This window comes from Macaca fascicularis, chromosome 15, assembly GCF_037993035.2.
Source record: "Macaca fascicularis isolate 582-1 chromosome 15, T2T-MFA8v1.1".
In the NCBI taxonomy this organism is placed as follows: domain Eukaryota; kingdom Metazoa; phylum Chordata; class Mammalia; order Primates; family Cercopithecidae; genus Macaca; species Macaca fascicularis.
In genome coordinates, this window is record NC_088389.1 from 102,245,164 (window position 1) to 102,317,252 (window position 72,089).

Consider the following 72,089-nt stretch of genomic DNA (forward strand, 5'->3'; position numbering starts at 1 on the left):
AAAGTTACTTACTTTCAAAAATATCCTCCCCCTCAAATTTATTTTTATTTATAGACTCTAAAAGTCATTTCAAATACTATATGTTTCTACTTTATAGGCTCTCAAGCAAGCAATCTAATAACTTTCAGAAATTACCACGTGATTAATTTCCCTGATTCAATATTTTTAAATTTCCCAACAACTTGTGTATTTAACAGTTAATGTGTTTGTTTTATTAATTTCTATATAATTGCTCCATTACAGATACCTTTTCACAGTTATCTTTTAAACAAAGCTTTTGTATTCTTTGACCTTTTAAAACATGCGCATACACACATACAAAAGCATGCAGAAATTTTTATGCACTATGAGAAAATATTGGGTGTGTGATAAAATACTTCCTAGAGTCATAGTTACCCATAATATGACTTTTCATGTGCCTTTTCCTGATCCTTTTTTTAAAAATATAATAGATGAAGTCACCAATGACAAGTAGAAAACAGCGCTACACAGAAAAGCCTTTAAAACTGAAATTTTATTTCAAACAACTAGGAAAGGCATAATGATGTAGAGAATGCCTTCAGCCCATCTTCCGATGACTTAAAACCTGCTGATGCCTCAAAGAAATATTTAGAACAATATTGTGCTTGGAGGGGGTTTTATTTTATTTTTCATTTTGTACTGCATTCATCTGGAACAAATCTCCCTGGGTGTGTTACATCTTAAAAACACAATTAAAAACATTAATCGGATCTGGCCCACCAGATCACATAACCTTGATTGCCCGGCACACTATGACATTCTCTCACCAAAGCAAGAGGGAAATGATTGAGATTAAGAGTTGTTTCAGGTGTAGCTTCTGGTGCCACTACTCCAGGAAGGGAGAAAATCTGGTTGACCAAGCAATCCTGTTCTCCTCGCCACCATACTTAGCCAACTTGTGCATGACAAGCCAAAATATGGCGGTCACCGAGACAAGACTTCAAAAGGAACATAGAACTGTTGGCATCTCTTATCAGACACCCTCACAAATTTGGAAAAAGTAACAGAGAGGCAGGAAAGATTTCAATTACATTGTCAGTGCACAAATAAATATAAAACTTATTTTTGTTATTTTTATTTTCTTACCTAAGGATAACCTTTACATTTCTGATTATCAAAATATTATGTGCAGATTACTTTTTAAATACAAAAGTAAAATCAAAATTACTCATGATCCCACAATTATACTACCCAGAGAATGGCCAGATTGTCTTCCCTCCAGTATTCTTAAAATGTGTGTTATTTCGTGGAATTGTACTCGATCTCAATAAGAAGAGTTTAGCCAGGTGTTTGCCAACAGACAAGGAGGTATTAAGAATTTCTCTTGGCCTCACTCTTGGTCCAATTGGGGGCTAGACACATCCCCTTCTCAGATCTGCTGCTGGGAGGTAGACTGATTTGCACAGCCCTGGCACCAATTTCTAGGGTCTAGCAGTATTCCCCCCTGCCCCCCACCCCATGGTTCTGCTGGCCTTGGTGAGTATTACTTGCACCTACATGGTCTGAGTTTCCTGTGCCCTAAAAGACAAGGAGCTTTGTATGAGGCACGCACACAAACACACATACACACACAAATTTCAAAAAGGAGATTCTTTTTGGAAGAGCCGCATGGGCCCTGTTTGTTTGAGGCAGAGCACAAACTGGACAGCCCTAACTCAGGTAGCCCTGGCTGAAGAAACAGAATACATTAAATCCCTTAATCCCATATGCACTGCTCTTAAATTCTTCTGTCTCCATGCCTGACTGCAGAGCCTACAAAGGTGCGTGGGGCACTATCAGCTTTGTTTATCTTCCATCCTCTTTCCCTGCAATTGTCTTCTATCTCTGATGGTTTTAGAAAGAGAAATGCTAATATCTAGGAGAAGCAGGTAGAGAAAGTACTTTGGCTTCCTCAAAAGCGGCACCAGGTTAAGGGGTGAAGATTCAGTTCCTTTTTTTGTATAGACTGTGAGGTTGTAAATTAGGAGTTAATAACAAGAAAGGTACAAAGTATATTTTTTTTCTATTTTCTGATCACACTGAAACTTAAATCACTGCTATGTTCTAGTCCAGGGAATTTTCTCCTAGATACTGGCAATAGTTCAACTATCAGTGTTGGTCTTTGAAAGTATTATAAATTCATTTTTTAAAACACATTCCTAGGAGTTTAGTGGAAAGTGCGGAACTGTTGAGTTAAGGACTGCTAGCCAGATGCTATTTTAAGCTAGTAGCTGATAATTAGTTTTTAAAAATCCATTGCCCCCTACTAATTTCATAATCCATCTGAAACCACAGTCCTCAGTTGACACTACTACTGTTATATTAGAGGTAGTAGTAGTAGTATCAAAAGTACTTTGAGAATTTTAATAAAGCCAAATATCCTATTTGCTTGCAAATATACTAGTATAATGGTACTCTTTGGGGAGAAAAATGTTTGAAATGATTTTGAAAGGAAAATCTTTACAAGGTGTTCCCTTGGTGTATTAATGGCTTATCAAGTCTTTTTAAATGAATCTTGTAGAACTCAGTCAACATTAGCCATAATAAAAGATGTTTGCAATGCTTATCCAATTAAAATGAAGGAGTATAAGTCACTTTAAGAGTCTCTCTTATCCATTTCCATAATGAAGTATTCCATTTTGGGGAATTGAAAATATCCAGACTTGGAGAATATAAAAGAGCCAGTGTTTTGAATATCTAAAACACATTGTACCAGGAAATTGGGTTGTATCCTCTTAATAGAAAATGAACTTTTAAATATCAACAAAGGAATTTTTTAAGTTATGGTTTATCTGGACACAAAAAGGGGAAAAATAGACACCACATGAGAATGGAGGGTAGGAAGAGGGCGAGAGTCAAAAAAACACCTAGTGGGTACTATGCTCACTACCTGGGTGATGAAATCATTTGTACATCAAACCCCAGTGACACACAATTTACCCATGTAACAAACCTGCACATATACCCCCGAATTTAAACGTTGAAAAAGAAAAACTAAATGAATAAAACGAAATTATGGTTTATCCACTTTGTAGAATATTATACAGTTACTAAAAATAGCCCAGAATGCTTTAAAGTAGTTAATGTTTTATGGGGGGAAAAAGCAGAATAGAGTTTGCATACAGTATGATTCCAATTTTAAAAATATATATGTATTTTATACTAGCAAATATACCATGATATTTAATAGTTGTTTGTGCCTGTTGAGACTGGGTGGTTTTTATAAACATTTCTGTACTTTTCTGTATCTTCTCGTTTCTCTACAATAAACACATTTCATGTTTAAGATTGTTTTTCAAATGTCACATGTATTAATATTTTGCTTTGAATTTAAAAGCAACTACCTGATAAAGTTTTCAACTCTTATGCCCATGTTCCTTGTGAAAAATAAACCTCAGTCAAATGTCCAGTGAAATTTATTTTTAAATATTAGAAGCTCTATTTTAGAAACTGAATGGCTTTATTCTAAAATATATAAATTAGAAAATAAAAACTTTAATTATGCCAAATTAATAGAAATGGAGGAATTTAGTACGCAAGGTAGAAGACGGACACTCATACTCCTTTCCAACAGTCAAAACATATTCCAATGACCAAATGAAAGTGTTTGTAAATAAATCGTCATATTTGAGGGGAAACAAAAATGACTTTTTTGGTGAATGACTATAAACTTTTTAAAGTTTTATTTCCAGAGATTCTATACACGTCATTTAAAAACTAGATAGATACAAGTAATCAGTTGCCTTCCACTTGAGAACAAACCAATGCCACATCTCAGTAATTTGACAAGACAGGGTACCCAACCCGCACCTCATTTGGAATTCTTCTGGTAAGCTGCCTGGTATGAAGCTGAAATAAAAACCTACCTTTGGGGGATCCTGTCCTCAAACCTACCTTTTATGGAGCTAACATCCCAGGGGCTAAGAAAATGAAAATCAGGTCAACAGAAGAACAAATATGACAAGGAAGTTAAGATTTATTAGAGAAAGAGACCAATGTCCATAGTCAGCTGCAATTTAGAATTATGATGATGACACTCACGAGTGTTTGATGTTTAACCTTTATACATTTTTAATTCAAGAGCCTCTTCCACACTCAGTTTCTCTTTCCCCCTCCTAAGCCCCTTAAATGCTGTCAAAATAAGATTCAAACTTGACTAAATAACTAAGTATTAAACAGTTCTCAAAGTTATGGATTAAAACAATCCCAGATGGAAAATAATTTTTTAGATACATTATTGTAGCCAGGAAAAAACAAATAGTTAATTGAAAGCAACTAATTGAGCCTGAAGAACAAATGGGGGGAAAAAAAATCTCAGAATAACCGAAATAGATTTTATCACAAATACAAAAATTATAAACAACAATACAACAAAAATATATTAGTGAGCACATTTGCTTTAGTTCTATTTATATAGCATTTAAAATTTTTCTGCTACTAAGTAGAGGAGTGAAATGGATCTAGAAGTCGTTTAAAACATGTTCAAAGTAAAGAAAATGACTTTAAAGTACATACCATTTACATACTAGCCTATTAACCAATTCTGACCAAAGTAAAACTGAAATTGTGACTTTAAATATATGTTTAAGATTTTTATGTTCAGATAATTATAATATTCAAATACTATTTTTTCTATTGTAACCCACAATGAAAATTAATTTTACATTATTTTAAAAGTAAAATGCTAAGAAAATTAACAACAGCTAAGGCACCAATACAAAATAATACACATTTTGTTTGCCCCAATTATTTGAAGTGTAAGCTATTTAAAATATTGCAATGTACACTGAAAATAATATGCCAGTTATTTTACCTACATAATGCCTTGATATTTTTAAGAGACAACCTCAAACTTGGGAGTTAAGATTCAATTTCATTTTACTCAAAGTACTGAAATTATTGAATGCTTCAGAATATATTTCTCTCTAATAGACAATTCACAGGCAATAGTTATAGTAACTTATTTCTCTATTAAAGAAATGTTTTTCTACTTTGCACTTGAGTCCAATCACCCAAAACACAACCTCTGAGCTCACTACACTATCACATTCTCCACAGAAATCTGCAATGAACACACAATGAGCTTTACAAAGAACTTTTCACAACTCAGACAAGTTTAATACACCTAATCCTCTTCTGTAACTTCCTTCTAAAGTTTGCTAACAAATCTCCACCAAGGATCAAACCAGCAAGAAGAACACTTTGGTGTCTTGAATTTAAAAGGCTCCTTTGATCTCCTACACAACTTAGCAGCTGCATTTCTGTACACTTAAAAGAAACACGAAACTCACCAGATTTGTTTGTTTGTTTTTCATTTGGGCAACCTTCAAACAGATGAACTATAATGACTCCAGCTGTCTCCTCATTTCATTCTGCCAAACCCGGGAGGTGCGACAGGTGCGGGGAAAGCTGCAGCCAGCCACGTCGCTGTGCAGGATTGAGGAGGAGGGATCTCACTCCAAGGGCAGTGGGAGAGCCTGGGCAGGGGAGGCTGCCACAGGTTGCAGTGGTTGGCTTTGGCAGCCCGTCTTCTAGCTTTGCTTCCAGTCGGTGGTGAGTTTGCAAATGATAGCTAACCCCTGTGCTCCAAGGACTGACTCCTAGAGTAAGCGCCAGTGCCTGTGTCAACGGTGGAGCTAAATCAATGCAAGGGGGGGAAATTAAATTAATCAAGAATCCTCCATCCGGTCACACCAACTGCCACCAAAAGCAAAGGAAATCACTTCTTGGTTTCCTCAGGATTTCATTGATTTTCCTAACTGGATAATAATTACCCCAACCCTTACCTTATACTGTCTGTGTAGTGCATTGATTATTAATACTTGCAGAAAACGTTTCCTGACCCAGGTCCTATTTATAGCCAAAGTCTCCTTTGTTGACAGCGCCTTGTGGGATCAGGAGGGAATATACCATTTACCCTGCACAGCATGGAGCTTTGCCTCACCGAGGCTCATTACTTGCACTAACTATGAAATATGATGGTTCATAATAATGACAAAACACAATAAAACAGCTGGTGACTTCTTCATTGTTCACTTTACTTGTTTATGCATAAGAAAGTGCACACTGTTAAGGTGAATCAGCTGAACCCCCAGCATCCTGATGGTGATGAGAAGGTGCTGCCTTCTGACGTAAAAATCTCACCTTGGGAGTGTGCTCAGTTCTCACCAGAGATGCCAAGAGTTTGCTCCATTTTCCTCCATTATGTAATGCTCCAGAAATAGGGGCAGGAATCCCATCTAACTCGCCTTTCACATTCCTAAGAAAGTAAAATTCCCATCTTCTTTTTTGAAACAGAGTTTCTTTCACTCTATCTTGCCCAGGTTGGAGTGCAATGGCACAATCTTGGCTCACTGCAGCCTCTGCCTCCCAGCTTCAAGCAAAGTGATTGTCCTGCCTCAGCCTCCCGAGTAGCTGGGATTACAGGCACCCACCACCATGCCAGGCTAATTTTTGTATTTTCAGTAGAGACAGGGTTTCACCATGTTGGGCAGGTTGGTCTTGAACTCCTGACCTCAGGTGATCCACCCTCCTCTGCCTCCCAAACTGCTGGGGATTACAGGCATGAGCCACCGCACCTGGCCAGATCACCATACAATTTTTCTTAAGCACCTTCTGAACTGATCCTTAGACCTCTTCCTGCCTTCTTAAATCAAAATCCAAGAATGCTGATTTTAATGAACTATTTTTAACTTGGAGTGTTGGGAGAACGATGACAAAAAATCAAGAGTAGACCAGACTAAAGCATATGGCAATAATATGCAGTATATTTGGTATGGCTAACAATCCTATAGCAATTCATTTCAACATTAGTCAAATGATTGTAGTAGCAAGACCATAAAGAGATCTTAAAAAGGCCCACATTTCCCATACCAGGTCACCAAAGCTCCCAAAGGCTGAGGGACTTGCTTGATGCTCCATAGCAAGTCACTGGGACAAAAGGGGTGAGCCTATGTCTCCTATGTTCCAGAACTGTGTTCTTCCTATGACCTCATGCTTTGTGCTTACTAAATATTATGCTTCTTTTATAATAATTTAGTGGCTTAAAAGATAGGTGGCTTATCTCATAGTTTCCATGGGTCAGGAGTCCAGGCATGGCCTACCTGGATCGCCTGCTCAGAGTCTCACAAGGCTGCAATCAAGGTGTTGGTCAGACAGCATTCCTTTTTGGAGCTCAAGGTCTTCTCCAAAACCCGTGTGGCTGTTGGCAGAATTTAGATCCTTGAGATTGTACGACTGATGTCATTTTTCTTGCTGGCTGCCAGCAGGTAACATTCTCAGTTGCTAGAGGCTACGCACATATCCTTGCTGTATGATCCCCTCACTATGTGGCAGCTTATTTCCTGTAGAACAACGGAGAGTCTCTCTCTCCAGTCTGCTAAAAAAGAAAAAAGAAAAAAAAATGGCTTATATATCATAATTGTGTCATGGGTGTGACTATCCCATCACCTTTACCATATTCCAATGACTAGAAGCAAGTCCGAATTTTTGCCTGGATTCAAGGGAATGGGATTATACAAGGCCATCACTCATTGGAGGTCATCTTATAATTGTCTACCACAAATATTATTTAAGAAAACAAAAAAGCACAGACATATATGTGCAATAGTCCTACCACTTCTTAAAAGCCAAAGCTAAAAGGCTAGTTGTGTCAATTATTTCTGTTCAGCGGTTGCACCTTATATTTTGGTTCTTTTTCTGTTTTTGTTTGTTTTCATTATAGTAGCCTTCTTACTCATGTAGGGCCCTTCTCTTCATTCTGGGTTGTTGTCGTTGTTGTTGTTGTTGTTAGCACTCAGGTCAAGAAACCCCTGGCCATGATCTAGCTTAAGGATCAGGCTATTTTGCTTGAAACAGAAGGGACAAGTCTTTTTTTGATGCCATGCTGAGGAACCCAAATGCTTTCACAAATGGGTAGGATTTAGCCACGCGGAGAGGAGAGGGCATCGGAGATGGAAAAAAATGGCAAATAAATGAAAATTTCGCTGTGTGACCTGAGCAGCTTTATGCCCATCCATGCTCATCCATGGGTGAGTGTTGGGTTTTAGAAGAAGATAGGAAAACACCTGCTTAGTAGCACTTGTGATATAATTAAAAGAAAAATAAATGAAATTCGAGATCTGAGTTTAGCTTTATGAACTTTGGAAAGTCAATGAAGCCTTTTGATTCCCTCCTTCATATATGTAAATATGGGATTAATAACTTCTCAGGCTGCTGGTGAGAAGTAGAGGAGGAAGTTAATGGCATCTTAGCTATCACTTAGCATAAAGAAAGTACATTTCACTTTGGGACAAAGTCAGAGTCTGGCTTAGGTAATGTTGGCCGTAGCCGCCAGGGTTGGTATATTATTTGATTGAATCAACATCTTTATGGAGTATGGAAGTTATACATATGTAAGGTAGTATCACTTAAGTTCACTTGTTGTGTTATAAATTACAAAGTTAACACAAGCTTCATGTAACAAGTAAAACAACGCATAATGAAAACAAAGATCTCATCCTGTGCTTGCTATACATTCCTACTGCCTAAAGTATATGACATTAAGTCTAGCATATACTTTTCACACCCTTGCACATATGTGTGTGCATCAATATATACACATATATGTAGAAATGTATATACACACATATAGGTGATTCTTTGTCTTAATAAAGTTAAAATTACACTGCACAAACCACTCTACAAACTGAAACTTGCCAAAATATCATAGGCCATTCACATAGGTTTGTACATATAGAGCTAGATTTATCTTTTCCCCCTAATTTGTGAGTGTGCATATTTGGGGATCGTACATCTGTTTTTTAGTCCAGATATTTTCCACTTGCTTTCCATCCATCAACTTTCCTTTGCCCTCATCCTCATCACCACTACCCCCACCCCCCTGCCCACGTAACCCATGTTAAAACCTAGTATGTATCTCTCTAGTCACATATGCATACCTACACACAGGCACTTCCATGGCAGAGTTGCTATTATTTTATAAAAACTGGATCCTATTATACACATTTCTCCAAATCTTTGAACAGTCAATAGTATTTCATGGAAATCCCACCAAGCTAAGACTAATGGAGCTCTAATTCATTCCTTTTAATAGATGTATAACTTTCCACGCTATGAACGTGTCATAATCTATTTAACTATCACAATGTGGTAATAACCGTCCTTGTATATATTTCCATTTGTAGTTAACTCTTTATTTCTATGGAATATATTTCTATAAGTGAACTTGCTAGGCCAACAAATATGTGTGTTTACTTTTAATTTTAATAGATATTGCCACCTCTCTTTCTAAATATTGTAACAAACTCTATCATGGGGACATGAATGTACTCTTTTAGGTGTTTGTCCCATAAGACAGGTCTTTACATTGTGTGTCTGTTTAATTTTGCCAGTCTAATGCCAGTAAATTGACATATCATGTCAGCTTTTCATATGTTTATTGAACATATACATTTTTCATATTTCTAGTGACTTGTCCTTTTCAAGTTTTAATTGCCCTATGTATGGGTATGTTTATAAATCCTTTGCCATTTGTATTACCAACACTTTTTCCAAACCCATCACCTGTTTTTTACTTTGTTCATGATATTACATATTATAATTGTTTTTTAACTTTTAATAAATACATCTCTATTTTTCTTCTATATGTTCTGAGTTTCTAGTCCTGATTATAAAGCTCTCTTCTACCCCTATATATTGTCTGGGTTTTCCCGCAATTTTTTATTTGTGTATTTATTTGCATTTCCATCTTTAATCATGGTGCAGAAACATACATAGCTTTAAGCTCTAAGCTCATTCTAGCTTCATATTTATAAACTCATTCCAATTACTAGAGTGAATTCCTAAAGCCATTCAAATATTCGGTGTTGGACTGATTCCTTTTTCCTTCTAACTACGAGCCTCATAGAAATATTACAACTCTGATTAAATCTGATACTTTCTGCTCATTTTAAAGATTATCAACATATTCATTCCTAAAACTCTTTCATTAAACTTAGGTAAAATAAGTGAAATGTAATTCAAAATACTTTATTGTTTCATTGTATTATGGCATAATTATAACTGCTCCCATTTATTTAATGCATAGCAAGATAATTTCTTAAGATGCTAGGGTATGTTTTGATTTTGCTGCAGCAGGCCTTTGCTTAAACACAAGAGGCATTCCGCAGAAAGCAGAAAGTTGCCAACATCAATCTTCCTTACTGGTTTTTGTTTCCAGAGTGTGATCTCCTACAGGAGATAATGTTGAGTTGGCCCAGAGGAGAAGGGAGGGAGTGTTTTTGGGCGGGAGACAGGGACATGAGAGACATCTGTACGGCTGTAGGTTTAGAGAAGGTTGGAACTGCTCCCTCCTCCCTGCCTCCCACATAGGAAAGCTGGGCTAGAAATTCTGAGGTTCCCAGCATTGGCCAATGAAGTCTCAAAGCTCTGCCTAGCCTAGAGGCAGCACAGGGTCATGTGGAATGACGATAGAGAGAGACACACACATGAACTGTCAAATATGTTAGCAATGAAAGACCTCCATATTCTTTACTCAACTCTAGACACAGGGAAGGAAACCCATGACTGAGGTTGGAGCTTAAATAATTTAACAGAAGGCAGGCTCCAAAGAGATGAATACTGCTTAGGAAACTATAGTGTGGCTTACATATATGCTTCTATTTCTTGAAGTAAAAGTCATGCCAAATATACATAATGTGTACCGGGCATTATGCTAATATCTTTATATGGATGAAGTTTTATTTAACACTGATTACAGCTTTATGAGTATGGTACTGTTATAATGTCCTTTTTTCTGCATGCTACAGATGAAGAAATTTAAATTAGCTCATCCAACATCACATCACTGGTGAGCGGCTGAACCATGATCACTTTTAATCATTATTCTATACTGCTTCAAGACGACATAAACAAAAGCCCTTTGTCTACTATGAAGCTTTATAGAAAATAAATGCCATGTAAGTTATTGCTGCAAATGGAGTAGGATAATATTTGGGGCTATGAAATTTTCTTCCTTGCCTGCCCTCACCCACCTGTCTTCTTTGAACTTGTTATCCTTTCCACTAGTAAAGCTGAGCCATGAACAGGAGGCTCAGTTCCCTGGATAAGGAGAGGGCAGATACCTCCTTTAACAAAGAAGTCATTACTTGGCTTTGAGTTTCAAATAAAATGTTTTTATACCCAGAGGAAAAATTATTCTCCAAAAACCAAAACACTTTTTGACTATTCAGAGCTAAGCACTAAGGTGAAAAAGAGTTATATTTTCAATTGAAAAAAAAAAATTTAAGAAAAGCTTAGATGACTGAGCTCAGAGAGTTTATAAAACGAAGTCATAAAGTACAGAAGAGAGAGAAGGGTTTAGAAGATGCAAGACCAGGGTTAACATGCTATGTAGGTCACTAAGACAGTTTCCAATATCCCATTTCACTGGGTCTTGGCTATGGGGAATATAAAATAATAGGACCCCCAAGGAGGCTTAGTGGAATAACAGAGAAAGTCAGCTGGGCCTGGCTTTCCAGGGAATATCTTGGAAAGAGTGTAAGCTGCCTCAAGGGAGCCTGGCCTTCAGCCTGGCAATGTAAAAACATGGTGCTTACATGATAAAAATAGCACATGTGCATGGACCCACGGGATCCTGAGAGACCTGCACACTCTGAGATGGTGCAGAGAAGGCAGCTCAGGTTTCTTGGTTTCTTGGGCTTTCTTTCTTTTTTTTTTTCTTTTTTCTGTTTATGGAGTTTTGCTCTTATTGCCCAGGTTGAAGTGTAATGGTGTGATCTCGGCTCACCACAACCTCCACCTCCCAGGTTCAAGTGATTCTCCTGCCTCAGCCTCCCGAGTAGCTGGGATTACGGGCAGACACCACCACGCCTGGCTAATTTTGTATTTTTAGTAGAGATGGGGTTTCTCCATGTTGGTCAGGCTGGTCTCAAACTCCCGACTTCAGGTGATCCACCCGCCTCTGCTTCCCAAAGTGCTGGGATTACAGGTGTGAGCCACCGCGCCCGGCTCTTGAGCTTTCTAGAGGCTAAGAGATCTTGTGAACCAGAAAAGATATAAATTTGAGAAGAGCGACATGCAAAATATAAGGCCCTCAGGATCATAGGCATGTCAGGACCTGGACACCATCAGAGATGCCAGCTGATGGCCAGTAACCAGGCAGGTACCAGTACAAGATGCCCAGTGGCCAAGCAGGACAAATAGCACCATAGCAGGAGCGAAGGGTCACAAGATGACTGCAGAGCAGATGCTCCCCTTCTAATGGCAAAGGTACTTAAACCACTCCAACTGAGTGGACTGCCCCCCTCCCTGCAGAAGAACAGCTTTTCCTTCCCCAAAGAGATTGAGCTAAAATGGAAGAGACAAAGTCATAAACTGGAAATTGCTGAGTGACCATGAAAAGACAAGTAAGGGCACAAGAGTCCACTATATATAAAGTTTCACTTATGCATATTTTAGTCATAATATCAATACGTAGATCTTATTAAACAAGATTTCCTATTGAAGTACTAGGTCCTGTTTTAGTGTCTGAGGACTATAACCGAAGATATTTTGTCACTGATGGAAGCATCTGCCTTAGGCTCATTGGAGTGAAAGCTGTGGCCCCTCTTTTTAAATCTGATTTCAAATCATGCTTTAAATAGTTATCGAGCACCTGTGTATTGGACTCTGTAGTAGGTACTGAAGATAGCGTGGTGACATGACAGAAATTTCCTTCCCTCATGGAGCTTACATACCAGTAAGGAAGAAAGACATAGAGCTGCTTTGTGGCCCAGCATGGGAATTACAATAATGAGAGGGCACCAGCAGCTATGGAAGAACACAGACGGACCACTGAAGCGTCTTAGAGACAAAGGAAACCTTCCTGGAGTACGTGAGCCCTTGGCTAAACCGCAAAGGGAAAATCAGCCCTTCGGTGGAGGTGGACAGGTGGAGAGAGGAGAAAGACTGTTCTGGAAGTAAGAACAGCAGGTGCAAAGGCTGGGGCTGCACATGAGCTTGCCAAATGTAAGCAGCTGAGAGTTTCAGTTTGGCTAAAGTGTTCAGTTTGGCTACTGCATACATACATATACACTCCTCCAGATTTCTCCTCCTTTCAAACAGCGGCCTTCGCAAATGAATCACTAAAATCTGAACGCACCACTCTCCAGGATCCACAAATGTTATTTTGAGTTTCTTAGGAAAGATTTCTCCTATTCTCTTTGCATCCTCCTCACTGCCCAATTCTCATAGCCCAAACTTGAGTTCAGTAATTCTTAGGTAAAATGCGATGATGGCGGGCAGGAAGTTAGCTGCCAAGACACTGAAGAATTAACCTCCCTAGGTATTCTCTATCTATAAGGCCACAGTGGGTACTAATATCAATAAAGCTTAATATTAGAGGTTCTCAAACTTTCTCAGTTCACTTAGTGTCTTAGAAATTTTTTCACAGCTCCTCTAGACACAGATATACCCCACATTCACTAAAGTGGTTAGGTCACAGCAAGTGCAAGACATCAAAAAGGAATGTAGCACATCTAATGTTAAATCTGTAAACTACCACAAGCTAATATTTCATGTGGTAGCCAACTGATTTTTTTTTCCTTTGAGACAGAGTCTCGCTATGTTGCCCAGGCTGGAGTGCAATTGCATGATCTAGGCTCACTGCCAACTCTGCCTCCCGGGTTCACGCCATTCTCCTGCCTCAGCCTCCCGAATAGCTGGGACTACAGGTGCACACCACGCCAGGCTAATTTTTTGTGTGTGTGTATTTTTAGTAGAGACAGGGTTTCACCGTGTTAGCCAGGATGGTCTCGATCTCCTGAGCTCATGATCTGCCCACCTCGGCCTCCCAAAGTGCTGGGATTACAGGCGTGAGCCACTACGCCTGGCTGTATCCAACTGATAATAAGTATCACTGCATTAACCTCAAAAAGTGTAAAATCTCCTGTGGCATCTCTGTAAGCTCACTACAGCACTCTGGGACCCCTTGCTGCAGATCTTATGCAATACATATTAACATATACCAGTGCTAGGGAACTGCTTGCCCTCAAATCCATTGCTTGCTTTTCTCCCACTCTGCTCAGTCTTGTAGGAGGGCTGACTCTTACAGGCTCCCTTGTCAACTGACTTCCAGCAAGAGAAATTGGACTGTCTACTTTGGCGTAGGGCAAGGTGGGGAGGAAACCAGGTTTTTCTCCCATTTTCTCTCTGCTCATGTAGCATTTCTGGCAGCAAGTAAGCCTTTCCATGGCTCTAGCCCCTGTCAGACAGCCTACCATGGACCAGCTTCCGTCAGTCACCCCATTCACTAGGCTCTTTAACGTTGTCTCCTCCCATTGTCTTCCAGACTAACGGCGTATGGGAGTCAGCCTCGAAGATGGCCTCTAATGATGTGCATGGTTCTAAATTGTGTCCCCCACAAAAAAAAAAAGAAAAAATTTATACTGAAGTCCTAACCCTCAGTCCTGTGAATGTGACCTTATTTGAAAATAGGGTCTTTTCAGATGTAGTCAAGATGAGGTCACTAGAGTGGGCCCTAATCCAATATGACGGTCATCCTTATAAAAAGAGGAAATTTGGACACAGAGACACACGCACTCACAGGGAGAGTGCCATGTGAAGATGAAGGCAGAGAACAGGGCAATGCATCTGCAAGTCAAGGAAGGCCAAAAATCACCAGCAAATCACCAGAAGCTCAGAGAGAGGCATGAAACAGATCCTTCCTCACACCCCACAGAAGGAGTCAACCCTGCCAAGACCCTGATCTTACTTCTAGGCTCCAGAACGGAGACAATAACTTTCTTTTACACCACCCAGTGGGTGACACTTTGTAACAGCAGCCCTAGCAAGCTAATAGTCCCGCCTTCTGGTATCCCCACCCTTGTGGAATCCAGTCTGTGTGGACTGGACTTAGGGACTGACTTATTACAAATAAAAAATGAAGTGAGGGGATATTGCTTCCGATATTAAAATATGAGAATATGTCTTGAGCGTCTCCCTTACTCTCTTGAACTAGTTGTTTTGGGAAGCCAATTGCCATGACATCAGCCTACCCTGTGGAGAGGCTCACATCGCAAGGGACCACAGCTTACCAACCATCACCTAAGTGAGCTTGGAAGCGGATCCCTCGCCCAGTCAAGCACCAGCAGGTGAGGCTGCAGCCCCAGTCAATAGCTTGATTACAACTTCATAAAAGACTTCGAGCCACAGAAACCCACCTAACCTACACCCAGATTCTTGACCCTCAGAACCTTTGTGAGATAGTATTTTGTTGTCTGAAGCCAGTAAGTTTCGGATCATTTGTTACACAGTAATAGATAACTAATATCAGGTAGCAATGGCTTCTTGCTGTTATCAACCTTTAGATTGATAAGGATTTTGTTTCTCAGTTTTCCTGTCACCTGTGCAGCCAATCTGGCATTAAATTTCCTCTGCTTTAAACTCACAGTAGTTTCTATTTGGAGTTTGGCTGATATTTATGTGCAATTATCATGTGCTCTAAAGTGTAGGAATAATATAGCTGCTAAATTGCATCCATACCTATTTTAGATATACAAAGGCAAGCCTCTTCTGAGAATTTGAATAAACCCTCCAAATAATCAGAATAGCATTCCTACCTTTCTTTTCTTATAGCCAAGGAAAAACGTCATGAACTTGGTGTCTTATTAAGTGAACTTAGTGGCATGAACTTAGTGTCTCCTAGAAGCAATGTTCATTTCCACTTTGATTGGTCAGAAAAAATCTTCAAATAACTGCGAATGAGAGCCAACATTTCTAAGATCATTTCAGCATCTCAGGCTTTTAGATATAAAATGAAGCAAACATTAATAATTTATGTACTGTCACAGTTATGTATGGTCATAAACAATAGCTGACATTCCACAAGGTCTTTTCCAAATTCCAAAGAGCTCTATGAAAAAATTACATCTAGTGCCAACTCTAATGTCTTTGTTTTTTAGACTAGTAGTTTCTATCTGGCCAGCTTCACACCGATTTGAAATGAAGAAGGAAGAAGTTGTTTTGTTTTTATTATTAATCTAAAAAGGTATTTGGGGACATTTGTCTCCTCTTTGAATTCCTTATAACTGGGAGTTTGCAAAGGAACTTTGGGACTGCATGTCAATGTATTACTTTCTGAGATATTTCCACAGGCTATTAATCTGCCCATAATCACTCTTTTTCATTTTTCCAGGCCTCAAACCAGTGCGCTTCAATTTCTGGGGAGCCGAATTACTAATCTGAACATCGCATTTCACATGCAGGAGCCACATTTTAGATTTTTCCTCATTTTTTTCTTCTTCTCACAGAATTCTTCAGCTTCTGCTATTTTTCCAGTGATTCCCTTTTCTTAGGTACCTTGTTATACAACCCCATTTTACAGGCATGGCAGTTTGAAAAAAATTAGACTTTGCCAGAAAGGTGACAACAGCATTCAAAGCATTGAGACATATTTTTTGCATTAGGACTGAATTTTTCCATCATTATCTGTTTGCATTTCATTATTAGAAACCTCCAGACTACATTCTTGATTCTATAGGTCAATATATAGTAGCTCATTAAAACTGCATGTTTTGGAAGGCGGTTGGAAATGAAGAGTTCTGAAGACTAGGCAGTGGTTGTGATGGTGATTTTTTTTTTCAGGATAATTAATACATCCTAGAAAGTTGAAATTATCTCCAGCTGTGGCATATTTGTGGGCAAACCTCAGAAGCAAAGAATCTTCTGCTAGTTTCTTCTTTATATAAATGTCATCCTTTCTCATTGAACCACAAGTACAAAGTGGTGCTCTGAAATGTTCAAAAGCTGAGCCACCTAAGAATGAAATAAACTAGAGGTAAAACAGCCTCTGGTGAAGAAATTAACATGAGTCAAGCCTCAGAAAATCCACAAGGAAAAAGAAGCTGCTCCCATATCTTTATTTTTGCTCCTTTTTCACTGAGAATGGCTTCTGGTGCTATTTGTGTTCCTTTGGTTCCCTGGTATTCAAAATCACCCTCCACAGTCTGGAAAGCCCATATCTAGCAGCAGCACCTTGACAAAGGTGAAGACCGCTAGTTCATGTGGCTTGTCCATGAGATCTTTTTCACCTCTTTTGTGATCACTAAAGAGATTAAAATGATTTGATTGTGAATCATTCTCAAAAGGTAAATATTAACATTCTCAGGCCATTTGGCCATGTGTCATCCCAGACCAGCTCCCAAGGGAGACCAGGGGATATCCTGCACACTCTTCACAAGTACTCTGAAACAAAAAGATGGTGAATTTTAACAAATAAGTAGCCTCTCATAGATCTGAGGTGTCACTCAAATACAAGTGGTTTCCAAGTACAGAACTCCAGAGTGGTTTCTTTAAGGAGAAGTCATACGTTGGAAATAAATAAATGTAACTCAAGGGTTATATATAATATCTCTGTTTATCACAAAACTTTTTACTAGTGGCAAAAGTTATGATTGCTTTTACATGGCTCATGCCATCATTATGTATTCTGTATATAATAAAGGAAATCAAGAACATATTGAATTTGGAGCACAATTCTGGTTAATGTATCAGGGTTAAAAGTTGTAAATTTTTAAAACGCTAATTTTAAAATCTTTGATGTTCACCTGAGCTTCTCCAGTACTTTGAAGGCAAAAGGAAGATGACCTGTACTTAAACGAACGTAAAGCAATTGTGCTTATGAATTTTGTTTCTCAAGTAAAGCAAGAGCTAAGGGTATGTAAAAGTAATTACCACTCTGCCCCAGCAAAGTTGTTAGGCCAGCAAGGTAGAAGAGGTTAGAATTGCTATATGTGGACTCTTTTTTATCAGTCTCAGGAGTAATGCTCCAAGTTCCATAAGAGGGGAGAATAAGGAAATGAAAAAGTCTCACCTCTAAAATTTATATTACTCCCAGTTGGAAATAATACTATGGATTTCCAGAACACATGGCCACACCCCATATGAACAAGATCTTGGAAGTCAGACCAACTGGGTTTCTAATGTGCATTGTATCATTTTTTTTTTTTTTTTGGTCTGTTTTTCAGCAATTTCTCTCAGCCACAGTTTCTTCATCTGTAAAATGGTGATAATATAATTCCAAGAAAATTTCCAAAATGAAATTAAATAATACATACACAATGTTTAATTCTGGTACCTAAAAACCATTGTTTGTCTGATAGATAAGTTTATTTTCCAATAGAAATATAAAACAAAAGTGCAACAGCATATATTATGTTTATATTACTCAATATTTGGATATTATCACACTTCTTCTCATCTCCATTAATATTGATAATTAACAGTTAACTTTAAAGTATAACAGCCTTAGAGATTTTGCCATTTTAAAATCCTCTTTGGATTCAAAATGAGTCAAATTGTTTACTTTCTTTTTGAAATAAGGACCTTGCTCTGCATCTCACTGATCAATATTTTTATGGATGTAATAACCAAGTCACACCAGCTACATAAATAGTCTCACAGTTAACATGATACAGGTCATTCATATGAAATCAGAAAAAAATCTAATTAAATTCATAGGTTAGTGAAAGGAAAATAAAAAAGAACACTAATTCCCTGTGCCAAAAAGAAAAAACAAAATAAAGCTGAAAGCTGAGTCATGCAAGAAACTGCCTTTCCCTTTGTTCCTAGGCAGATAACTACAGATAAAAGGTTAAAGACCTCCACAGATAGCCACTTTATGTTCACCTTGTCTTATGTGAAGTGCTGATTTACTGAGCACGAGACAAACACATAATTCACTATTCCCCTACCCCTTCTCTCTTGCAACATGTGGATTCAGTAATGTGACCATACCCTCCCTCTTTCCTCCCTAGCCTGCTTTTCTCCTTTAAATACTGAAGCCCTCAAAATCATCTTTGGAGAAAAACACAGTCCACAGGACTGTTTCTGTGATTTTGTATTCCTTTCTTCCAGGCATGTCCTCAACCTTGGCAAAACAAACTTCTAAGTTCATTGAGATCTGTCTCGGGTATTTTTTGGTTTATATGTTACTGCCATTTAAAAATATATTATATTGTATATCATCAAAGTGTTACTTCTGATGTGATACTTCTGAAAAGAGGGAAAATAGGCCTGGGAAAGCAGGTCCTTTTTCCTCTAGCCATAAACTGGATTTGTAAATAAAACACCTGCATCTTTCATGCTTCAAAAATATATAATCAGCTATGGGGTGATACAAAGGTCAAAATTCCTCTCCCCACTCCACCCACTGTCCCAAATAAAATAAGATTAAAACTGGAAAAAAATTATTCAAAACAATTACTTTGGGGCTCTGGCAATCAGTCAAAGACAGACAACAAATTGAGAAGCATTTATTCATTGAAATCTGCTTAACTTTGGGTAAGAACAGTAGAATTCCATGATTTTTTTGTCTAGGGCTGCTCCCATAACACCTCCCAACCACCATCCCCCACCCCACCCCTGCCCCCCCACCACATGCACACACACTTTACCCATGAAGTTGTTTTACAAGAGCTGAGTTGGCCAAGAAAACCAGCAGCTTTCTTCCAAAGGAGAAAGACTTGATTTGGGGTAGAAGGTGAAAAAGCCACGCCCAGTGAACCAAAATCATCTTTGGAGAAAAACGTGCTGGTAAAAGAGCCAAATTCAGCAGAAAATAAATGGAGCAAATCCATAGTTCTGCTAGCTTAAGATTGAAGTTAGAGCAAATGGTAAGCCAACCACAGAGTTAACAGGAAGAGCCTGGAAATGAGAGAGACATACAAGGGCTAGATAAGCAAGCTATACATCCTATATGACTGGTAACCTAAATATGCATGTGAGGGAAATTTGAAGTGGCTTGGTAGAAAGTAAAAGCTAAAGCAAAAGAATTACCTGAACTTTGGATATGCTCCCAAGCCCACAAACAGATCTACCAGCAGTAGATGGGAGATCATGGGTGCGAGATTTTTTAATACAACTTAAGCTCAAATCATTGGTTGGCAACTAAAGTAAACAGACACAGGAACAACCATTAGGAAGCCAGACAAGAAATAAAAATAGAGTTTACAAACTGAGTGGAAACATTTGTGACCATATACAGGAGAAATTCTGCATTTCAAGTTCAAAAAAGTTACAAAATACAAAATAAAACCCTCAAAGGGAAAAATGAAAATTCAGGAGTACTATGATACACCATCTAAAATGTCAAGTTTTCAACAAAAAATTACAAGACATGCGAAGAAACAGGTACATGTGACTCATACCCAAGGGGGTAAGGGGAGGACAGGAAAAAAAGAAATACTAACTAACTTTGAGTCAGTCCACATGCTGGATTTAGCTGACTATAATTTCAAAGCAGCTAATAAAATTATGTTTGAAGAATTGAAGAAACCACGTTTGAAGAATTAAAGGAAAATATGATGAGAATGAATCAACAAATTAGAAACTTCAATGGAGAAACAGAAATAAGAAAAAAGAAACAAATAGACAGTTTAGACTTGAACAATGATCAAAATGAAACATTTAGTAGAAAGGCTGAATGGCATATTTGAAATGTCAGGAGAAAAAAATTGATGAACTTGACAATAGGTCAATAGAAATTATCTAATCTAAAACAAATTAATCTAAAGAATAGAAAGAAAAAGTTTAAAGAAAAATGACCAGAATCTCAGAGACTTATGGGACAACACCAAATGTACCCAACATATGTGTAAGGGACGTTACAGAATGAGAAGAGGGAAAGAATGAGTAGAAAAACTACTTGAAAAAAATGGGTAAAAACTTCCTAAATTTGATTTTAAAATAACATTATTCTAACAATTCAAGAAACTCAACAAACACCAATTACTATAAACACAGAGATTCACACCTAGACACCTCACAGTTAAAAACCTGAAAGTCAAAGACAAATGTCAAAATCTCAAAAACAGTAAGAGAAAAATGACTTATCACTTACAAGGGACAGCAGTACAATTAATGGTTGACTTCATGTCAGAAATAATAAAATCCACAGGGCAATAGAATAACATATGCAAAATACTGAAAAAATAAACCCTGTCAACCAAGAAATCTGTATTTAGCAAAACCCTCCTTCAAAAATAAACAGGAAATAAAGATATTCCAAGATAAATTAAGACAGAAAAATCATTACTAGTAGACCTGCCTCATAAGAAATACTAAAGAAAATCCTTCATGCTGAAGGAAAATGATACCAGAGTTAACTCAGATACATAGAAAGAAATAAAGAGTACCAGAGTTGGTAAATATGCATGTAGGAATAAAAGGCTATATAAATATACATTTTTTTCTTTTCCTTTCTTGACTTATTTTAAAAACATAAGATTATATAAAACAGTAATTATAACACTGGATTATAAGAGGTTTATATATATATATATATATACTATTTTATATATATATATAATAATAATAATAATACAAAGGAGTGGGGAGAAAAAGGAGTGGGAATAAAGTTACTATTTTGCACCTGAATTGAGCCAGTATTCACCTGAGTAGATTGTGATGAATTAAAAGTTCCTTCTGCCTGGCAGCTATGGCTGTGTGACCCCAGACCCAACTGTTTGAACCAGGGGTGGACAACTGTATTAGAGGTGATCCCTATATTGTCTAACTGTCACTTAAAGTTTTGCACAGAAAAAAGAAGATCTGGCCCATTTAGACCCTCTTTCAGGTATTTGAATTGGGAAACATAAATGTGATCAACTGCAGAAGTTGAAGAGGAGAATAAATGAGGGTAAATAGGAGCTGGAGTTGGCATCATTCAAGCCCAACTTATGGACAAGACAAAGTTATGGTGTGTAACATTGTTACACAGGGTGACAGAATTCTGAGTAAGCAGAGCAAGCCAACTGGAGGAAAGTGAGAAGGAGAAAAATGGAATGGGAATGCTGTGAGAAGCAAGCATGAGATACCAGGTGTTGTGGGTTGAATGCTGTACATCAAAAACACATGTTCAAATCCTAGCCTCCAGTACCCCTGAATGTGACCTTATTTGGAAATAGGGTCATCGCAGATGTAATCAAATTAAGATGAGATCGTACTGGATTACAGTGGATCCTAATCCATAATCCAATGATGGGTGTCCTTAAAGGAAGAGGTAAATGTGGACACAGAGAAACACAGAGAAGAAGGCCATGCAAAAGCAAAGACAGAGATTGGTGTCCCTTGCCACATGCCAAGGGATACCAAGGATGGCCAGCAACCACCAGAAGCTAGAAGAAGCAAGGAAAGATTCTTTCTGGAGCCTTTAGGGGAGCATGACCCTGCCAACACTTTGACTTCAGACTTTTAAGTCTCCAGATCTGTGAGAAAATAAATTTCTATGTTTTTAAGCCACTAAGTTTGTGATACTTGGTTATAGCAACCCTAGGAAACTAATATACCAGGTAATGCTTGAATAAAGAAGAGAACAGCTTCTATTCTTTAATCCAGCTCCCATGTAACCTGGCTGAGGCCACTCACCCTTAGAATCTCATGAGAGCTCCCTAAATCCTAAAAATAGGCTTGTCGTGTGAATATGAGTGGGCCTCTGCTTCTTGCATCAAAAAGAGCCAAAAGAAATATGGATGGCAACACAAGAAGAAATAAGCTTCTATTTCCAAGTCTAGCAGTACCAGTGATCGTGCTTTCCACAGTTTATAATTTATTTAAAATATAAAGTAGTTAAGGGGATAGAGATGTCCCTAGAAAAGGTATAGAAAGAAAGAAATCTACTTATAGCAAGTAAGCTGGCAAAGTCTCAAATATTGCCCAACTATATATTTTCATTGCTGAGGGAAAATCTATAAGAAACAGGACATTAAGACATCAACTAAGAAGTGCTTTCTCTTTGTTTTTCATGCTTCTCTAGCAAATTGGTTACTGATAATAAATTGAGACTGGGTTTATGGTCTGCTAATGGATGACTCAATAATCCACTCCTGCACAGGGATAATATAAATGTGTGAATTCACATCTATTAGGCACTGTTAATTATGTGTATAAATTTCTCTGGGCCACAGTGCCTAGATATTTGATCAAACGTTTTTCTGGGCATTTCTGTGAGGGTACTTTTCGATGAGATTTACTTTAAATCCATGAATTTTTTTAGTAAATTCGGTTGCCCTCCATAATGTGGGTAAACCTCATCGAATCAGCTGATGGCCTGAGGACAATAAAAGACTGACTTCCCCCAAGCAAAAGTAAATTCTGCTAGTGTGACAGGAATTCAGATTCAAACTCTAACACTGGCTATTCTCTAGGCCTTTAGTCTACTGGCCTGCCCTGCAAATTTTGGACTTGCTACCCTCCAAAATTACGTAAGTCAATTCCTTAAAATATCTTTCTCTCTCTCATATAGATAGATACATACATACATATAATATACATGTAATATATGTGCGTACATATATATACACATATTATATAAATGTGTGTATACACACACACACACACATCCTGTTGGTTCCATTTCCCTGAAAAACCCTAATACAGGCATTTTCTATGTGTAAGTAGCTTTTACTTAAAAATTCACTAATCCAAATTTTAACAAATGTTAACTAAGCATTTACTAGACACTGTACTAGGAGCTGAAAATGCAAGAAAGAGAAAATGAAGTTCAGAGAAGAAACAAAGAAAAGAAAAGAAAAAGAAAAAGGAAAAAGTCTCTGACCTCAAGAAACATGATCTCACCAAAATCTCACAATTGCTCTGTTATTGTCCTTATTTCATGTAACAACACTTAGCTTTGGAGAGCATAATAACTTGGCAGCCTCTAAGCACCCAAGCTAGGCTTTCAAAGCTAGCACTGTAACTCCAAACCTTGGACTCTTTTAATTACTCTCCATTGCTTCCCTTGGATAAATTGAATAAACAAATAAATCCACAGACCCATTGCTAGATTCAATTCCAACTTAACTATTTCTGTGATTGAACTTTTTAAAAATTTGATAACAACATTCACTCTTCTTGGCCTCATTTGTCTTGAAAATGCTAGGGTAGAGAGGACAGGTGAAATAACATAAAATTATACAAGATACCAGTCTATTCTTACTGGGCTCGTCAGCCCCTAGAAAATCGTGAGTGATGAGGAGGACTCTCTTAGTCAATTTAGGTTGCTATAACAAAATACTATAGACTAGATGACTTTGACAACAAACCTTTTTTTTTCATAGTTGTAGAGGCTGTGGGGCCCACGATCAAGATGCTGGCAGATTCATTTATTGGCATGGGACCTCTTCTTGGCTTGCAAACAGCTGTCTTCTCACTGTATCCTCACACAGCGGAGAGAGAGAGCACGTTCTGGTGTCTCTTCCTCTTCTTATGAGGAAACTAAGCCAACCACAAGGTTGGCTCAAATTAACCTAAAACTTCATCTTAACCTAAATACCTGCCAAAGACCCCATCTCCAAATGCCATCATGCTGAGGGTTATGGTTTCAACATGAATGTTCATATGTTGAAAATAACAAGTCCATAACAAGTACCCTCTACTGCTGTTTATTCAAAAAGAGAAAGTCAAGAACTATTACAAACTCACAATTAATTTACACTTTCCAGTCTTATTAATTCTTCCTATGTCACATTTATTTACTGTTCCTTCATTGCCCTTGGCTCAATACAAACATAACTATAAAAACCATGGCCAGAGAATTTAACTAGTTGCGGAGTGGGTTTATTTATTTATTTATTTATTTATTTGTCATTTTGTGCAGTGTACCACAAAGATAAATATTTCTTTTCAGTCAAAAATCAACTCACCTGATAGATTCAAAAACCCTACTCAATGGAAAGCTGTTCAAGCAAACACAAAAATCATTTCACCCTGAGTTTCATCCCGGTGGTATTCCAAGAAACTTTATCCCACAAATCTTATAAATGAAATTGGTAGGAGCATCCTAAGCCTCCAAGGAAGTGCTCAGAAACTTCTGAAATCGCTTTCTTCTATGAAGCCTTTTCTGCACACATATCTGCCCCTGTCTTGTGCAGACATAATTAAAACCTGCCACAGGGCATAGTCCACACTGACGTGTAACATAAAATGGCAACTAATGTATTAGACATGCCTTTTCCCACTGATCTCATTTTCTAAACTTTTGTTGATTCATTGGCTTCATGTTTTTTGAAACATCTCTTCCATTGTCTATCTCCTGATGATCTGCCCACATAAACGAGCTCTGCCCTTGGACTACGCACTCCTAAAATGTCAATCAGAGCACCAATGAAGAAAGACATTGGCTATCCACATTCTATGCATTTTTCAAAGTCTAGCTCAAATCCTGCATCTTCACAGACTCTTCCTCTGACAACTCACCCATAACCATTTATTCTCTTTGAACACCTATCTACAACTTCTGTCACTTTGTGACTCACTCCAGCTATTAAACATATTTGTTTGTGCAGTGGTTCACACCTGCAATTCCAGCACTTTGGGAGGTCGAGGTGAGCAGATGGCTTGAGCTCACAGGTTTGGGACCAGTCTGGGCAACATGGTGAATCCCTGTCTCTACTAGAAAATACAAAAATTAGCCGGGCTTGGTGGTACATGCCTGTGATCCCAGCTACTTGGGAGACTGAGGTGGGAGAATGGCTTGAGCCTGGGAGGCGGAGGTCACAGTGAGCTGAGATCATACCACTTCACTCTAGCCTCGGCAACAGAGTCAGGCCCCTTGTCTCATAAATATATATATATATATATATATATATATATATATATATATATATATATTCACACACATATATATACACACACAAACAAACACACACATATAAACATATATACACACACATATGTATATATGTGTGTGTGTATATATATTTGTTTTTGGAGAGAGCCTCAGAATGGAAGACCAAGCTGAGAATGGCCATTGCATTTAGTGGAGTGTATGAAATTTGCCATTCGAGAGAGCTTAGAGGAAAGAATTTATATTAAGAGAAGGAGAATTGAGGTGGTACGTTTGGTTCAAGATCATTGGGTTTCTCCTGAGGGAGGGATGATTATATGTTTGTGTCTAACCCTCAAATTATTCACAGTACAGTTTTCAAGGTTCAGTTCCTGAGTCCTGGGGTGAGGAATGGAACTGCAATAAACATTACATTAAAATGAAACAACTGTATCATCCATTTGATAAGAAACTTTGGAGATTGAACTGCTTTTCAGCAGAGGGTAAAAATGAAGCAAAAGACATTTTCAGCATACCAGTAACATGATATTCAGGATTTTCCCTTAGAAACAACAGAGGATAAGGCCAGGCATGGTAGCTCATGCCTATAACTCCCTCAGGAGACCAAGACAGGAGAATCACTTAAGACCGGGAGTTTGAGACCAGCCTAGGCAACATAACAAGACCTCATGTCTGCAAAAAATAGGAAAATTTAAATAGTTGGGTGTGGTGGTGTGCATCTGTAGTCCCAGCTACTCAGGAGGCTGAGGTGGGAGGATCCCTTGAGCCCCAGAGGTAGAGGCTGCAGTGAGCTATGATTGTACCGCTGCACTCCAGCCTGGACAACAGAGCAAGACACTGTCTCCAAATAATAATGATAGTAATAAATTGAATTTAAAAGAAATAACAGAGGATATACAATCAGACGCTCCCAGGCTCAGGGTATTGTCCACACCCAGAAGTCAGGCTAGCAGGGTCTTCGGTGTTATGACCTCAGACAAGCTCAACAAGCTGTAGCAAAAATTTCATGGTGTTAAGATGGAACTACAAAAGGGAGTATGTGTGAGAAATTCTTCATCAGCCTAGGGGGTTAAGAACTTCAGAGAAGCTGAAGCTTTTTAAATGATACAGCCCTGGAGGGAGAAAAATAAAGAAGGCATATAGGATATTTTTGTCGACCAATTCTGTTACCCTCTTGGACAGGTTGGGTGGCATAGTTACTCCTTTTTATTTTTATTTAAATATATTTGGGAGTATTCTTTAATTGTAAATTCTCTGAAGGTATATGCTTTATTGCACAGTCCTCCCTCAGTATCCAGGGATTGGTTCCAGAACCCCCAAGGATGCAAAATCTGTAGATATTCAAGTCCCTAGTATAAAATAGCATAGTATTTGCATATAGCTTGCTCACATATAACTTACTCCCATATACTTTTAATCATCTCCAGATTACTTAGAATACTTAACACAATGTAAGTCCTATGTAAATAGTTGTCATACTGTATCAGTTTTTTATTTATATTATTTTTATTGTTGTATTGTTACTTTTTTTTCTAAATGTTTTAGATCTGTGGTTGGCTGGTATGCAGATGCACAACCTGTGGATACAGAAGGTGAACAGTACAGGCTTTTAGTACGTCCCATACAACAGTAGTGGCTATTGAAAAACATGTGCACACATGCTCATTATTGGTTAAATTGAATTAAGAAATGCTTTATTATGATAGTGAGAATGCTGAGTTCTTCTGCTTGTCTACTTCTAATATAAGCTTCTACTGGTCTTGCTTTTGCATATACAGGATGTATAAGATTTGTGAGAAAATAAGCAAGTGGCAGAAAATTGATACAGCAGACAAAGCTAAGGGAAATTAGTTGGGCATCTTATGTAAAGCCTGCATTTTGGCTGATGTTCAACCCCATTTATTTTTTTTTCTCTTATTCATCTGGGTCTAAAATGTGTGTTCTCTCATTTCAAGAGTAAGAAAGCAAGAGCAAACAGAGAGATTGTTTGAGTCACAGCAAATATCTTTTCCAAAGAAAATTATATATGTCACTCACAAGTTAGATTTGAAGTGAATAGTGAAGGGAAGGGATTAGGAATTACATTACAAAACTACGAAGAGAAAAGATGAATTAAATAATGTGGAGGAGAGTAGTAAAATATTGAATCTATAAACTCTGACCAGTCTTATCCACATTTTATATTCTCGACTCTATAAATTGAAGATATTGCCACTTGAGTGGGGAAGGGGTATGAAAGGTTAGACCATGATATTTTAAAACAAAGTGGAGATGCAACAGAGGCTGTGATTTGCCTCATGAAAAGGTATTGAATCCTAGTTAGTTTGGAAACTATGAGAGAAGGAAAGAGCTAGGACACTTTCAAGCAGTGTTGGTAAACTATAGCCCATGGCTCAAATCCAGTCTACGCCTGATTTTGTTTAGCCCATAAACCCAAGAATCATTCTTACATTTTTAAATAGCTGAAAAAAATCAAAAGAGAAATAATATGTGTGACACATGAAATTATAAGAAATTTAAATTCCAGATTCCATAAATAAAATGTCATAGGAACATAGGCATACTTGTTTGTTTCTATAAGTGCTTTTGAACTATAATGGCAGACTTGAGTAGTTGTGCTAGAGACCATAGGATGTGCAAAGCCCTAACTATTCACTCTCTAGTTCTTTACAGAAAGTTGAATGACTCTCACTTTAGAGAATTTGGTTGGATAGCAAGTTTGCTTGATTTTAATCTTCACAACTTAACGAGGGCTTTATCCATCAGTACTTTTGTCAAATTAGAGTGGTTGCAGGAGGATCTTATTCCAGTAAACCAATCTGCCTGTTTCTGTATGAGTATTTGCCCTTTTGAGGAAAACTCAATCCTCCTAAAGACCAAAGTGGTTATTTACAGTGATTTCTCTTCCTCCTACTAAGTATAAAAAGCATGATTTATTTTGATACCTCTCATCTACAACCATGTTGTCAAATAAAATTATCCCTGTTCTATAACATAATTATGTCATTACTTTTCACATACAACTATAACATCTTTCTGGGATGCAACAGACCTTCCAGACAAGAGAGTCGATGTGGATGTAGTTCATAACATAAATTAGTAAAATAGATGATGATAGAGTGGATTATTGATATTTTTTAACTCTTTGCCCATGTTTAAACTTCTGCATTTTCCTTCCAAGGTCCAAATAAATCCAAATATTTTACCACATTTAATATACCAACCTCAAACTTTTTAAATCTGGCAGTATATAATTAAGAAAATCTTTCTACTATTCTTGCCTCTCAATATGATGAGGTTTTTATGTAATATCCCTCCTTGCTTGTATCTTGCTTCTTATAGATTCCTTTTATTACCTATCAACTTTGATATTTCCCATGAGCATTTTTCTCCTCCTCCAAAGTTCAAATAACAGTAAACATTAAAGATAATTGTTGCTCCCGACACCACTTACTAATTCAGAGCAAATACCCAGTTGTACTTGTTAAAATTCAGGTTTCCAAACAAAAACTCCAAAGGAGTTTCAGAATTCTTTATTAAATTTAAAACAGTTACATTTTTCTCTGGGGATGGGTGCTATAATTTTGGGCTAAATATCTAGTCTCCCCACACTTGAATCCCAAATATTCAAATTATTAAGTTATAGAAACACAAAGCTATATTAAGGCTTTTATCAGTTATTTAGCTCTAACTGAGAGAGATTTATCTTAATTTACCATGAGCTCTGCTCCTTAATATAAGGAATAAAACTAACTTCAATAGAGTTTGGCACAGTACCTAGCATAAAATAGATATATAATATATATACGAGTTATTTTTTCAAATGAGCAAAAGTAATTGCAATGAATGATTATGTAGTGCTGTTTTAACTTTCCAAAGCATTTTTCCATTTTTATACTTCACTGTCTCAGACATACGTAGATAGGTGTTCTCAAAGTAAAGCCCCAAAGGGTTGTTTCATTAGGCACAGTTTGGTGAACATTAGGAGTTACAATTTCAGATGTCCAGCTAAGGAGGTGGCTCAGATTTGTTCATTGTCTAAGCAAGAAAAGGAATTGAACCTTCTAGAAAATGTCTGGGATCACAGAGCTACCAAATGCCCCAAAGTAACCACTAGTGTCCCAGCAAAGCTAAATAAACCTAGAAATGCACTAATGTAATCAATGGCAAGTTAGCAAGTAATCTGAGATGGGTAGTGCAAGACACAAGTCACCCAAAGAACCACAAGGTACCCGTGTCACCTCAGGATACCAATCATGAGCTGGCATGAGAAAAAGAGATGGAATTACCTAGCCACAATTCCACACTTCCCTTTCTTTAGGGTGTGTGTATAGAAATGGAGTCTCTCACCTTGTTGCCCAGGCTGGTCTTGAACTCCCAGGCCCAAGTGATCCTCCCACCTCAGCCTTCCAAAGTCCTGGGATTACAGGTGTGAACCATCACATCCGGCCACACTTCCTTTTCTTAGAGAAGAATCTACCAGCCCACAGCCCTGGAATGCTCAGCCCTGTAAATAAATACATCTTGCCTCACTGGCCATACTCAGCTGGTCTACAGCTGAATGCCTGACTCAAAACAGATTGCTCGCTTTCATTCAGGTCTGAGGAAATAGGTTATTTAGTATAGTCACCTTTTGTTTTTGTTTTGGAATTTTGTTTTTTGTGTTTTTGTTTTTTGACTGCCAGGAATCTAAACCTTGTTGAGTTTGAGAAATTTCCTACCTCATGAGACATAGTGGGAAGCATATCCCTCTTTCCACAGTGGAACCTGAATTGCCCAATAATTGCTTTCCCAGCCTCCCTTGCAGCCAGGGAACTGGCACATGACCTAGGCTTGATCAATCAGAAATATCTGCCCTGAACTTTGGATTGGAACCTAGTGACGCACAGTGTGGGAATGCTAGAGAATTGTGTTTCAAGAGCACTGAAGAGGACAGCAGTGGAAGCAGCAATAGCAGAGCTCAGTGCCTTCAGTGTCAAAGGTGCAAACTGTGGGTGCCTGACACTCAACAGGCGGGGAGACTTCCCAGGACGTGACCTTGGCTGTCCTTCTGGTTGAGCAGTCTCCCTTGTTTCCTGCCTATTTTCCAAGCCTTCTCAACAATTCTAGGAGCTTTCCAATATCACCCAGTAAGTTCCTTTTTTGCTTAAATTAGCCATGATAGTTTCTGTTGCCTGCAACTAAGAAGAGTAACTGAGACACAGAGTCTAAGTCAGTTGGCTGCCAGCAACAGACCATAAGATAGGAAATGTGGGAGCCGAAGTTGTCATTTGAAAATGGGCACAACAGGCCATGCAAATAGCAAAAGACAATCTACAGGTGCTCCAAGAAAAGCAGACGCCAAAGACAGTGAGATGTTGGAAAGAAAAAGTAAGAGAGTGTTCGCACCCTGCCTTAGTATTCTCAAGTCTCAATCCCACAACAACAGGCCACACTTCATTTCTTACCTGTGGATTGCCTTAAAATTACCTGTTGTATCCTTAAAATAAATCTCTCATTTTATAAAATTGAATTCATTTTTAAAAAGACTTGTATTCCTTGCAACCAAGTATGTCCTGATTAAGTCAACCAGAGAAGTAGAAAACCATAATTATCTGAGAATACACAAAACATCAAGATTAGGACACAGAGGGATTTAGGGTAGGTACAAACCATGAGAGGACCCTTTCTACCCTCCTTCTCATTTGGTGATGACTCTACTTTCAGTTCATGGGTGCTAGAAACATGTGTATCTGCTATTGTATTGAAATTTATTAATTAGTAAGTTATTTCTACTACTAGGTACATATGAAAATCATTAGGTCATATCTATATACTGCCCAATATAACCACTACTGTGATCTGGTTTTCACTCCAAACACCACTTCTGACATCAAATGTGTGGGAGACTTTTCCCACGCCAACCAATTGTCCAACTCTTGAAACACCAACTGGGTGTCCTACAATTCACTTATGATACTAACTACCTGGAGTTAGCACAAGACTGCCCCAACTTCAGATGACAATCACAAGCCTGAACCACCTATACTTCTGACCAATGAGCTGTAAGTCACGGGTTCCCATGATCCCCTCCTCAGTTTTGATAATTTGCTAGAACAATTCACAGAAGTCAGGGAAACATTTTACTTACATATATCAAATTTTTTAATAAAAGATACAGCTCAGGAACAGCCAAATGAAAGAAACACATTGAGCAAGTTATGGGGGAAGACTATGCCACGCTTCCCACCCTGTCTGCGTGTGCCATTCGCTCAGCACCTTGATGTGTTCATCAACCCAGAAGCTTTTCAAACCCCACTGGTGAGAGGTTTTCTGGAAGTCCTATTATATTGACATGATTGATCAAATCATTGATCATTAACTCATTCTCTAGCCCCTCTCCCCTTCCTGAAGGTTGAGTTGGGGCAACAGCACTGAACATTCCAACCCTTAATTACATGGTTGATTCCTCTCGCTTCCAGCCCCCATCCTGAAGCCTAAAAGCCCACCAAGAGTCACCTCCTTAGCATAAACTCAGGTATGGTTGAAAGGGGCTTGCTATGAATAACAAAGAAATGCTTCTATCACTCAGAAAATTCCAAAGGTTTTAGGAAATCTGTGCCAGGAACTGGGAACAAATACCAAATACATATACATATATTTTTCGTTATATCACAAAATCACAATAATAGAGAAAGATTTAGCTAAAACGTTAACTCTGAGTTGAAGGCTAAGAAGGCTCCCTGGAACACAAAAATAATTATAATACCACCTAAGAACCATCTGTCAAGATAGGCTCTGGATTACAGAGAAGATGGTGGTGAAGCCTACTGACAGATGGAGCCTCAGATCTACTCTAGGAGGAGCCGTGGACAGCTGGCTCCTATGGCCCAGGCTTCTGGCCATTTTTTCAGACTCATGACTACTTCATGTCTACTCCCAAATGTGGACAAAAAGCTCTGAGCAAGCCACCCCAAAGTGGGCTGACAACAGCCGGGAACCCTACGAGGCCAGCACCATAGTCCACTCATGGCCCGTGAACCCAGAAAGTGCTCAGGTCTGTCCTGGAAGCGTGTCAGAAACCAAAGACAGATCATCTGCTCTTCCCTCTCTCTTCTGAGCCTTTCTGTCCTCTTTTGTTCTTTTCATTTTCCAGGTTAGTCAAGATGGAAAATAATGAAAACCCTTTAGAGAAGCCACTTTGCCTCTGCTTTTGCTCTTAAAGTATTCCTGAGTAACCTCTCAGCAAGGCTGCTTCTTATCAAAAGAAGCTAAGGAATGATAGTTTTGAAGATGAAGAAAGCTACAAACCTCTGTAAGTTAGTTTAAAAAAAAATCTGTAAAATATTTCCAATATGAAAATTCTAAGAATCCAAGATTTTCTGCAGAAACTAGAAAATCCCACAAGGTCTCATAATATAAAAATAACCCTATTTACCTCAGTGATTTGTTGCAGGAATCAAGTGAATAAATGTGAGAGCAATTTGAAAGGTGCATAGTACTAAATAGTGACAAAAAAAAAGTACTAAAAAGTCATCATGGGGTAATGCTCATACTAGCAGACACAGTTATAGCCATTGAAATTAGCAAATTATCAGGATCCAGAAGTTGATCTTAGAAGATCATTGTCAAATGAATCCATTTATGGGATGCACTTAGAACAGTGCTCCATGGTAAGCACTTTCTAAATATTCGCTATTTTATTATGATGATTACTGGGAGTAACAGTGGGGGTGCTGCTGAAGATAGTGGTAGTATATTATATATTGATACCTTTATTCTTATCAATTTTTTTCAGTAATAGGATGGGGTCTTGGACTGTATTGCACTATGTAACTTTCTCATCATTGAGACTTTGGGAATTATCAATCCCTTGTGCTATGATTACATTTACCAGTATTTTATACCCAAGGAAGCACTGTCTCACTACCACCCAGAGACCCCAAATTCAACATAACTGCTGCCAACAGACCAGTGATTACTGTTGCGTTTGGTTACGATCCCTTCCCAAAGCCTATTTTTGCCCCAGCTCCTCATAAAATCCCCAAAGCCATGCATTTCTTTTTAATTAAAATGAAAGAAAATTTTGTTTGGAGAATTTCACAATAGCCCTAAGGCATCATAAAACCCAACTGGAAGAATCACTGCCTAATAGCTAAATAGTCTTGAGGACAGCCAGAAATCTTTCTTACGTCGTTCTAGAGTGTCTCAAGACATAGTTAAAATACATGACAACTGACAAATTTTATGCACTATCATAGCCATAAAACCAACCTACATCACAACCTGCTACAGCAAAAGGTCACTTCATGGGTGGCCCAGGGCCCAGCCATTGAAATGAGCCTTCAAGTTAGTTTTACCCATTGGCAATACTAGCATTCAACTGTCACCTTCTCCTTACATTAGCATGCTGCGATTATTCCCAGCAGTGGAGCTGGGCCTCCATGGTAACGCTCTTCAGGGAGCTGGGGAAGCTCTTTAATTATTAAAATGAATAATTCTTACCAACACACTTAATTGGGAAATATTACATGTTAAAGGGGCACTAATGGAACAGCTCTGAGAACCGAGCAGTGTGATAGAGTATGCTTTTTGATGTGAATTTTAGCAATAGTCTCCTCATCCCATCACATCATGCATTATTTAGTTGCTTTAAAAAAAAAAACTATCATTTCATTTCTAAGTGGAGATGGAATTATTGAACCTGCAAAAGCAAAGCTTTGAATTACTCCCATGCATTTGAACCATAACCAGCCCACAAAAAAACAAATTCAGTGAATCATCGTATTATCTCTGACTGCTAGGAAGTCAACCCAAAAAGACCCTGAATATTAACATCGACCAGTTGACACAGAGAGTTGAGATAGCCTTACAGAGAGGTAGCTGCAGTATTCCCCCTCTATTGGAAACAAAAATGTGTATATTGAAAGTATTTGTCTAACTTCACCCGCGAAAATTCTTTTTTTTTTTTTTTGAGATGGAGTCTCACTTTGTTGCCCAGGCTGGAGCACAGTGGTGCCATCTCGGCTCACTGCAAGCTCCGCCTCCTGGGTTCACGCCATTCTCCTGACTCAGCTTCCCGAGTAGCTGGGACTACAGGCGCCCACCACCACACCAGGCTAATTTTTTGTATTTTTTAATAGAGACGGGGTTTCACCATGTTAGCCAGGATGGTCTCAATCTCCTGACCTTGTGATCCGCCTGCCTCAGCCTCCCAAAGTGCTGGGATTACAGGCGTGAGCCACCGTGCCAGGCCAAAAATTCTTAAACGTATTTGCCATAAGTGTGTATTTCTCTGCATTATGTTATGTATTCTCAGAGAAATAAGACTTATTCCAGAGGCAGATAAAAGAACTTAATCTTTTCATGAACATGTCACCCACAAATATAAATAATTTAAGTGCTGTGGCATGGTTCTCTTAATGTTCTTTAAAAAGACATTTTCCATCATTAAAGAAGAAAAAAAATCCAAGGGTGGTGTTCTTATTCATGATCACAAAATGAACTGAGATTACAAAATAAATTTCTATGACAGAGAAAATGATAGAAACACAGGGCATAAAAATACTGGGAAACTAAAGAATGAAAAGCAAACACTTAATACATTGACAAGAGCTTTTTGTGCATTCAGTTTAATTAACATAAGATTTCATAAGCATTGAGTGATCATTAACATCTCACATGCTGCCCACAGGAAAGATGATACCATACATCTTCTAAAAATTTCTCCAACGGTCACTGGCACTCCACCCACAGGCTCTTTGAGCGCTAGAAGGATCCCATAGGGAAACTGAAAGAGCTTGCAGCCCGTTAGTTTTTCCCTGACCTTGGCTGGTCCCCTGTCCACCAGTACAAATCCTCAGCATTAGCTACGTCTGTGTTTCCCGGGATTCTTGATCCTTGCCTTCACCCCTCACTCACCCCTACCAGTTTGCCCCCATTGAATGTCGGTTTAGCAATTAAAAAGAATGACCAGTGTGCCCCTCAGATAATGCAAATGTCAAATTACACTGCTAACTCCAAATTCCCTAGCTGGCTTTCTAGATCCTCCGGCTTTCTGAATCACCCTCTTGTTTCACTGTATCTGTCAGGCTGCCTGGTCTCCAAATGCTGGAGGAAAATCAAAGAGTCGCTTGACTGGAAAGGGGTAATTACTATCAGTGACATTTCCATTAGGTAGTTTCCTACTGAGCTGCTCTCATCTTAATAACAAATACTCATATTAATGTCCCTCCCCAACTCAGGTCCCTATACTAATTTTTAAAATTAAAATTCAAATGATTTATAATGAATGACTGCTCACTGTCAGGCTGCAAAACCAATGACTCCGGGGCACCCACCTAGACTTCCATGTGCCTGATCTCTACTGTGTGTTTTATGTCATACCTCTCACTGTTTGGGAGATATCATATGATAAGCTTGCACAGTTTTTAGTTGTTTAACAGCGCACGCAACACAGAATACATGTAAACAAACAGAGCAGAGGTTTGCAAACCTGCTCTAGCAGCAGCTCTACTCTCAAGTGAATTTTTACAATAATCAAATATAAACACATTATTTATGATCATGTATTTATTAAATGTATGCGTTCATATATGTAACAATTATATTAAGTCAATAAGTTTGTGTTAATGAAAGAAAAAAGTGCAGAAATCAGAGATTTACATAAAAATTATGTAAATCTTTGCATCCAAGTTATTTGCATATTTTTTGTTTGTTTGCACAGATAACCTGTTCTGACAGCTTGTCTGTATTCTCAAGCTATTCTTCAATTAGTCAGAAATGGCAGCGGTTTTATTCCAAAGCCTAAAGAAAATCAAGATAACGTGGCACAATAAATTGTCATATATGTGGTCCTGAATGTGTAAAATTTGGTACACAACACACTTGAGTTATTTCACATATCATGTTTTAATAGTTGAAATATATTAAATATATATCACACAGTTAGGAATCACTAAAATACAACCATGAAACACTAAGGCTCTGGAGAACACAGTTTGAAAACCCAACTGATGCAGATTCCATTGATGTTTAGGGAAATGTAAGCAGCTGAAGAGATAAGGAAAAGGCTGTGGCCATTACCCTTGGTAACTTCTTAATTCCCTGAGTACTTGGTTGTATCCACACTCCACACTCCAGCACTGATTACATTCTTTCATGCGTTGTAGGAAGGTGAGCATGTGGCTGTCCCCTCTAGGAGATCATATGCAACTCGAGACATTGTTGCATATCATCGCTATAGACTGAATTGTGTCTTCCCCAGCCCCACAGATTCGTACATGGAAGCACTAACCCCTACGTGACTCTAGAGATGGGACCTTTAAGAAGGTAATGAAGGTTAAGTCTAATACAATAGGACAGATGTCCTATAAGAAGAAGCGACACCAGAGAGCTCTCTCTCAACATGTGTGCCCCAGAGAGATGGGCAATGAGAGGACAGAGCAAGGAGGAGCTTGCGAGCTGAGGAGAAAGGCCTCACCAGAAACCAAGCCTGCTGGGACCTTGACCTTGGACTTCCAGATTTCCAATCTCCAGAACTTTGACAAAATATATGTCTGCCGTTTAAGTCACCCAGCCTGTAGTAGCATGTTATGGCAGCCCAGGCAGACTAATACAATCATGAAATGAATATTTCAGAAAACATTTTCAAAATGAACACCACAAAAGCAATTTCTTCTTTTATCATTGTGAGGTAACCTGAATATGATGCACTACAAAATGTTCAGTAGGATTACTTTGTAATGACTGTCATTATTCTTCTGTTTGAATAAAGGCAAAGGTTTTGGCAGTTAGGCTTGAAACATGGTTGTTCATGGGTTTGATGTGATCTCAGCTCTATCTAACAGCCCCATAGATCACTGTACAGGGCTTTACATACACTGTTAGACTGGTAACGTGCTAAATTGAGGAAAGTCATCTTTGATTTTGTTGAGGCTAATCCATTTGGTTTTTATAGTTTCTTTTTCTCAATTTATGGTTTTCTTGATTTATGTTTTTCCCATATTTTACACTAAGGATAACAAAAGCACTCCACAGGTATTGCCACTCCACTGCCAGTGCCTGTGACAACCAGGAACAATTGATCCTGACCCCTTCTCTCCTCTAGGTTTAAATATAGACTCAGAATCCTTTTTAACACAGTTCTTCAGGTAGCCACTATCAGTCATCAGTCATGGGAAAGGAAAATTATTTACCAACCCTGTTTTATGTCTTTTTGTTCAAATGTGGCTTTAGATCTCAATATTTGATAAAATTTCAATCTTTAATTATGGGTATGGCATTTACTCACTGGATGAGGTGACTTTAGTCTGATCAGAGCTGCTGACTTAACTCCAAGGGCATCATTCATCCCCCGGAGTTGTGTGATCCACAGATATGCGGCAGGTTTACCCCTCATTATTCACATTTTCATTTTATTTATCAGTTTTAACTATTTTTAAACAAAATCCTTTTTTTTTTTTTTTTTGAGACGGAGTCTCACTCTATCACCCAGGCTGGAATGCAATGGCATGATCTCAGCTCACTGCAACCTCCGCTCCCAGGTTCAAGTGATTCTTCTGCCTCAGCCTCCAAGTAGCTGGGACTACAAGCACACACCACCACACCTGGCTATTTTTGTATTTTTAGTAGAGATGGAGTTTCACCATATTGGCCAGGCTGGTCTCGATCTCCTGACCTCACGATCCGCCCGCCTCGGCCTCCCAAAGTGCTGGGATTACAGGCATGAGCCACTGCGCCAGGCTAAACAAAATTCTGAAATAGGAGATCTTACCCAGTAATGTTAACTTCTTGCTTATAAAAACAACTAATTTGTTTTTAAATACTTTAAATGAATTTAGTAATTTTTGAATAAACAAAATTTTTTACTATTATTAACTATTATTAAAAAGAACTTAAGATGAGCCCTTCAGTTTGGAATGGCAGCCCCAGCATAGACCCTCCAAGTTTTTCAACAAAATATCATTGTAAGTGGAAAAGATAAAAACATAATCTATTTCTAAAATCAAAGGCAGCTATAACACACTGCCAAGCCTGGACCATATTTACTTTATCATTATAATTAATAAGAGAAATTTAAAATCATATTGATACCCAGAAACAGAGAAAATCTTGGAGGCCAAGAAGCTGGAAACAAACACCTCAACGTGCCCCCCAGCAGTGACACTAAAAGGGACATAAATGGCACCTAAGTGGACAGAACGGAGGCAAGGCCATCTGCATTTTCTTTTTCTTCAAGTATAACTAAGTAAGGACAGACACTAGGAGGTCTGGTCCTTTTGAAATACATTTTTTCTTCATGCAATCCTTTGAGAATAACATTTTTTCTCTGGATGATACTGTGGATTATTTTTCAAAGTTCTGCTCTTCCTCTGAGTCTGCCAGATATACTTACCTCTCCCTTGTACTACAGGCTTCTTCCTTAACCTTAGATAGGCTAATTGTCATTACTCACCCTCAATCCAGGGATGATTTGCCTGGGCTCAGCAGCGCTTGCCAATGGACAAGCTGTGTAAATGACTGGTGGTCCTGCTCTCCATCCACTCATGCCCGGCCCCAGTCCAGATGCCGCGTTCATCCTGGCAAGTAGAAGGGAGCAACATTTTCACATTAAGTGTTCTGGGCTTTTTAGCAAATTATTTATTTTTATTGTGTTCTATGTATTTAAGGTATACAACATGTTTTGATATACATATACATAGTGGAATGATTACTACAGCTAGCAAATTTATATCCATCTCCTCACAGAGTTACCTTTTTATTTCCTTTTTCTTTGTGAGTAGGGGTGTGTGTGTGTGTGTGTGAGGGTGCACATACTGAGAACACCTAAAATCTACTCTAACTGCAAACCTCTGCCTCCCAGGTTCAAGTGATTCTCCTGCCTCAGCCCCTGGAGTAGCTGGGACTACAGGTGCCTGCTACCACGCCTGGCTATTTTTTGTATTTTTAGTAGAGATGGGGTTTCACTATGTTGGCCAGGCTGGTCTGGAACACCTGACCTCAGGTGATCCACCCTCCTCGGCCTTCCAAAGTGCTGGGATTACAGGTGTGAGCCACCACACCTGGTCAGAGCCTAGTCCCTTTTAAGGACTCATCTGAGTAGGTCATATGCACCTAGAATATATTTCCCTTTCTTGAAGTCAGCTGTGCCATACAAGATAACCTTGTCATGGAATGATATCTCATCATATTCATCTACTCACAGAGAGAGGAGATTATACAAGCACAAGGGTCACTGGGATCATCTTAGAATTCTGCCTACCATACCTCCTTTCCCCAAGTGTATCAAAAGTCACAAAGAGATGCCTGATGAGGGCAAGGCCCCAACACCTCATCAGACATATCCAGACAGTCTCACTTGAGGTTCTTCAGTATTAATCAATATCTTTGATATGTTCATGCATTCTTTCTCATGGAAAAAATATTTCTAGAAGTTGTATTGCAAGCCTGGCACTGTGTTAAGTGCTGGAGACACACGATGACAAGAGGTATGACCCTTGCCCTTGTTCAGGGATGCAAAGTTAATCAAATAAACATATTATGTAAAATTGTATCTTTGATTAGTGCAAAGGATATGAGGTATATGGTGCTATAAGATCCTATAAGGGGAAGATTTGACCTCATCAGAATAAAAGAACAGGAGCAGAGGCTGCTGGCTGCCCACCAAAACCCACTCTCGACTTCCATTAGAGAAGAAGGCACAGGGCTGCCCATCTGCACCGCACTTCCCAGCTTCTTTTGACTTTGGGAGTGGCTATGTAAAGAAATCCTCTCCAATGAATAGAAGTCAGTAGTGCCACTTCCAGGCCTGGGCCATTAAACTCACTGTCACACCTATGAGTGACAAAGGCATTGCCCACAGCAACCATGAGTCACATGTTAAGGATGGCAGAGCTTCAGTCAACTTAAGTCCTTCAATGACTCTATGGAGCAGAATCCTCAGCCACCACCAGACTACCAGTGCTCTCACCACCAAAACCAGTCTGGACTGTGATGTGAGAAGGAATGAAACTCCTCTTTCATTGAAGACATTACTTTTTAGGTCCGTTTCAGCAATGTAGGCTTCCCCAAGTAACACAGAACTACATGCTGGCAGGCAAAAAAAAAAAAAAAAAAAAAAATGCTTTCTTATATTATGTTTATGTAATGTGTCTCTGAAAGGCTTTCACATCTACCAGGAGATGGAATTCTCTCAATAACCCTGTGAGACAGATAGTACGCCATCTATTATAGGACCCATGCACCCATGAAGATGAGGCTCAGAGGAATTCAGTGACTCGGGGAGGGCCTCACAGCTCAGTAGTCATTCTGGAATCTCCATCACTGACTCATCATTTGAATTTACACGGGTCACCTCTCTCTTTCATCACTGATAGGATATGGTCATCCCTGTCTTTCCACCTAAGAGAGAAAAATTCTACGGGGGCTGTTCTGTGAATCCCTTAGTAAAAAATGACACAAATGTGATATTCAGTTCCATAAGTTACACATGTAGGAGAGATTAGCTATATTATTTGGCAATGCCTTCTTAATTCTTTACTCTTCAGTATCTTAGCTCCATTGGAAACAGACTGATAGGCAAAACCAAATATAGGCTGCTAAGCTACTATTGGTCTTAGATCTCTTAAATTGTAACATCTGAGGTAATGTCATTCTTGATCTCATTCTTGATGGAGATCTTTTGACTGTGTTTACTTACCTGTGTATGTTATCAGAAAATGTACCATTTCAAAATTTTTTATTCACTCATGTGTTCACCAAAAGTTATGAGCATTTTACTCTATTTAAAGTCATTATGTTAGGCCCTGGGTATCCAGTAGTGAACAATGTGGGCATAGTCCCTGCCCTCAAGAAGATTATAGTCTGATCAGAAAAGAGGACAACAAACAAGAAAATATGCAATCTTATTTAATTACAAATAGTGATTGATGGAAAGAAGGAATGAAGAAATGAAGATGATGAGAACTAAGACACACTTTTTATCTCTCTCTCGTTAAATCTTCTAAAATACATTCTGCAGGATTAGAATTACTGACAAATGTATTATTTCCAGCTTGCTAAGATAGCCCATTTTCTACACTTGGACTGCTTAAGTAGTTTTGCTTCACTTCTAAGAAATGAAGAGGTACATTTGGCACTTAGCAATAGAAATGGCTGAACTTATGTTCCTAACTCAGCTATCTTTCTACTTCTTCCAAATTGTTTCTGCTTTATATTCTTTTTCAGGTGAGAAAAATACATATTTTGATCTCAGTCTTTCATTTCAATACCCTACTCATGCAGCGTTCCCATTTTTAAGCCTAGGAGATATCGTTCTGATGTTCCTTCCTTTATTTTGTTTTTCAGGTGAGAAAGGAAGGGAGGGAAGGAAGGAGGGCGGGGAACAAACACCATAATAAATGAGGGCCTTGCTCTTTTGCACACAACATCCCAATGATCTGTCCTTGGGCCTTGACGGGGTGGCCTGATGTGACGTGTGTGAGGAAACGCAGGCACTTCCGGTGGCTGAGGAAAAGAGAAATCCCAACTTAACACTCACAGACGACGGCTGAAGCAGACACAACCACAAGGGCAGAAATCTGACTGCGAGGAACCTGGACTCTGACTCGAACACCTGCGAAGGACAGGGTTTGGGACCCTTACTTACATTACTGTATACCGAGGAGTTACAAACATTGCTCTTCCCGCCATCTTGGCTCCTGTGGAGGCCTGCAGGGAACAGGACTTCTAAAAGGAACTACGTCTGGAAGGCTGTGGTCCAAGGTCATTTTTGCCAGCTATAAGCGGAGTCTCCGGAACCAAAGGGAGAACACAGCTCTTCTAAAAATTGAAGGCGTTTATGCCCGAGATGAAACAGATTTCTATTTGGGCAAGAGATGCGCTTATGTATATGAAGCAAAGAACAACACAGTGACTCCTGGCAGCAAACCAAACAAAACCAGAGTAATCTGGGGAAAGGTAACTCGGGCCCACGGAAACAGTGGCCTGGTTCGTGCCAAATTCCAAAGCAATCTTCCTGCTAATGCTATTGGACACAGAATCCGAGTGATGCTGGACCCCTCAAGGATTTAAACTAATGAAAAGTCAATAAATAAATGTGGATTTGTGCTCTTGGAAAAAAAAAAAAATCACTGACACTCTGAGTTGTGACTTTTCTGGCACCCAATTCAGATGTTCTATGTGATGGATATGGTTTTTATTTGCTCTGTGGCCTTGGATGAGCCACTGAAAGGCCTTCATGGTTAAATTTCTATCCTGTCTCACAATGGCATCTGAACCCCTCAATAAAGTATTACATTTTTAAAATTAAAAAAAAAAAAAATCTGAGAGATACTTCTGTTCAAGGTTTAAAATGCTCTAGAACCATCATTTAGTTTGAGAAAACTATGTCCTTGCCCTGAAACCGGAGTAGAAACTGTGGCCCTGTTATCATAGTCCTGTTTCCACAAAGCCTGTTCTATATCCCCAAACAGGTTGGCAGAAGAGTTGGAAGGATCTGAGGGCCAGGGTGATGAGGGAAAAGATTTTAGGAAACAGAAAAAGAAGAACATTTATTGAGTGCTTATTATATATTCTAAGTGCTCTCATAGCATTCTCTCGTTAAATGCTCACAACTCTACAGTTCTAGCCTTCTCAGAGATTCCCCCGGCCTACACCACGTGGCCCAGAGAGGTAAGGTCTTATGTCATGTTCTCCCTTAAACCTCTCTGCATCTCTAAGCCCACGGGACAGAGGTGAGCCCTTCATGTAGGTAGCCTGGTGTCATTTTACATGTACTAATTTCCACATTTAACTAATAAAAAACTTGCCAGAAATTGGATTGGGATGTTTTTCTTCTTCTTTTGACACAGAGTTTCACTCTGTTGCCTGGGCTGGAGTGCAATGGCACAATCTTGACTCACTGCAACCTCCGCCTCCCACATTCAAGCAATTCTCCTGCCTCAGCCTCCAAAGTAGCTGGGATTACAGGCAAGGACCACCACGCCCAGCTAATTTTTTTGTATTTAATAGAGACATGGTTTCACCATGTTGGTCCGGCTGGTCTCAAACTCCTGACCTCAGGTGATCTACCCACCTGGGTTTCCCAAAGTGCTGGGATTACAGGCATGAGCCACTCGGATTTTCAGCAGATTATAGGCTCAGGGCCATATGACAATGAGAATAAAACTTTAGGGTTATATATTTTAAACTCAGTCTTTTGTTTCAATCCCTTGCTCATGCAACGTTCCCCATTTTTAAGCCAAGGAAATATCACTCTGATGTCCTGGCTCTCTGCACAACAATGAGACGTACCATCTCAGAGCTGAAACCTTGGGGGAACTCAGGCCCCAAACAGAATAGAATGTATGGCTTCCCTGAAGTGGAGTGGTACAATGACATGTGTCTTTACAAATTTAACAGGCTATAATCAGCTACAGCTGCCATGAGATGGTCTATCTGTCTTGGCATCCACCAGCCTCTGTCCATAACGTAGCTTCTCATACGGTTTAGGTATGGGAACCACACAGCTTCTAAAGTGAAGGAGGCTTCTCCAGCAGAATTGAATGGCATATGCAGATGTTGGATGAGGATTTATAATATTTAGCTATTTTTTTGATTAATATAACAGTAATTTCTTTATTCAGTCACAGAAACATCAATGTATGCTGAAGCATCTTAATTTTATAAGCACAGTTATTGGGGGAAAGTGTTACCTTTTTGTCCTAAGAAGACTCTCCAGGTACGTAGCTAGGGAAAGGTAAGGTCAGCGGCAGAGTTATATGCACACCTCCACCACCACCATCACCACTACCTCCTCCTTCATCTCTCATCCAGGTCTGTCTTAGGTCCTTTTTTCCCTTTCCTTTTTTTTTTTTTTTTTCCAAGACACAGTCTCGCTCTGTCACCCAGGCTGGAGTGCAGTGGCGCAATCTTGACTCACTGCAGCCTCTGCCTCCCCGGCTCAAGTGATCCTCCCATCACCTCAGCCTCCCAAGTAGCTGGGACTACAGGCATGCACCACCAAACCTGGCCACTTTTCATATTTCTTTTTGTAGAAATGGGGTTTTACTATGTTGTCCAGTCTGGTCTCAAGCTACTGGACTCAAGCAATCCACCTGTCTCAGCCTCCCAAAGTGCTGGGATTACAGGAGTGAGCCACTACACTCGGCCTGTCTGAGACCCTTTAACCCTTTTATGCCCGAGGTTGCATTTTTTTGAATTTTCGCAATCAGACCTTGGCAATGATCTTGAGCAGTAGCATATAAATAACTCCCACATATGGGAGGTCGAGGTGGGCGGATCATGAGGTCAGGAGTTGGAGACCAGCCTGGCCAACGTGGTAAAACCCCATCTCTATTAAAAATACAAAAATTAGCCGGGTGTGGTGGTGCGCACCTGTAATCCCAGCTACTCAGGAGGCTGAGGCAGGAGAATTGCTGGAATGTGGGAGGCAGAGGGAGGTTTCAGTGAGCTGAGACCATGCCATTGCACTCCAGCCTGGGTAACAGAGCAAGACTCCATCTCAAAAAAAAAAAAAAAAAAAAAACACTCCCACATACTTAGAGTTCCAATAATGGAACACTAGGCATAAATGGGTTTTAACCTTGGGGGTTTTATGTGCTCCCATGGCAATGATCCATCAGAGCATTTATCATTCTGTTGTGACTCTATTTTCACTTGCCCATATCGTCCCTAATACAGAAGGTTGTTGAGGACAGAAACCACATTAATATTGTTGACCATTGCATTCCCAATACCTCACTTAGAACCTGACACATAACAGGCACTTATTAAGTATTTGCTGAATGAACAAATACATTTCTTCTGCTGTTAGTCCCTCCAGGTTTCATCTCCCCTTTGCCCCTACCTCCTTGAGGTGTGCTTCCTGACCTCAGACTTTACTTTCCGCCAGATGGCTTCTCACATGGATCGATAGCTTGATCTGTGGTTCCTCACTTCGTGAATTTTTTCAGAATCCATATTTGCTACATACATGTGTTGATTGCCAAAGAAGTGCAATTAATGTACATGCAATTGAGGAGTGGGTTTATTCATCACAACCCGGGTTGGAAGGGAGATTTACCTTTCCTTAAGGTCATAGGGAGATAGCAATATTTTAGGATCACCTAACATCTTAAACAATTATTCCAAAGGGTTTTTCCTCTGCCTGATTCATGCTGCTCAGCTCTTTTTCCATCTGACTTTTTCCTAAGTCCCTTTTTATTATTATGAAATTATTATTGCTCCTTGTTAAAATGATTTTTTAAGTACAAAAGGTGAAAACAAGAGGAGTAATAAATCTCCCATGGTGTCCATGTCTACAGTCCCTATGAGCATGTTTCCATCAAACTTTCTACCCTAACTCTTCTTTCACAGTGGAGTCCTATGATCCAGTGCCTACTCCTTGAATGTGGGTTTTTTTTCTGAGGATTCTGTCATCTTTTTTTCATCTTTTCTCATTTTCTATGGTCTCCCTGGGTATCATATTTACTTCCAAGGCTTTAGGTAACCTATGTGTTATTTTAGTGGCAGTAGAGGTTTGAACTGCCACTCTCCTCTCTCCAATTTCAAGGCCATGGCCAATGGAGTATGCCTACGAGGATCACTAGCCAAATAAAACACACTGTTTATTAATGGCATTAACAGAGCAGAGCTCTGGTAGAAGCTGGATTGAAAAAAAGAGCTTAGGCTCAGGATCATGGTGACACCTCCTGCTTCTCAGCCCTGAGACTCAGCTATGCCTGGAGTCGTTGAGCAACCAAGGCCAGCACTGCATGGCAACCCCGGGTCCACTTACACAGCTACCCATGTGGATGAGAATCAGAGGTCTACCTTGCCAGCCCAGACACAGGAACGGAGAGACCACCCCAGAAAGAACATGCTTCCCTCCAAAGCTTTACTCTGAGCTGATGTTGCTTTGCAGTTTACAACTGGCCCAGCCAATCTGTTCGATGGGCGAAGACAGAGCAGAGAAAGGGAAGGACCACCCTTCACACAGGTGAAAGTCCTTGACACCCTAACCTGCCAGCAGCATAGGTCCAGAAAGTGGGAGGAAGAAGAGGGCATGCCACTAATGACACTCACCATTAATACAGTGGCCCTACCCACAGTAAAATGCTGCCCATTAATTTCAAATTTAGATTAACCTTTTCTCTGTCTTTTAGTAAGGAGTGAATGAGCGGTTGGTGAGAAAAGACAAAGCACCCTCCCTAGCACTCCCCCAGTAAGTCCAATTATCTATGGGCTAAAGCTGCAGTGAAAGGAGAACACTGCTCCCCTAAAATGTGCTGAGCACATAGAAAGAACTCCGTAGGCATTTGTTGAGTAAATCAATACATAAATACATAAATTCTGACTCTTGAATCTGTTTCTCTAGCTCAGCCCCCGTCACAAACTTCAGATGTATATATTTCTACTTCTCCCATGCTTGCTTTCTATAAACAAAAAATAAAATTCTAAGCCCCCTAACTAACCAATAGATCCCCCTTCTCAGCCAAGGGCTTTCCAAAATAAACCTGAAAATCTAGTTCAGGTCATGATAGGAAGGTGGGGTCAGACATGCCTCATCATTCTACCCTCTCCTCTTGGGAATGTAGGCCCAACTGACCAGCATTAACATTAAAACAGAAATCTTAGAAATGAAAAACAAAAAGAGACTTTTTGTAGCAATAAAACACCAAATTCCAGCCTGACTGTATTATAGCATCAAATGACAAATAGCAGGCCCTGGAAGAAAGAAATTGAAGTATTTTACCTCAAAATATATTTCTTTGACATACTTTAAAATGGCACTATAAAGCTGCCTCTTATGGGGATAATCTCGATTCTGCAGAGAATCCCCTTTCCTTTCCAGGTCTTTCCTCAAATCAATGAGAGAATTAACCAAGAGTCTGGCACCTTTTTAGGTCTAATAAGAGCTCTGAAGCCTGCTACTTGGGGGTTTCATCTGCATGATAAAACCTTGGTCTCCACCACCCCTTATCTTAACCCAGACATTCCATTCTATTGATTCCAGGTCTTTAGATGGTAACTCTTTCAACCAATTGCCAATCAGAAAATCTTTGAATCTGCCTTAGAAACCCTCCCCCTAGGTTGTCTTGCCTTTCCAAACTGAACCAATATACATCTTAAATGTATTGACTGATGTCTTATGTCTCCCTAAAATGTATAAAACCAAGCAGTAGTCCGACCACTTGAAAATATGTTCTCAGGATCTTCTGAGGCTGTGTCACAGGCCACTGGTAACTCATACTTGCTTCAGAATAAATATCTTAAAATATTTTACAGAGTTCCACTGTTTTCATCAACATTTCTATTTCCCATCTTAGTAAATGGAACCATTATCCATGTAGTTATTCATATCATAATATTCATCCAGCTCTATATAACTCTCTACTAAATGCAGACCCCTCCAAAAAGAACTGGTTTATTACCCAGTAGTCAGAGTCTTTCTTTCTTTCTCTCTCTCTCTCTCTGCACTCTCCTTCTCTCTCACTCTCTCTTTTCTAAAGAAATGCAGGAGGAATGCACCACAGGCCATACATTTCAATCCCTGTATCTTTAACTTCCTTGTTAAGTTTGTCTCTTCCAGAATTGAAGCTGTAAAACTACAAATGGTTCTTCAAATGGAGCCCCAGATGCCGTCCATGACTAAGATCTACTGTGGACCCCTGAACCAGCCTGCTAGCCCGTGCTCCGATGTTAATGACATCAAAGGCACCTCTTCTGAGGAAATCTCAACTGCACGACCCCTACTACACCCCAATTCAGCAGGAAGCAGTTACAGCGGTCATCAGCCAACCTCCCCAACAGCACTTGGGTTTTCCTGTTGAGAGTGGTGACTGAGAGACAGGACTAGCTGGATTTCCTAGGCCGACTAAAGATCCCTAAGCCTAGCTGGGAAGGTGACCACGTCCACCTTTAAACACATGGCTTGCAACTTAGCTCACACCCGACCAATCAGATAGTAAAGAGAGCTCACTAAAATGCTAATTAGGCAAAAACAGGAGGTAAAGAAATAGTCAATCACCTATCGCGTGAGAGCACAGTGGGAGGGACAATGATCAGGATACAAACCCAGGCATTCAAGCTGGCAGTGGTTACCCCCTTTGGGTCCCCTCCCTTTGTATGGGAGCTCTGTCTTCACTCTATTAAATCTTGCAACTGCATAAAAAAAAAAAAAAAAGGATATGCAGGAGGAAAAAATTGTCTTATTCAAAGGAATTTATCTAGCCTCTTGATATCCAAGAAACATTCCTGGAAGACAACAAAGGTTGGACTTATTTCTTATATATTACCTCACTGTATTCCCTTACTTGATGGATAATTGACTGTAAACTTTCTTTCTTATATCTTAGAAATTATCTCTTTCAGAAAATATGTAAGGGCGGTTCCATCATGGCCGAATAGGAACAGTTCCAGTCTACAGCTCCCAGCATGAGTGACGCAGAAGGCGGGTGATTTATGCATTTCCAACTGAGGTACTGTGTTCATCTCACTGGGGCTTGTTAGACAGTGGGTGCAGCCCACAGAGTGTGAGCTGAAGCAGGGCAGGGCATCGCTTCACCTGGGAAGCGCAAGGGGTCCAGGGATTCCCTTTCCTAGCCAAGGGAAGCTGTGACAGACAGTAACTGGAAAATCAGGACACTCCCACCCTAATACTGCATTTTTCCAATGGTCTTAGCAAACAGCACACCAGGAGATTATATCCCACGCATGGCTCAGAGGGTCCCATGCCCACGTAGCCTCGCTCACTGCTAGCATGCTAGCACAGCAGTCTAAGATCGAACTGCAAGGTGGCAGCGAGGCTGGGGGAGGGGCATCCACCATTGCTGAGGCTTGAGTAAGTAAACAAAGTGGCCGGGAAGCTCAAACTGGGTGGAGTCCACCGCAACTCAAGGAAGCCTGCTTGCCTCTGTAGACTTCACCTCTAGGAGCAGGGCATAGCTGCACAAAAGGCAAAAGAAACTTCTGCAGACTTAAATATCCCTGTCTGACAGCTCTGAAGAGAGTAGTGGTTCTCCCAGCATGGAGTTTGAGATCTGAGAATGGACAGACTGCCTCCTCAAGAGGGTCCCTGACCTCCAAGTAGCCTAACTGGGAGACGCCTCCCAGTAGGGGCCAAATGACACCTCATACAGCCAGGTGCCCCTCTGAGATGAAGCTTCCAGAGGAAGGATCAGGCAGCAACATCTGCCATTCTGCAATATTTGCTGTTCTGCAGGCTCCGCTGATGATACCCAGGCAAAAAGGGTCTGGAGTGGACCTCCAGCAAACTCCAACTGACCTGCAACTGAGGGTCCTGACTGTTAGAAGGAAAACTAACAAACAGAAAGGACATCCACACCAAAACCCCATCTGTACATCACCATCATCAAAGACCAAAGGCAGATAAAAACCACAAAGATGGGGAGAAACCAGAGCAGAAAAGCTGAAAATTCTAAAAATCAGAGCACCTCTTCTTCTCCAAAGGATTGCAGCTCATCACCAGCAATGGAACAAAGCTGGATGGAGAATGATTTTGACAAGTTGACAGAAGAAGGCTTCAGACGATCAGTAATAACAAACTACTCCAAGCTAAAGGAGGATGTTCAAACCCATCGCAAAGAAGCTAAAACCCTTGGGAAAAGATTAGACGAATGACTAACTAGAATAAACAGTGTAAAGAAGACCTTAAATGACCTGATGGAGCTGAAAACCTTGGCACAAGAACTATGTGATGCATGCACAAGCTTCAGTAGCCAATTTAATCAAGTGGAAGAAAGGGTATCAGTGATTGAAGATCAAATGAATGAAATGAAGCAAGAAGAGAAGTTTAGAGAAAAAAGAGTAAAAAGAAATGAACAAAGCCTCCAAGAAATATGGGACTATGTGAAAAGACCAAATCTACATCTGATTGGTGTACCTGAGAGTGATGGGGAGAATGGAACCAAGTTGGAAAACACTCTTCAGGATATCATCCAGGAGAACTTCCCCAACCTAGCAAGGCAGGCCAACTTTCAAATTCAGGAAATACAGAAAATGCCACAAAGATACTCCTCGAGAAGATCAACTCCAAGACACATAATTGTCAGATTCACCAAAGTTGAAATGAAGGAAAAAATGTTAAGGGCAGCCAGAGGGAAAGGCTGGATTACCCTTAAAGGGAAGCCCGTCAGACTAACAGCAGATCTCTCAGCAGAAACTCTACAAGCCAGAAGAGAGTGGGGGCCAATATTCAACATTCTTAAAGAAAAGAATTTTCAACCCAGAATTTCATATCCAGCCAAACTAAGCTTCATAACTGAAGGAGATATAAAATCCTTTACAGACAAGCAAATGCTGAGAGATTTTGTCACCACCAGGCCTGCCTTACAAGAACTCCTAAAGGAAGCACTAAACTTGGAAAGGAACAACTGGTACCAGCCACTGCAAAAACATGCCAAATTGTAAAGACCGTCGATGCTAGGAAGAAACTGCATCAACTAACGAGCAAAATAACCAGCTAACATCATAATAACAGGATCAAATTCACACATAACAATATTAACCTTAAATGTAAATGGGCTAAATGTTCCAATTAAAAGACTCAGACTGGCAAATTGGATAAAGAGTCAAGACTCATCAGTGTGCTATATTCAGGAGACCCATTTCACATGCAGACACACATAGGCTCAAAATAAAGGGATGGAGGAAGATCTACCAAGCAAATGGAAAACAAAAAAAGCAGGGGTTGCAATCCTAGTCTCTGATAAAACAGACTTTAAACCAACAAAGATCAAAAGAGACAAAGAAGGCCATTACATAATGGTAAAGGGATCAATTCAACAAGAAGAGCTAACTATCCTAAATATATATGCACCCAATACAGGAGCACCCAGATTCAAAAAGCAAGTCTTTAGAGACATACAAAGAGAACTAGACTCCCATACAATAATAATGAGAGACTTTAACACCCCACTGTCAACATTAGACAGATCAACCAGACAGAAAGTTAACAATGATATCCAGCAATTGAACTCAGCTCTGCACCAAGCAGACCTAATAGATGTCTACAGAACTCTCCACCCCAAATCAACAGAATGTGCATTCTTCTCAGCACCACATCGCACTTATTTCAAAACTGACCACATAGTTGGAAGTAAAGCACTCTTCAGCAAATGTAAAAGAACAGAAATTATAACAAACTGTCTCTCAGACCACAATGCAATCAAATTAGAACTCAGGATTAAGAAACTCACTCAAAACCGCTCAACTACATGGAAACTGAACAACCTGCTCCTGAATGACTACTGGCTACATAACAAAATGAAGACAGAAATAAAACAAAGAGACAACATAACAGAATCTCTGGGACACATTTAAAGCAGTGTGTAGAGGGAAATTCATAGCACTAAATGCCCACAAGAGAAAGCAGGAAAGATCTAAAATTGACACCCTAACATCACAATTAAAAGAACTAGAGAAGCAAGAGCAAACATGAAGGGGTGGCCTGCCCCTCCACACCTGTGGGCATTTCTCGTTAGGTGGAACGAGAGACTTGAGAAAAGAAATGAGACACAGAGACAAAGTATAGAGAAAGAAAAACTGGGCCCAGGGGACCAGCGCTCAGCATACAGAGGGCCTGCCAGCACTGGTCTCTGAGTTCCCTCAGTATTTATTGATCATTATCTTTACCATCTTAGAGAAACGGAAGTGACAGGATAATAGGATCATCGTAGGGAGAAGATCAGCAGTAAAACATGTGAGTAAAGATCTCTGTGACATAAGTTTAAGGAAAAGTGCTGTGCCTTGATATGCATAAGCAAACATCTCCATAAACCTTTTTAGTGCATAAAGAGCAGCATTGCGCTAGGAAGTCCCACCTTTCACCCTAAGGCGGTTTTCTCTTTTCTCAGTAAACAGAACATGCAATCGGGTTTTACACCGAGATGTTCCATTGCCCAGGGATGGGCAGGAGACAGATGCTTTTCTCTATCTCAACTGCCAAGAGGCCTTCTTTCCTCTTGTATTAGTCCTCCTCAGCACAGACCCTTCACGGGTGTCAGGCTGGGGGACGATCAGGTCTTTCCCTTCCCACGAGGCCATATTTCAGACTATCACATGGGGAGAAACTTTGGACAATACCTAGCTTTCCTAGGCAGAGGTCCCTGCGACCTTTGGCAGTGTGCTATCCCTGGGTACTTGAGTAAGAGAATGGTGATAACTTTTAACCAGCAAGCTGCCTTCAGGCACTTGTTTAACAAAGCACACCCTGCACAGCCCAAAATCCTTTAAACCTTGAGTCACCACAGCACATGTCTCTTGCAAGGACAAGGTTGGGGGTAGGGTCACAGATTAACAGCATCTCAAATACAGAACAAAATGGAGTCTCTTATGTCTACTTCTTTCTATATAGACACAGTAACAGTCTGATCTTTCTTCAGTTCTTCTTCTTTTTTTTTTTTTTTTTTTTTTGACAGGGTCTTACTCTGTTTCCCAGGCCGGAGCACAGTGGCACCATCACTGCTCACTGCAGCCTCAGACTCCTGGACTCAAGAGATCCTCCCACCTCAGTCTCCTGAGTAGCTGGGACTAAAGTCATGTAACATGCAGCCCGCTAATTTTTGTATTTTGTAGAGATAGGTTTTCACCATGTTGGCCCAGGCTAGTCTTGAACTCCTGGGCTCATGTGATCTGCTCACCTCTATCTCCCAAAGTGCTGGGATTACAGGCATGAGCCACTGCGCCCAGCAGCAGTTTTGTATAGTGGGCTTCTACAAAAGATTTCTTGTAAAGCTCCCTTAAGCTAAACAAGAACCAAATACCAGGAAACAGGAAAAAGAAAAGCTGTATTTGGGGTAGAGTTAGGGAATAGGAAGTTAATTCTTTGCTTTCTTACTTCTATGATTATTTCTCAGTAACCTGTCTGAACTAAGTGAGTCAGCCCTGAAGTCATAGACACTCAGCTTTCTCTAATATAGAACCTGAGGAGGACCATAAGAGAAGGAGGAGTTTATCCTTTAACTATTTCTGAAAATAACCTTTAAAGGTAATACTATGTTAGGAAATTTTCATTCTAATCATTTTATATTTCAATATTAGAGAATTTGAATCAAATGCAAGTCTTGTTAACATATGCAAAATCTTTCCTGAAAAATACTTACTTTTAGAGATCAAATTGGCATCGTTAGCAGGGAAGCTATTAGAAAAACAATAGTACCCAAGATTTAAACAATAAAAAATTGTTTGGCTTCTTACCAGTTGTCCACTGTTGACTGTTAAAATGAACAGCTGTGAGCTCTGTGCTCACAGTTTTCACATGGCCTACATGTCCTTGGGGGAATCCTACAGTTGTCATTTAAACAAACATATCTTTGTCATGTTTGGAGAGCCATCTAATTTAATTCTGTTGGGGTAGTGTGAGCCTGGGTTTGAACTAGGTAATTGGAAGCATTTAGTAAAGCTCAGAGTACTGTAGGAATTGAGGTACTCCTTGTCCTCGACATCTACTACCTGAACTCCCTGAACATACTAAGTGCTAAGTACCATCATGAGGGAGAGGGGTGATTTTAAAGAAATATGAGATGTGTTCCTGTTGCCTTCTTCCTACAGTCAAACTTGCTATAAGAGAAGTTTATTTTTTGGACTACTTTGATAAACACTGGCTCCTCAACTCCAACCCTGCCTCAATAGTGTTTATGTTCTTCAGGAGCTGCCCTATTGTTTTCAGGATCTACTCATTTTTCTGTATTCTGTACAAACCTTCAACAAATCACTAGAAATAAATTTGAAGAAAATTGGATTTGGAGTCAGAAGACCTGGACTCTGGCCGGGCACGGTGGCTCATGCCTGCAATTCCAGCACTTTGGGAGGCTGAGGCAGGCGGATCACTCGAGGTCAGGAGTTCAAGACCAGCCTGGCCAACATGGTGAAACCCTGTCTCTACTCAAAAACAAAGGGTGTGGGCCTGTGCCTTTAGTCCCAGCTACTTGGGAGGCTGAGGTAGGACAATCGCTTGAACCTGGGAGGCAGAGGTTGCAGCGAGCTGAGGATGCGCCACTGCACTCCAGCCTGGGCGACAGAGCGAGACTCTACCTCAAAAAAAAAAGAAGACCTGGACTCTAGGTCTGACTTAAGGCTTATTCTATTGACAAATACAGATGGTCCTGGACTTACAGTGGGGTTATGTCCTGATAAACCAATCGTAAGTTGAAAATAGTGTGTATTGCTGGGCGCGGTGGCTCACGCCTGTAATCCCAGCACTTTGGGAGGCCGAGGCGGGCGGATCACAAGGTCAGGAGATCGAGACCACGGTGAAACCCAGTCTCTACTAAAAATACAAAAAATTAGCCGGGCGCGGTTGTGGGCGCCTGTAGTCCCAGCTACTCGGGAGGCTGAGGCAGGAGAATGGCGTGAACCCGGGAGGCGGAGCTTGCAGTGAGCCGAGATCGCGCCACTGCACTCCAGCCTGGGTGACAGAGCGAGACTCCGCCTCAAAAAAAAAAAAAAAAAAAAGAAAATAGTGTGTATCAAAAATGCATTTGATATTGTCTAAGTCAATCATAATGACATAAAAAAAATAAGAAAAATACATTTAATAGACCTAACTAGGTATGGTTACTAAACACCACTGCTTAACCTAGCCTATCTTAAGTGTGTTCAGAACTCTTAAATTAGTCTACGGTTAGACAAAATAATCTGGCAACACAGTACATTGTAGAGTTGATTGTTTACTCTTGTGATTATGTGGCAGACTGGGAGTTGTGGCTCTCTGGCACTGCCTGGTATTGCATAACTTAGCATACTGCTTTCTGTTGAACGTGTATTGCTTTTGCACCATCATAAAGCCCAAAAACCCTAAGTAGAACCATTGTTAGTCAGGGACCATCTGTAGTAATAACACAACCACCATAGAATTGTGTTGGGGACCAAGTGAGATCACACCCTCCCAAGACTAAACCAGGAAGAAGGTTGAATCCCTGAATAGACCAATAACAGACTCTGAAATTGAGGCAATAATTAATAGCCTACCAACTGAAAAAAGTCCAGGACCAGACGGACTCACAGCTGAATTCTACCAGAGGTACAAAGAGGAGCTGGTACCATTCCTTCTGAAACTATTCCAATCAATAGAAAAAGAGGGAATCCTCCCTAACTCATTTTATGAGGCCAGCATCACCCTGATACCAAAGCCTGGCAGAGACACAACAAAAAAAGATAATTTTAGACCAATATCCCTGATGAACATTGATGCAAAAATCCTCAATAAAATACTGGCAAACCAAATCCAGCAGCACATCAAAAAGCTTATCCACCATGATCAAGTTGGCTTCATCCCTGGGATGCAAGGCTGGTTCAACATATGCAAATCAATAAACGTAATCCATCATATAAACAGAACCAAAGACAAAACCACATGATTATCTCAATAGATGCAGAAAAGGCCTTTGACAAAATTCAACAGCTTCATGCTAAAAACTCTTAATAAACTAGGTATTGACGGGATATATCTCAAAATAATAAGAACTATATAAGACAAACCCACAGCCAGTATCATACTGAATGGGTCAAAACTGGAAGTATTCCCTTTGAAAACTGGCGGAAGACAGGGATGTCCTCTCTCACCACTCCTGTTCAACATAGTGTTGGAAGTTCTGGCCAGGGCAATCAGGCAGGAGAAAGAAATAAAGGGTATTCAATTAGGAAAAGAGGAAGTCAAATTGTCCCTGTTTGCAGATGACATCCTTGTATATTTAGAAAACCCCATCGGCTCAGCCCAAAATCTCCTTAAGCTGATAAGCAACTTCAGCAAAGTCTCCGGATACAAAATCAGTGTGCACAAATCACAAGCATTACTATACAGCAAGAATAGACAGAGAGCCAAATCATGAGTGAACTCCCATTCACAATTGCTTCACAGAGAATAAAATACCTAGGAATCCAACTTACAAGGGATGTGAAGGACCTCTTCAAGGAGAACTACAAACCACTGCTCAACAAAATAAAAGAGGACACAAACAAATGGAAGAACATGCCATGCTCATGGATAGGAAGAATCAATATCATGAAAATGGCCATACTGCCCAGGGTAATTTATAGATTCATTGCCATCCCCATTAAGCTACCAACGACTTTCTTCACAGAATTGGAAAAAAACTACTTTAAATTTCATATGGAACCAAAAAAGAGCCTGCATTGCCAAGACAATCCTAAGTTAAAAGAACAAAGCTGGAGTCATCAGGCTACTTGACTTCAAACTGTACTACAAGGCTACAGTAACCAAAACAGCATGGTACTGTACCAAAACAGAGATATAGACCAATGGAACAGAACAGAGCCCTCAAAAATAATACCACACATCTACAACCATCTGATCTTTGACAAACCTGACAAAAACAAGACATGGGAAAAGGATGCCCTATTTAATAAATGGTGCTGGGAAAACAGGCTAGCCATAAGTAGAAAGCTGAAACTGGATCTCTTCCTTACACCTTATACAAACATTAATTCAAGATGGATTAAAGGCTTAAATGTTAGACCTAAAACCATAAAAACCCTAGAAGAAAACCTAGGCAATACCATTCAGGACATAGGCATGGGCAAGGACTTCATGACTAAAACACCAACAGCAATGGCAACAAAAGCCAAAATTGACAAATGGGATCTAATTAAACTAAAAAGCTTCTGCACAGCAAAAGAAACTACCATCAGAGTGAACAGGCAACCTACAGAACAGGAGAACATTTTGACAATCTACCCATCTGACAAAGGGCTAACATCCAGAATCTACAAAGAACTTAAACAAATTTACAAGAAAAAAATCAAACAACCCCATCAAAAAGTGGGTGAAGGGTATGAATAGATACTTCTCAAAAGAAGACATTTATGCAGCCAACAGACACATGAAAAAATGCTCATCATCACTCGCCATCAGAGAAATGCAAATCAAAACCACAATGAGATACCATCTCACACCAGTTAGAATGGCAATCATTAAAAAGTCAGGAAACAACAGGTGCTAGAGAGGACGTGGAGAAATAGGAACACTCTCACACTGTTGGTGGGACTGTAAACTAGTTCAACCATTGTGGAAAACAGTGTGGCGATTCCTCAAGGATCTAGAACTAGAAATACCATTTGACCCAGCCATCCCATTACTGGGTATATACCCAAAGGATTATAAATCATGATGCTATAAAGACACATGCACACGTATGTTAATTGCGGCACTATTCACAATAGCAAAGACTTGGAACCAACCCAAATGTCCATCAATGGTAGACTGGATTAAGAAAATGTGGCACATATACACCATGGAATACTATGCAGCCATAAAAAAGGATAAGTTCATGTCCTTTGTAGGGACATGGATGAATCTGGAAACCATCATTCTGAGCAAACTATCGCAAGGACAGAAAACCAAACACCACATGTTCTCACTCATAGGTGGGAATTGATCAAAGAGAACACCTGGACACAGGGTGGGGATCATCACACACCAAGGTCTGTCATTGGGTCGGGGGAGGGGGAGGGGGGAGGGATAGCATTAGGAGATATACCTCACATAAATGACGAGTTAATGGGTGCGGCACACCAACATGGCACATGTATACATATGTAGCAAACCTGCACGTTTTGCACATGTACCCTAGAACTGAGAGTATAATTTTAAAAAAGAAATTATCGGCCGGGCGCGGTGGCTCAAGCCTGTAATCCCAGCACTTTGGGAGGCCGAGACGGGTGGATCACGAGGTCAGGAGATCAAGACCATCCTGGCTAACACGGTGAAACCCCATCTCTACTAAAAAATACAAAAAACTAGCCGGGCGAGGTGGCGGGCGCCTGTAGTCCCAGCTACTCAGGAGGCTGAGGCAGGAGAATGGCGTAAACCCGGGAGGTGGAGCTTGCAGTGAGCTGAGATCCGGCCACTGCACCCCAGCCTGGGCGACAGAGCAAGACTCCGTCTCAAAAAAAAAAAAAAAAAAGAAATTATCTCTTTTAGAAGATTAACCCAAGTTTACAAAATTTTCTCTTTTTTAACCACAATCTCAGCCAAAAAAAAAAACCCACAACACAGCCCTCTTTGGATATTGTTACATATACTACATTTCCTAAGCAAATTAAAATTATTTCTGCAAACTTTTTCAATATTTCACTGATTAAAAATATCGCCCATTGTCTTTTCATGCTATGTAGTTTTTCCCTTGGCTTTAAAATATTGGGAGTTATTTTCAACTACTGAATGATTGATCAAGAAAAAGCACTGTTTTGTCTGTAATACGAAGTTTTCAAGTCAATGTTAATAACTTCTTTTCCATGTAATCTTAAGATATCTAATTTCCTCCACAAATCTCTGAAAATAGCCAAAACTCAAAGTATCAGGAGGAAAAATCCGCATCAATAGCAGTATCTTTGTTTTGTTTAATTTAATTTAATTTAGGAGAGCTAAATAATTAAACATGAAGCCAAAGTACGTAAGCAAGTGGCAGTCTTTTATTGCAAATATGCACACACTCTCGGGCGAGGTTCTCTGGTCCTCAGGTGTGGGGGGGCCAGGGAAGTCGCCCCGGCGCTCTCGGGTGAGGTTCCCCGGTCCATGAATGCAGGGGCCAAAGAAGTCACACGGGCTCCTGCCAGTGGCAGACTTTTATGCATTGGTACTGGAAGGGGGAGGGCAGTGGGCGAGATAAGGGTGTGATAGGGGCGTCCCCATAGGCATGGCCGGGTAAGTTTCGATCTCTTCGGATTGACATCACCTGGCGCATGCTCAGTTGATCTGCATCTTCTGGGGGCGGGCTGCATTTTCCCGTGCGCGGGAAAGTTGGTGAGGAAGAACCTGGAAGCAACATGGATTATGCCTTCTTGTTCACCTTCCTTCATCTTGTCCTTTCTCCTTCACCCAAACAATCTTCATTATACTTCATGGTTTTTAAAATTTACCAAACAGTTCTCATCTTAGCAACAGCCTGGCTAGCTTGTTTACAGAACATTTTGTAGTTTACTGGTTTGATTTTGCCAGAAGAGATTCAGAAATCTGTGACATTGAAACTGCCTTTGCACAAATTATAACAGAAAATGATGGTGGCAAAAGAGATCTGATCTAACCCACTGCCCTCCCCATATTGCCTTTCCTTTAAGAATTCCTGGGCTTAGGCTAAGCTAACTTTGGTAGACATTTAATTTATAGTTCAAATGATAATAGGCCTTTCACAAAAACTCAACCACGGTTGTAAAGATAACAGAAGGCCCTCAGGCTAGTGGGAGGAGAGGAACCTGAATGCCTAAGGTGTAGACCGGTCACAACATATGCAAATTTACTGTTGTAGATTGACCTTTTGAAATATGTTTTCAGGTTTTATGCATGTGTGACACCCATGGCTCCACCTGGACTCACTGACGGATGATTCCACACTTCCATGCCCCACCCAGAAGCACCTCAGCTCCAGAAGACAGCTTCAATAACCCTATGGTTTCATCTTGGACCCAACAAATCAGCAGTAAAGCCTAGCCACCCCCATCACTTCCCCCAAACTGCTTTTTAAAAAAAACCTAACCTACGAGCCTTCAATGTAATTGATTTGAGTAATAACTCCGTTCTTCTCCCACATGGGGTGGCTGGCCTTACGTGAATTAAAATCTTTCTTTACTGCAAAAACCCAAATAGTCTATTCATCTACATTATGGAAATTAATATAGTTTGCTCTATAAACTGGTTCTTGGCATTCTCAGCCATATCCACTACTTTTTTTAATTATCTAGCACACATGAAGCTTAATAGCTTAATAGTAATTTTTTTAAGATTGGGCATTAAAGTATTTGTAATAGATTCTAATTTATGAATTTATTCAAATTTAATATCTGTAGGCAGGGTCATCTCTGGATATTAAATACTTGAAAAGTTCATATTCCATGAAGTCAGAGGTCTGACATCTAAGCACGGGCCTACTACTTCTCGGCCTAATAATCATGTGTAAATCAGTTTTCCAACCCAGAATTTTTAATTTGCAAAATGGAAATGATGGTAATACCTACCTCATAAGACTCTGGTGAAAATTTAATAAACTTATAGATGTAATAATCCAAACATAGCTCCTGGCATATGTAGACATTCAATAAATGCTACTTTCAAAGAAACTAGGGGTGAATAATTTTACATCTTTAAATAAGGGAAATTTTTATATGCAATGGTGCTAAAGCCAGAAACCATAAATGAAAATATTACTGTATTTAACTGCATAAAACACAGTTTTTATATAACAAACATATTGCAATCAAGGACAAAAGATAACACCTGGAGAAAAAGATTTGCAACGTATTTGCCAGGAAAAGGGTAAATACCCATAGTGCCTCAAGTTCTTATAAATCAGCACAAAAGAGAAAGAAAAAAGGGTAAAAAAAAAAAAAAAAGAATAAACAATTCAAAAAGAAATAGGGCTAGTAAATATATGAACAGATGTTCAGCCTCACTAGTAATCAAAGAAATGCAAAAAAAAAAAACCCAATTGGTTATGATTAAAAAGATGGGCAAAGCCCAGGATTTGCAAGTGTGCAAGCAATAGGCTGCTCTCACACATTTCTGGCAAGTATATTTATCGATCTAGTCTTTTTGGAGGGTTAGTGATACATTCCAAAGTTTAAAAGAAGTAGTCTCTTTTCTTTGTTATGTTAACGTTTGAATATTCTACACGTTAATATATTTCTAAAATATTCTATATAAACATATTCTATATTTTATGTATTCTATCAGACAAAATAAAGCTAGTTTCATTTTGGAAAATTAAAGTAGTTCCCTTCCCTTCTTCTTAGGGTTTTTATGAGAATAAAATTATATTCTCTTCCAAATGAGATCTCAGGCAGCCTTATAGGGAATGAGTGGTCATTGCGATAATGATTGCTAATATCCATGTGGCAACCTGTGAATTGCAAAGTATCCCACTTACCTTAATCCTACAACTACTGAACATAAACAGAGCTGGAATTATTATCGATCCCTTATGAATGATTATGAGCCTCAAGCCTCTTTTAATTCCCAAGTCGAATCAGGCACTGCCCCACAGACTGTTCAAGAGAAAAATAGGCAATATTCAGGGACCTGGACTAACTTCTCCACTGGCTATCCCCCAGGGGGCGCTCAACTGTCAGTAAATTAGACCTGCAAAGCATCTTCAGGCTCTCTTGCCTGTGGTTCCCTTACCATCTGTTGAGTGGTAAAGAAAATCTCTCCTCATTTCAAGTTTGTGAAACAAATCTTTTTTGTTGAAGCTCCTTATCAGATCTGTCCATGGGGCATGAGAATTTCCCCTTCACCCCCCATAAGGCTTGAAATGTTCTTTGTCATCTATGCTCCCATCGAAAATTATGCTGGGAAAAACTATGACTAGGCAAACAACCCTGTAGTGATTCCAGATATCAAGTTCATGGAACCTTCACCCTTGCCCTACCTCCACCCCACCACACCCATCAGGCCACCTTCCTGCATTAGATATTCAATATGATTATCCACTTTTCTTCTCACAACAGTTTTTCAAGAAGGGATATGAGAATACACACATACACACACACACACACACACACACCACGCAGCTTCTGAAGCTCATTTATACCATAGCATAAATGATGCCAACAGCAACAGCATTTCATAACCATGGAACCAAAAATGCAAGGTAAAATAATGAAGTTATTGTAGGTGAGATTTCAGGGTATTCAAGTATTGACAAATCATTTTGGGGTGGGTTATTTCTGACATCACATGAATAATGATGGTGCCACATAACATATGTCCAGAGAACCTAGGCCCAGCTTTGGCTAGACATAGGTATCTAAATTCTGTAAATCAGGGCATTCTTAAAGTTAGGGAATTTTTCTAAAATTCATTCTAATCTTCTCTATGGGACTTTGTAATCTCACTGGCAATTGTTTGACTGTTAATGGCTGATGTGAGCTTCAAGTTTACTTAGGGTGTTCTAAAAAGCCTTAAAGGACTTGAATAGTTTCTTCTTTTTTTTTTTTTTTTTTTTGAGATGGAGTCTCACTCTGTCACCCAGGCTGGAGTGCAGTGGTGCAATCTCCTCTCACTGCAACCTCCAGCTCCCGGGTTCAAGTGATTCTCCTGCTTCAGCCTCCCAAGTAGCTGGGACTACAGCCACCATGCCCAGTTAATTTTTTGTATTTTTAGTAGAGACGGGGTTTCACTGTGTTAGCCAGGATGGTTTCGATCTCCTGACCACATGATCCACCTACCTCGGCCTCCCAAAGTGCTGGGATTACAGGCTTGAGCCACCACGCCCGGCGGGACTTGAACAGTTTATAACAGCTAGAGAAAACTATGCCCAAGTACAGAAGTAGCAACTTTCTGGCCTGAAAAAAATCATAGCAATTACTACAAAAGAGCTCTATTAATGAAATCCTTCATTTTTAAAGTCAGCAAACAAAAGTCAGGTAAACTATGGTGTAATCGCATGGAGTTAATGAAAATAACAATGCAGACCTACACTTCAGGGCATAGAAAGCTGTCCATGATATTTTTAAGTAGGTTACAAAAATGTGACTACTACTGCCCCATTTTTGTAATGTAATAAAATAGGTGGCAAGTGCGGTGGCTGATGCCTATAATCCCAGCACTTTGGGAGGCCAAGGCGGGTGGATCACCTGAGGCCAGGAGTTCAAGACCAGCTTGGCCAACATGGTGAAACCCCGTCTCTACTAAAAATACAAAAATTAGCTGGGTGTGGTGGTGGGCACCTGTAATCCCAGCTACTCAGGAGGCTGAGGCAGGAGAATCACTTGAACCCGGGAGGCGGAGGTTGCAGTGAGCCAAGATCATGCCATTGAACTCCAGCCTGGGTGATGAGCAAAACTCCATCTCAATAATAATACTATTAATAATAATAGGGTTTTATTTTGGAGAAGGACAAATTAAACTGCTATCTTTTCATTCTCAATAATCCATAGTTCCAAGTCATCCTATAGCTTCAGCATCAAGATCCATGTTGTATGACCTTAGGGACGCTCTGACGGAATGTAGAATGGACACTGCTTCCAATAGTAGGAAGCTGCCTGAGGCTGCTCCTTCTAGAATAATGATTAAAGAAAGAATAAGGTAACAAGGTAGAGGACACAGATTCCCAGGCCTCCTCTATTGGGCTGGTGCCTCAGAGAGGAAGAGGTGAGAGCCTACCTGGCAGATAGTTTGAAGAGAATGCAGAAGACAGAAGGACTTTTTCTCTGCTTCCTTTAAAAAACACTGAACTGCTGCAATGTTTTTCTCTGTACTTTTAAAAGAAAAACTTCAGCCCAATTAAATTTAAAGTTTAATTGAGCAATGAACAATTCACGAATCAGGCAGCCCCCAGAATCACAACAGATTCAGAGAGACTCTATGGATGCGTCAGGGTCAGAACAAATTTATAGACAAACAAGCGAAGCGAAGTACAGAATTTGGAAGTGAGGTGCAGAAACAGCTGGCTTGGTTACAGATTGGGGTTTGCCTTATTTGAACACAGTTTGAACACTCAGCAGTGTGAGTAGTTGAAGTATGGCTGCTGGGATTGGCCAAGACTCAGCTATTGTTAACGGCATATACTCCTAAGTCAGGTTTTCTATCATGTCTACCTATTTATTTAGGTTACGGTTAGTCCACAAAGAGTCAAATATAGAAGTACAGAGTCCTTCTCAGGCCATACTTAATTCACTTTAACAATTCTTAATAGGCAACATATAAGAAGTGAACATACCGTTGGAAAATAAAAAAGACAGGTGGCATCCATTGTATCCAACATACCATAAGGGCAAAAATGAACACACACAATTTTGTATGTAAGAATGGGGGTAAATAGCACTTGCCCAGTAGAAATGAGAAAAGTAGAACTAGATAAATCATGTGGCATATGACTTCGAGGAGACGATCTTCCAGCTTGATCTGGCAGCAAACTTTTCTCCCCTATAGTAGATAGAGGCTCCATCTCAATTCAATGCCCTAGCCACTTTTTGCCAAGAGAAATTGACTGAGTTCTCTAAAGTAGACAATAGACCATCTATAGGTTTCAATTACTCACAGCGAGTTGTCTGATGAGTAGAAAAAAAATATATATTCAGTGACAAACTCAAAGAAGAATCTTCCCTAAAGAAATTTTGATTAGGATTCTCTAATAGCACAGCCAAAGAGAAGATCTAGAAAAAGCAGGCTATGATTAGCAAATAGGGGAGAAAAAAAGGATGAAAATCTCATGGTTTGGATTTGAAAACTGCTTATGTGCCATTTAACACAATAATATGTTGCCAAAAGCAGTCAGGCTGTGGAAATCATGACCTGTAATCATCAAAAATAGAGCTTACGTTGTCTTCAGCACCAACAAATTTAAATTTAGGACAGATGATATTTCTAGCCTCATCCCAGCCAAGTCAAAGAGATTATTTTCCTCATTGTTCCTCGAGTATGCTTTTCTAAGAACTAAAACCTTTACAAATGTAATTGACTCTTCTAACCAATTGGAGCTGCCAGTTGGTTCTGAGCCGAAGGCCACGTCCAGGGAGTTCCGTAAACTTTGTGCCGTGCCAAGTATATAATTCTGGTCTCTAAACTTTCACAACATGCTTTGAGAAAGTGGCAAAACAAAGTGAAAATTGTTATTCTGGTTAAAGCAATTGCTCAATGGAGCCCAAAACTTGTGGAAGAAAATCTTAGATTGAAAACCTTAGATTCCGACTTCTTGGATATGACATGGACCATGGTACTATAGCGGGTACAACAGCCTCCAAGGCCTGCTAAGCTAATGGAACAAAGTTATCCAATCATGAGACTGGGAGTCAAGACTCCTGACTTTAATTCTGATGTATATGATGTATTTGACACACTCTTGCTTTAGTTTTTTTAGACATCACCATCCAGTACCATTTTACTTGTTTGGAAATCCTCCAGTTAAGGCACTCTGTGATTCTATTTTCCCTTTTTGGAAATTCACCTATGTGAATTTCTCTCCTATGTGAATCTCTCACTTATGTTATTGGAGAGGACCAAAAGTTGGAAAGCTACAATGGAAAATACTTCAAATATAATTGTGTGACTGCTTAAGCCAGGCTTAGTCTTCTGTTTTGTCCAATATTAAAAGCAGTTTCTTTTTACTGATCACATGGTCTAACACAGAGTGGTAATTTCAAATAAGAAGTATTGTCGGGCATGGTAACTCACGTCTGTAATCCCAGCACTTTAAGAGGCCAAAGCAGGCAGATTGCTTGAGTCCAGGAGTTTGAGACCAGCCTGGCCATCATGGTGAAACCCCGGCTATACTAAAAATACAAAAATTAGCCAGGCACATAGTGGCACACACCTATAATCCCCGCTACTTGGGAGGCTGAGTCATAAGAATCACTTGAACCCGGGATGCGAAGGCTGCAGTGAGCCAAGATCGTGCCATTGCACTCCAGCCTGGTCAACAGAGTGAGACTCTGTTTCACAAAAGGAGGAAAATAATAAGTGTTAATTGAAAACTGTGTAACAATGTAGTACTATGTCCATATTGCAAAATAAAACAGGCAGATGAGATTTAGCACCTGCCTACGGGAATCTATAGTTCACATATTTGAGTTACATGCATTTCGCACCTACTACATGACAACATAGGCATAATCCCTGTCTTAACGGAGCACACAAAATGGTGAACATGATCAATAATTAAATAAGCAATTACAATGCATTGTATACGTGGTGTGTTAGAGGAAGCCCAGGATGGTGTGACAGCACAAATGGGCACCTCAGATGAACTTGGAAACTCAGGCAAAGTTTTCTGGCCAGTCACAGTGGCTCACACCTGTAATCCCAGCACTGTGGGAGGCTGAGGTGGGTGGATCACTGGAGATCAGGAGTTCAACACCAGCCTGGCCAACATAGTGAAACCTTGTCTCTACTAAAAATACAAAAACTAGCTGAGCAAGGTGGTGGGCACCTGTAATCCCAGCTACTCAGGAGGCTGAGGCAGAACATTTGTTTCAATCCAGGATGAGGAGGTTGCAGACAGCCAAGATTACGCCACTGCACTCCAGACTGGGCGACAAAGTGAAGCTCTGTCTCAAAAAACAAAACAAAACAAAAGCTTCCTGGAGGAGGCTGAAGTCAGAACAACAGATAGACTTTTCAAGATAAAACAGAGGAATGTTCCCATTTTTAAAGAAGATTATGCTGGTGAGAGTAGGTACTTAGTTGGAGATTATTATTATTCATTCACGAATTCCATAAATATTCACTCAATTTATACTATGTTTCAGATATATAGTAAAAGAAATCCCTTTTAGTTTTATTGTATTAATACTAAAAGTAATAATATCAAAAATAACATTAATAAGGTAAACACCATATGTTTATTAATTTTGTCTTTCATTCAACAAACACTGGACTGGAATGCCTAAGAAAATAACTGACATTGATCAAATTATTACTCAAGTTGCAGACATAAAAGAAGTCAAAATCAGGCAAAGCCTGTGCCCATAACTCATGTCAATTCCACTGGTTAGGTAATTATTCATTTGTATTTCAATCTTTTGTGCTATGGAAAACATTCTAATTTGAAAAAACATAGAAAGTCGTCGGGAATCTGTGATTCAATTCATTCATTTCATTCATATATAAATAACAACTGGCCGGGTGCGGTGGCTCACGCCTGTAATCCCAGCACTTTGGGAGGCCGAGGCGGGCGGATCATAAGGTCAGGAGATCGAGACCACGGTGAAACCCCGTCTCTACTAAAAATACAAAAAATTAGCCGGGCGCGGTTGTGGGCGCCTGTAGTCCCAGCTACTCGGGAGGCTGAGGCAGGAGAATGGCGTGAACCCGGGAGGCAGAGCTTGCAGTGAGCCGAGATCGCGCCACTGCACTCCAGCCTGGGCGACAGAGCGAGACTCCGTCTCAAAAAAAAAAAATAACAACTATACAAAATAATGTTAATGTTTTGTGGGGTCTAAAAAATATATAACATTAAAATGCATGCAAACAGTAACATAAATGGAGATGGAGGCAATAATGTGTTAATAAACATTTAAAAACATGTTTTCAAAAAATTATATTTGATAAATTTATGTTTCTGTGGTATAAACACTCACACTATGGCCAATTTCAAACTACCAGTGTTCTAACAACTGGCTTGCAAAATTCCCAAATGTTTATCAATCTTCAGGAACTGGTATAAGCCATTAGCACACTACTGGGTGGAGCTAAAGAGAGAAAAGCTCTTCTAAGTTTGTTGCATTGTCCTGGATATATTTAAAATAATAGTTTATGTTAGGCTCTAATAAATAATAATATATATTGTCATTTCTAAGTAACTATTAAAAGAAAAAGTGGAGATATGTATGACTAAGGAGGAAATAGAAAGAAAATGGAATAATATGAAATATTTAATTGGCTGGGTGTGATGGCTCACATCTGTAATCCCAGCACTTTGGGAGGCAGAGGGAGGAGGACCATTTGAGCCCAGAAGTTCAAGATGAGACTGGGCAACATAATGAGACTCTGTTTCTCTAAAACAAAAAATTAGCTGAGTGTGGTGACATATGCCTGTAGTCCCAGCTACTTGAAAAACTGAGGTGGGAGGATTGCTTGAGCTCAGAAGGTTGAGGTTTGAGCAATAACTGAGCCACTGAACTCCAGTCTGGGTAACAGAGTGAGATCCTGTCTGAAAAAAAAGAACAGAAATATTTAATTAATCAAAGAGAATGCAAGAAAGGAGAGGGAAATGGTGGGACAAATAAAAAGCTAATAAGATTGTAGACTTAAACCAAAATATATCAGTAATTATATTAAGTATAAATGGACTATATACCCTAATTAAATGTCAAAGTCATGAGGCCTAAAGAAGAAATATTACATGACCATACAAATGTGCAGAAAAAACATTTGACAAAATCAAACACCATTTATGATAAAAACTCTCAGCAGACTAGGAAGAGAGGGGAATTTCTTTAACTTGATTAACAACATCTGCAAAAATCCAACAGCTGACATTATGCTAAAGTTAGCGTTCCCGCTAAAATCAGGAACAAGACAAGGATGTCCTTTCTCACTATTCCTTTTCAACATTCACTGGAAGTCCTAGCTAATGCAATAAGATAAGAAAAGGAAATAAAAGCTGTATTGACTAGGAAGAAAGGAATAAAACTACTTACGTTCACAGAAGACATGATCATCTATGTAGAAAATCTGAAAGAATCTACAAAGAAATTCCTAGAACTAGCAAGCAATTATAGCAAGGTTGCAGGATACAAGATTAGTATGCAAAAGTCAACTGCTTTTCTATATACCAGTAAATAACAAGTGGAATTTAAAATTAACACATTATCACTTACACTAGCACTCACAAAAATGAATACTTAAGTGTAAATCTAATAAACTATGTATAAAATCTGTATGAGGAAAACTACAAGTCTGATGAAAGAAATCTAAGTGGAACTAAATAAAGAAGAGCTATTTCATGTTCATGGATGGAAAGACTCAATATTGTCAAGAAGTCAGTTCTTCCCAATTTGATCTATAGATTTACATCACTCCCAATCAAAATCCCAGCAAGTTCTTTTGTGGATATTGACAAACTAATTCTAAAGTTTATACGAGAGGCAAAAGCCACAATAGCCAACACCATAATGAATGAATGTTAGCCAGATTACTGACACTACCTAACTTCTGGACCTACTATAAAGCTACAGTTATCAAGACAGTGTGATATTGGCAAAAGACTAGATGAACAGAACCCAATAGAGAGCTCAGAAATAGACCCATATACATATACAGTCAGTTGATCTTTGACAAAGGAGAAAAAGCAATACAATGGAGCAACAAATGGTGCTGAACAACTGGACATCTTTTTGAACATCACACCTTACATTCTTCACAAGATTTAACTCAAAATGGATCATAGAGTAAAACACAAAACTATAAAGCTTTAAAAAAAATGATACTAAAGAAAATCTAAGGGTCCTTGGATATGGCCGTAACTTTTTAGATACAACACCAAAGAAAGGCAGAACCCATAAAAGAAATAATTGACGAGCTAAAAGCTTCTTCTCGTTGAATGACAATGTCAAGAAAATTATAAGACAAATCACAAGTTGGGAAATAAAATTTGCAAAAGATACATTTGATAAAGGACTGTTATCCAAAATATACGAAGAATTCCTATGACTCAACAATAAGAAAATGAACAATTTAAAAAGTGAGCAAAAGATCTGAACAGACACCTCACCAGACAAGACATACAGATGGCAAGTAAGCATATGATGTTCATTATGATATGCATCATATATCATTAGGCAATTGCAAGCTAAAACAATAATGAGATACCACTATACACTATTAAAATGACCAAAATTCAGAACATTGACACCAAAGCTGTTGAGATGTGCAGCAACAGAAATTTTCATTCATTGCTGGTGAGAATGCAAAATGGTACTTTGGAAGACAGTTTGGCAGTTTCTCACAAAACCAAACATACTCTTACCATGTGATTTTGAAATCATGCTCCTCAGTATTTACCCAAATGAATTGAAAACTTACGTCCACACAAAAACCTGTATAGGATGTTTATAGCAGCTTTATTGGAAGCAATGAAGATGTCCTTCAATAGGTGAATGGCTAAATAAACTAGTACATTCGGAAAATGGAATATTATTCAGTGCTAAAGAAAAAATGAGCTATCAAGCAATGAAAGACATGGAGGAAACTGAAATGCATATCACTAAGTGAACTAAGCCAACCTGAAAAGGCTATAAACTGTATATAACTATATGACATCTCAGAAAAAGAAAAACTATGGAGACAACAAAAAGATCAATGGTTGCTAGGGGTTGAGGGGATGGAGGGATGAATAGGTAGAGCACAGAGGAATTTTAGGGTAGTAAAACTATTCTATGTACTACAATGGTGGATACATGTTGCTATACATTTGTTAAAACCCAAAGAATGTTCCAGCATGGGCAAAATAGCAAGGCCTCATCTCTACAATTTTTCTTTTTAATTAGCTGCTCATGGTGGTGGAAGCCTGTAGTCCCAGCTACTCAGAAAGGTGAGGCAGGTGGATTGCTTAAGTCCAGGAGGTCAAGGTTGCAGTGAGCTACGACCACGCCACTGCACTCTACACCAAGAGTGAATCTTAATGTAAACTATGGACTTTGGGTCATAATGATATGCCAGTGCTAATTCATGGACTGTAACAAATCCCTCACTCTGCTCTGGATGTCGATAGCAGGAGAGACTGTGCACATGTAGTGATAGGAGGTATACGGGAACACTGTACTTCTGCTCAATTTTGCTGTGAACCTAAAACTACCCTAAAAAATTATGCTTATTAATTTTAAAAAAAAACATACTCAATAGGAAGGTCAAATGCAGCAACTCCACAGTCCACAGGGTCATCAATTATCCCAAGTTACTTCTTCCTCTCTGCTCTGCCAGCCTCAGTGTGTGGCCCTCACCCTCACAGTCTCTTTATGGCCTCAAGATGGGAATTTTACTTCCATCCTCATCTCAACCCTCCAATCAAGAAGAAGAACAAGGAAATGACAAGGGGAAAGGCAGGCACCACTATTAGGAAAGGAAAACTTTTCCAGAAATACTGCAGGCTTTTGCTTTCTATCGGAACTCTGTCATGTAACCAATTCTGGCTGCAAAAAATGCTACTTTTTAAGCTGGGCACATTAGGGCTTTCTTAATTAGAAATATGGAAAAAAACAGATCGTGTAGAAAATTAGCAATATCTGCCACATAAAGATTAAATAAATGTGAATGACTTTTATTTACAAACAAAACTAAGAGATCAGATATACATACCTAAAAATATATGTGTGTATATGTATATATTTAGTCCTGAAGCTCCCCAGTTCAGTGTTCCCATGCAGTCTTTGTTTGGGATACCTGTAAAATCACTAGCAATAATAATAACTACTAAGTATGTCCAGGCCCTAAAATATGTGTATACATTAAGTTTAATTCTTATAATATTCCTATAGGCAGCTACTATTATTATACCCATTATACTGCTGTGGAAACTTAAGTTTCAAAGAAATAATAACTTGCCTAAACTCATATAGGTAGTAAGTAGAATAGTTAGCATTTGGATTACTTAAAAACTCACTTAAAAAACACTTTTTCTAAAATTTTTCCAGGACCACCTTTTTCCTTCCAAGAAGAATACATTTACCACTCATTAACAAAGTAAGCCTGACCATCCTTGCTCGCTTAGCAGATTTTGCCCAAATATTTCACTCTCTGACAGAATACATTTCTCATTAAAATATGGTCCATAGTCTGAACAAGGTTCTTGAGTGGCTTTTAAAGACTATTTCTTTTTCATATCCCAAAAATAAGGTCTTTTAGGGATAGAAACAGCTAGTTTCCTTTTAGTTCTCACCCTTAACCAATGCTCATAATGTTCCTATTAGAGACACTGTTCTCAGGGATACATTTTAGTAGTATCTTTATAGAAATAGTATAGGTATTTTTTTCCAACACTTAGACCTTAGAAGACTGTGAGGAAATGGCAGGTGGGAGGATAGAGTCCCTGCAGTTTATTATTTGAGAAGACAA

The 72,089-nt window shown here is 39.4% G+C and overlaps 1 protein-coding gene across 1 annotated transcript; it reads left to right on the top strand.

Annotated features, from left to right (window-relative positions):
* Positions 1 to 12,777: 12,777 nt before the first annotated feature.
* On the top strand, positions 12,778 to 43,188 carry LOC102134988 (uncharacterized). The gene is made up of 3 exons (XM_065530684.1): positions 12,778 to 12,959; positions 27,149 to 27,195; positions 42,174 to 43,188. Exons 1-3 carry the CDS (start codon positions 12,778 to 12,780, stop codon positions 42,653 to 42,655), a joined length of 711 nt encoding a protein of 236 aa, XP_065386756.1. The 3' UTR covers positions 42,656 to 43,188.
* Positions 43,189 to 72,089: the final 28,901 nt, after the last annotated feature.

Coding starts and splice junctions, on each gene's coding strand:
- LOC102134988 (XM_065530684.1), top strand. CDS start 12,778: ATGGGAATTACAATAATGAGAGGGCACCAGCAGCTATGGAAGAACACA. Junction 12,960..27,148: donor GGAGAAAGACTGTTCTGGAA/GTAAGAACAGCA, acceptor TAAATGTTTTAG/ATCTGTGGTTGGCTGGTATG. Junction 27,196..42,173: donor ACAACCTGTGGATACAGAAG/GTGAACAGTACA, acceptor TCTGACTGCGAG/GAACCTGGACTCTGACTCGA.